The sequence below is a fragment of the Erigeron canadensis genome, chromosome 4 (genome assembly GCF_010389155.1).
Source record: "Erigeron canadensis isolate Cc75 chromosome 4, C_canadensis_v1, whole genome shotgun sequence".
NCBI classification, from domain to species: domain Eukaryota; kingdom Viridiplantae; phylum Streptophyta; class Magnoliopsida; order Asterales; family Asteraceae; genus Erigeron; species Erigeron canadensis.
Genome location: NC_057764.1, coordinates 9,047,676 through 9,119,764, shown reverse-complemented (window position 1 = coordinate 9,119,764; position 72,089 = coordinate 9,047,676). Strand labels below are relative to the sequence as shown.

General features: G+C 36.0%; 2 protein-coding genes across 2 annotated transcripts in view; both read right to left on the bottom strand.

Annotated features, from left to right (window-relative positions):
• Nucleotides 1-36,914: 36,914 nt before the first annotated feature.
• Nucleotides 36,915-43,697, bottom strand: LOC122595240 (transcription activator GLK1-like). The gene is made up of 6 exons (XM_043767573.1): nucleotides 42,961-43,697; nucleotides 42,000-42,140; nucleotides 39,203-39,493; nucleotides 37,859-37,891; nucleotides 37,608-37,742; nucleotides 36,915-37,250 (listed from the first exon to the last, which is right to left on the bottom strand). The coding sequence occupies exons 1-6, from the start codon at nucleotides 43,498-43,500 to the stop codon at nucleotides 37,098-37,100; spliced, it is 1,293 nt and encodes a 430-aa protein (XP_043623508.1). The 5' UTR covers nucleotides 43,501-43,697; the 3' UTR covers nucleotides 36,915-37,097.
• A 28,342-nt stretch (nucleotides 43,698-72,039) lies between these two features.
• LOC122596942 (uncharacterized mitochondrial protein AtMg00860-like) overlaps nucleotides 72,040-72,089 on the bottom strand; it is a 672-nt gene continuing 622 nt past the window's right edge. Inside the window, exon 1 of the mRNA XM_043769585.1 lies at nucleotides 72,040-72,089. This exon is cut by the window's right edge and continues 622 nt beyond it. Coding sequence (XP_043625520.1) covers nucleotides 72,040-72,089 — 50 coding nt within the window.

Sequence of the window (72,089 nt, the reverse complement as noted above, 5' to 3'; positions counted from 1 at the left end):
ATTGATTTAATTTTAAGTATTTCAGTTAATTTGGCATTTTCACAAGACAACTAGTATTCCTCCTGTTCTCGAGTCCACGCACAATTTCCTAAAGTCTAAAGACTCATAAGGCCCGAATAAAAGACCAGTCCACTCATTCCGTTAATAATGCCTTACAAACTAATGACTGGTACGCCCTAAAAAGACATATTCTTGTTATAAGGTCGCGTACGTGAACGTAATGAACTACAAATGACCGGAAAATACATCGGAAAAATACACTCAGATGACGGTTGTCACAGCATTACCCCGTTAAAAGAATTTCGTCCCGAAATTTAACTCGCACTAGTCCCATTAAACAATTGGGGGTATTGTGTCTTGAATTGATCTTTCTGTTCCCAAGTATATTCAGACCCTCGCTTTGAATTCCAACGAACCTTGACAAGTGTATACTTGATTTTCTTTAATTTCCATACCTTGCGATCCACAGTCTCCCTACGCTCTTCAACAAAATCAGCTTATCGTCGATCCGGATTTCGTCTACAGGCAAATGACGATCTTCTTCGGCTAGACACTTTCGAAGATGCGACACATGAAACACGCTGTGAACTCCCTTAAGCTCCTAAGAGAGTTCAATCGATAAGCTACTTTACTAACTTTTTGAAGTATTTTAAAAGACCCGATATATCGTCGTCCGAGTTTTCCACTCTTGACAAATCTAACCAGTCTTATCAAAGAGAAAACCTTAAGAAGTACACGTCCCCTACATTGAATTCCAAAGGTCTACGTCTGACGTCAGCACACTACTTTTGACGTTCACGTGCTAGTCTAAGTCACTCTTTAATCTGAATTTTTTTCTCAACGGTCTCTTCAATAAGTTCAGATACAACCAAACGTCTATCACCAAAGTCAGCCCACGCGACATGTAATCTACACTCCCATCTATACAATGCCTTGAAAGGTGTCATATTAATACTCGCGTGATAGCTATTGTTGTAAGAGGATTCTATCAAATATAGATGGTTATCTTAGTTACCTCCAAAGTCCAGGACACAGGCTCTCAACATGTCTTCTAAAGTCTGAATTGTACATTCACTCTGATCATCGGATTGAGTATGTACACCGTACTCATATTTATTCTACTCCCAAAGGTCTTCTGAAACCCTCGCCAAAACTGAAAATTAAAGCGAGTATCTCTGTCTGAAATAATCGAAACTGGTACACCATGTTTCGATACGACTTCCTTTGCATACTTCTTCACCAATTCCTCTGTGGAGACTTTTTCACGAATGACCAAGAAATAAGCAGACTTTGTCAGTCTATCGACAATCACCCAAATCATATCCTGACCTTCCTTCGTCCTGGGAAACTTTGTAATAAAATGCATGGTCATACACTCCAACTTCCATTCAAGGATTTATGGTTGTTGAGTAGTCCAACAGGCTTTTGATGTTCCGCTTTCACACGTAAACACATTAAGTATTGACTTACAAACTCAGCAACACCCTTTCTCATTCCAGGCACCAATACGCTCACGTATTTCAAAGTTCATCTTGTCAGTGCACGGAGGTACCTTATACCTTAATTATGAGCTCCGTTAGTAATCAATGTCCTTAAATCACCAGTGAAAGGAACCCATAGGCTGTCCACAAAATAAAATCCACCATCGTCTCTTATATCTAAATGTTGTTCCATACCTCGCAATTCCCTCTTGAGAAGTTCTTCATTGCCAACAACCACTGTCCATGCTTCTGTGATATGATCTCTAACACTTCTTGCACTCCCATCACACATACTCGTCTATGGTTAACCCTTTCTTTACGGCTTAGGGCATCGGTCACTACATTGGCTTTCCGCGGGTGATAATGAATGTCACAGTCATAATCACTGAGTAATTCAAGCCATCTCCTTTACATCATATTCAGATCTTGCTGCTATATGCAACAGACTTTTGTAATTCGTGTAGATTACACACTTGGTTCTATACAACTAGTGCCTCCAGCACTTTAATGAAAAAATCACTCTCCTAACTCCAAATCATGAGTTGTGTAGATCTTCCCATAAACCTTTAATTGTCACGAGGTATACGCGATCACTTTGCCATTTTGCATGAGTACACAATCTAATCCTTAACACGATGCATCGCAATCACTACAAAATCATCTTATCCTTATAGCAGACTCAAAATCGGTGCATTACACAACCTATCCTTCAAAATCTGAAACGCTTTTTCTTGATTCTCGTCTTAAACATACGACCTATCTTTCTACGTCAATTGCGTTAGCGGCAGCGTAATCTTAGAAAATTTTGCAATGAATCTTTTATAATAACCTGCCAAACCAAGGAACCGTCTAACCTCAGTCGACGTCTTTGGCGTTCTCTAATTCTTAACTGAATTAACCTTGCTAGGATCTACATGTATTCCATCCTTGCTCACATCATGTCTCAAAAAGTGTGCCTCATTCAGCCAGAATTCACATTTAGAGGACTTTCCATACAATTTTTCTTTCCTCAATAATTCTAGTACCTTTCTCAAGTGTTCAGTATGTTCCTCTTTTGTCTTTGAGTAACTCGATTGTCGTCGATAAACACAATAACAAAACTTGTCCAAATACGATCAACACACTCTATTCATCAAGTCCATGAACATTGCTAGAGCGTTGGTTACTCCAAAGGGCATTACTGTAAATTCGAATCGTCTGTATCTTGTCCTAAAAGCGGTTATTGGTATGTCGTCTTCATGTCCACTTTATGATTATACCCTAAACATAAATCAATCTTGACAAACACTTTTCACCTTGAAGCTGGTCGGATAAATCATCAATCCTAGAAAGAGGATAAAGATTCTTCAGTGTTAGCTTTTTCAGCTCACGATAGTCAATACACGTGCGAAATGAATCATCCTTCTCTCTGATGAATAAAACACACTCTCCATGGTGACTGACTAGGTCTAATAAATCCCTTGTCTTGAAGTTCTTCTAGTTGTACGGCCAATTCTTGTAATTTAGTCGTCGCTAGTATTTAAGGAAATTTTGCTACAGGAGCTACGTTAGGAACAAGACAAATACGACAATCAAGTTGTCGAGACAGAGATAAGTCGGGTAAATCATCAGGGAAAACATCCTGATAGTCACGAGCGACCTGGACATTGGTCAAGCTAACCTCATTTACAGACGCACTCATGACACAACCCTCAAAAGACTCAGATCGCTCGTTCTTAACTTCCAGTATCTCGCCATTAGGTAAGGATAAGAAAATGGGTTATGTAGGAAAACGTTAGCGTCGATTTCTCAAAGACCATGAAAAAGATAAGGAAATGGTGAAAGTTACAACCCTTTTGGAACTTGATTTTATGAATCAAAAGTTATAAGAGAATTCTAATAATTTTTGTACTACATATAGTATCGTCGCATTGGCCAAAGACATCCAGTCCATACCGACAATAACGTCAAAACTCCCCTTTTTAAAAGGTACTAAGTCAATAAAGAAACCATAGTCATTAAAAACTAATGTGCAAAATGAATGACCCGGTCTAGTCTAACTAGCTCTCAGTTAATCATTTGCGCGTCAAAATATATATATGTAAGACTCGGTCTAATATTCAATAAGGAAACAAAACTAGTCGTGACAAAACTATAATCAGCCCTCGAGTCAAAAGAACAGTAGCATAATTAAAGATCATTCAGAAGAAAGTCTCAGTAGCACCATCGAATCATTACGAGTCTCTGTTGCATTTAGTACGTAAGTATGACCTCTAGCAGCTTGAACTTGATCGCCTCTATTTTGACGGGTCCAACAATCTGTAATTGATTAGGATGAACTTCCACTTGAACCTGTCGCCCAACACACTAAACCAACTCATCAGTCACAGCCTCAGATCTCAACACAGCTTCTTCTAAGGTAAGCGGACGAACAACAGCCATAGTCGACCTAACCTGTGGGATCAACCTACGAAGATACTTTCTCGATTCCTTTGTTCTCGGGATTAACCAAATATGAAACAAGCCTTAACAACTCATTGAAATGTGTAGCGTAACCAACATGATCAGCACCAATCATCTGATGCTCCAAAAGTTCTCGATATATTCTTAATAGTTCAGTTGCCATACAGAATTTTCTCGTCAACAAGTCCTTTAAATTTTAACATGGTATCGCTTCGGCCACTACTCTTCCTCTGGCTCGACAATGGCCATTCTTCCAAGATAGCGCATCCAAGGTAAAGAAATTTGTCACAAACTGACCCTTTGAACAAGAGTACACTCACTAATGCCAATCACAACTTCTGTCTATCTAATCATTGAATAAACATGCCTGCTCCACCTCTGTCACATAATCTTGCATGCCACATTCCTTGACGATTTTGTAAGTAAAACATCTGACACCACTTTTAGTCTCTCTTAGTACATTTCATATACGAATTCTATCATCAGCATCTTCATAATATTCACTAGTCTCTTCATTCACTACTTCCTCACACTGTGTATCCTCAGCTTCATTATAAGTTGTCCCTTCATTCGTCGCGTTCCGTGTCAGGACGACATTGATGACTTGAATAATCACGGTAATCGTCTCCGTTCGCAGTAGCTCTCATCTCAACGTTATTCTACACACGTTAATATATCTCTAAAACGTTAGACGCGAAGAAACGCTCGAAAATGTCAATGTCTATGTCACATGTTACACTCAGCAAGCTCTCTCGTCTTATGGTCCAAGGGATGCTATCTAGAACTTAAACTAATCATGCAGTTCACGTCAATGCAATACATATATATACTAATAATATATAACCCTAAATCGCAGTTAAAATGTGGTCCGAATCTAACACCTACATTCGTTGCACTAGTGGTGTATGTATACAGGGTGTACCAGCAGCTAACCCTCCACACCCCTAGTACATCTAATGCAAGGCTGGATCACGGTACTGGTATGCTCTCTAGGTATTAGTCGGGTATGTATACAGGGTGTACCAGCGGCTAACCCTCCACCTAACCAACACCTATTAAGTAGAACAGGGTAGCTACCACACTCTCACTACAAGTGCAATCACTGATGTCAATAACTATCGCAAGGCATGGCGGTAATCATAGAACAGTTGATCAGGCTTTTCTATGATTATCGTTATGCGATACTAGTTAGCGCCATCACTTCATCTTGCTCTAATACACATAAATAATCACAATAACACTGAAAGCACACAGTCACCACAAGTACACAGTTACCAAATGACAGCAATAGACAAAATAAGCTCAGGGATAATAAGTCTCAATAGAACTTGAACTCGAATATAAGTGACGTTAGCACGTCTAGAATGCATCTATGATTCCTATCGTAAATGCTATACGGGGTTCTTAGGTTATAGTCTAGGCTTTTCCACCTAATTCTCTACAACCACGGCTCTGATACCATTCTGTAACACCCCACCGTTGGCGGAAACATGAGGTGTCATGAAAAGTACAGCATGACATGGAATTACATAGGTACTGCTAAATGAAATAGAATATAATGAATATATTCCCAAAACATGAGTTCAAAGTCATAATGATGCTAGAACAGCTTAATACAATAAGTCCATAAACGGGTGAGTCCAAGGCATGTAGCCTTAAAGTCTGACAATAAGCAATGAAACCTAAATCTCCGAAGTCCAATCCTAGCATAAAAGTCTTTATCCCTGATTAGCCTGAGTACCTGAAAAGTATACTAAAACGTGTCAACACAAAGGTTGGTGAGTTCGTAGGTTTTTGTCAAAAAGTCTAGTCAAGAAGGAAGTCCTTTTATCGATTATTTTAAGTCAAAATAAGTATTTGTGCAATATATAATGAGCAGAATTACGCCATATAAGTCAAAGTACACAAGTCTCAAGTCCAAGTCTCAAAGTCCAAGGTACTCAATGTACCCGAAGTACTCAAAGTCTCAATGTCTCAAAGTCTGGCCTTACGGTACCTGTCTTAGTCCATAGTCTCAAAGTCTCCAAATAAAGCACGTCAAATAAGCACGTCATCAAGCACAACAATAAACACATAATCACGGACATACAACAAGACAGAAGCACGTCAAATTGCATAAGTAACTTTATACGCACAGACTCAATATTGAACATAAACAGAAATCGACAAAACTGTTTAAAAGAACAAGTATACTTTTCACCCCAAAAACTTATAAAAAGAGGGGCTACGAAACTCACCTGAAAGCAGCACAAGTATAAGTACCCTAGATCACTGAACAAGAACAGGAACAGTTAGTACACCTGAAACACGCTCAATTTCTGTCCAACAGTCCTACATTATCCACAAGTCATCCAGTAAGTACTTACTTAATTTCACCCGTCCAAGTCCTATACTAGTGTCTTAGGAAATGCCATTATGTCTTGTCAAATGTCATAATATGTATAATAGTCCTTTTGTCCTTATAAATTGTCCAAAAGAAATATGTCGTTTAATAGTGTCACGTTTTATTGATTATATCTCGTCAAGTCTTCGTATCAACGTGATTATAAAATATATTAAGTCCAGAAAGTCATAAAATTTGTACATTGTCTGTACAAAGTCTCTTAATCTTTGCATTTATATAAAGTCATTATAAAATATATGATGTCCGATGAGTCATTAACTATTTTTATATAAATGTATAATTTATATACTCTTTACAAAGTCTTATATTTAGTCATATGTCCATATTAGATTAACCGTTATATATATACATATGCTCATGTCAATTTAATTATTATATATATATGTATCCATAATAACTCCGAAATTATGATTGTTTGAAATGAGTTATAAACATGGCCTAATTATCATGATTCCAAATCTGAATTTTGACCAAGAATGTTCAATTTTGACTTAGACCAAAACCCTAATTTTGACCTTGCCAATCCCTAACCAATTTTGACCCAAAGAATCCAATTTAACCAAATAAGATCCAAATAAGCCCCAAATACACTAAAAACCTAATTTTTGAGCCAAAAGCGTTTTCCGGCCGGTTTGACCGCCGTTGACCCACAGTTGACCAACTTTGACCGAGTCACAATTCAAGAACAACACTAGATCAAAACACCAAACACAAAACAGAACCATTTTTGAAGCCAAAAGTAAAGTATTTTCGGTTTGACCGACTTTGACCGAATCAAGGATCAAGAACAATAGCATATCCGATCGAGATGAAGAAAAGAACAAGATTTCTATGTTATAAACAAGATTACAACTCAATTCTAGACTAAATCAAACTGGAAATCAGCCGAATGACACTTTAATTACAGATTTCTTTTAAGTTTCGAATTTATATATATATTTCCGGATCTCATAAGTCAAGAACAAGAATCAAGAACACATTACAACCTCAAATCTGTTGAGCGAAATCAAGATGGGTGACCTTTAAATTCTTGTTTTAAACTACAATCTCTTTTTCGATTAATCCTTTGGGATTACTAATTTTCAACTAACTACTTGCATCGTGTCAACTCGGCCACAAAACCCCCCATTTTACTTGTAATATTAAACGTTTTTACAAATGCTTGTTTAAGTCCTTGCGAACGATCTCGGCTTACCATTTTTTTTACTATACTGCATACGATCAGGTACACTGCCTGTGAGTGTGTAGTTATCAGTATTTTCGGTAAATCGTGTTATAAATTTAAAGCTAGATTTCACACATCAGGTGGATTTCGAACCATGGATTTCGGATTTTAAGAAGATTTCGGTTCATTGTTTTTGGATCTACAAGGAGTTTGGTCTAACATCTCGGATCTATGACATTTTGGGATCGAAACACATAAATCCATACCCCCAAAACCGATTATCTATAAATCTTTGAAAGGATTTCGGATCTATACATATATATACTTATATATAACCAAAAAACATATATTTTTGTCAAGTTAAATCGGATTTGAATGATTTCGCCTAACATATAATCATAATAACCGAAAATATATATATATATTTATGTGCAAATATTCGGATTTGAATATATAAACATAATAAAAACCGATTTATATATATATACATATGAATAAATAATTTCCGGATTAAAAATGTGCATATATATATATAGCCGAAATACATGAGAAAATCAGATCAATATACTTATACATACATAGTCGAGATTTATAAGAAAATATGAGAGAAGATTCGTGATTTTGATGATACAAGGCCGATTGACATAAAGATCTATGTAAATCTTGCCAGAACTCAAAGAAAATAAGAGAAGAAGAAGAAGGTCGTGGTGGTTTGTGGTGGCTGAGTGACGGTTCAGTGGTGGTTGTGGGTGGCTACCGAAAATAGGGAGAGAGGGAGAAAGGGGGGGACGGTTGAGAGAGGAGAGAAAGAGAGGGAGGAGTGTGTGGAATGGGAGATTATAGGAGTTTTTAGGGTTTTGTCTTCATTTTTTATTTATTTATTTATCTAACATCCTTAGCTCTCTTCCTTTGACTTCCATTAAAAAGAGTTCGACCCGACAATTCCAGAAAACCCGAGACCCGTTAAGTCATTTTGTCGACATATTTGATTGTAACTTTTCAATAGCTTTCTAACGGATATAAACATGTCCATATTTATTTATTAAATCTTTAATTGAGTTATTTTTAAGTATTTCACTTAATTTGGCATTTCCACAAGACAACTAATATTCCTCCTGTTCTCGAGTCCACGCACAATTTCCTAAAGTCTAAATACTCATAAGGCCCGAATAAAACACCAGTCCACTCATTCCGTTAATAATGCCTTACAAACTAATGACTGGTACGCCCTAAAAATACATATTCTTGTTATAAGGTCGCGTACGTGAACGTAATGAACTACAAATGACCGGAAAATACATCAGAAAAATACACTCAGATGACGGTTGTCACATTAAATTAGTTGGAACTTTAGTGGGTATAATACCCCTTTTTATTTGAAGAAAACGTGGCAGGAGGATGATAACCTGCTGGTGATTCATTCTTCTACTCCAACTCCATTTTTTTTTAACAACAACTTCTTATTCTTCATCCTTCCAATCTCTCCATTGAATGATCTTCTCCTAAGTTGTTGTCTGATACTTCTCATTAAATTAAAGAATTCCCCAAGAAATAATAATAATAATAACCATCATTTTCTACTTGAATCTTGAGATTATGAGGTGGATTAAATCCGAAAATTTTAAAGAGAATTAAGAAGAAAGGTTAATTGGTTTGCATGAATTAGAAATCACCAACCATAATTATTAATTGAGGTATTTTTCTTAATTCTTGTTGAATTTTATTAGGGTTCATAGTATATGAAATTTGGGGATCTTATTAAAAAGGGATTATGTTGAGTTAACTAAAATTAGGGTTCATGATATAATGTAAATTAGGGGATTTTAATAAAATGAGCAATTTTGTTTTAAATTTCAAATTAGGGTTCTTGAAAGTTGATAAATTGGGGGATTTTTGGATGGGATGAGAATTTGATATTGTTTCCCTAATTTCTATTTAAAAATTTGGTATATGGTTATAATATTGCAAGAATGTTTTTGATTAGATTTGTTGGTGACCATCATGATCAAAATGAGATTTTTATAATGTTTAAGTAGTAAAGTGGCATGGTCACATTGTGATGGATAAAATAAGATTTTTAGTAAAATGATAGATAGTTTGAGAATAAGGATTATGAAAAGAAGAAAATAATGTTTTTGAGTAAAATGGCTTTGACATGTTTAGACTTGGAAATTTTGATATGACCATATTGTTATGACTTAAAACATGGATTTTTGGTAAAAATAAATGTTGTTGACATGTTGGTTAAGTTTTAATAAAATTGGATATGGATTTTGAAATTATAGTGTGACCATATTTGGTTTAATTGGGAAAATGATATGATTATGGTATTTGAGAAACCCATAAAACTCAATGACATGTGAGTTACGTAAAATTTGGGTTGGGCATTGAGATGCTAGTTATGGCTTGATGGCCTTGTATTTCTAAGATTGTGTTAAGATGACCAAATATGCGATTGTGAATTATTGCTAGGTTGAAAGCATTGTGGCACTTGTGGTCATCATGATTGTTGATCTGTGGTCGCGAAGAAGGTGAGTTTTCTTGCATACTGTTATACATGCCTTGGGTCAATTACCATATGATGGTGGATTCCGTGTGTGGTAAATGATTTGACGTTGAGCCTACGTAGTGGCGGTCTTTGATTACGGGCCTAAGTAGTGGCCATAATCCATGTGGGATATAGCTCATGTGGAGCATTGATATTGTTTATTGAGATTGTAATCATTTGCTTATATGGATCCATGTAATGCGTTGGCACAAAGGTGAGTATTATAGATATGACATGACGGTGCCATAGTCTATATGCAATAGACCTTTGTGCATTGCCCTCCTTCGTGTGTATAAACGTATGCAAGATTATTCACTAAGCTTTGCTTACTTTTTAGTTGTTTACCCTTTTTATAGGATGTACCGGAAGTTGGAAACAAGATTATGTGCTTTGAAGATTTATGTTGATTAGGAAATGTGGAAATGTTGACTTTTGCGGTAAAAGTTGGTTTGTGGCTAGAACCCATAGTGACTCCTTTGGACTAATGGCTCTTGGTACATTTGAAGTGTTTTTGGTAAAGTTTTGCCATGTATATTTATGCATAAAGATGGTTTGGAGTCATGGTTTTTTGTACCTTGAAGTATTGAAAAACCCTAGTTGATGTCAACTTGGGTAATGTGCCCCGTTTCGTTGTAAATGTTATACTTGATCAAATGAAAGCTTTCAGAATGTTGAATCATGTGTCTTGTAACAACACGATTTTATCACTCGAATTCACATCAACAATGGCGTTTGGTTAGTGTGTGTGTTCTTGGTGTTTGTGTGTGTGTTGAGAGAGAATTGGGATTAAGTGTGTGTTATTCAGGTGTAATTGTATGGAATGTCTGTCAAGAGTTATGCTTATTGTTATGATTTATAAGGGATTGAGGGCTATTTATAGTCTAAACACATCAACTATGCTAATTCTCACTATTAGCCCTCAACCTTAGAAATCATCAACTTATGACTTAATTACAAGTAAGTCCATAACTTCAATTACAATGTATCACTATTTTTGGATTTCTAACATTCTCCCCCTTAGTGATATATTGTATGATCTGAAGTACGTGTTGTTTTGTCTTGTAGGAATGAATTTGATGAGCCTGGTGATGAAGACAATTGGTGTGTGGAAACAAGTCTTCAAAGCTTTCTCATTGTCTTTAGAGAACTTGATTCAGTATTGGTCTTGGACTTCTTGAAGTTAAATCATCTGTTGATTCTCAATGTTCTTATAGAACAGAGAATGATGAGTGTGTGTATGTCTTGAATCTTTGAAAATTGTTGAATCATGAATCAAAGTAGTCTTTTGAGGTGCGGAAGGTATGAACTTGTCTTAAATTCTTCAATCTTCGAATCTTGAAGTCTTTTCTTTGAAATCTTGGAATGATTTTTCAGAGATATGTACTCTCCCCCTTGATATGTGCAATGTAGCTTTTGGTAAAGTGTTGTTGTATGACTTGAAGATCTTTAATTTGATGAAGACTCTTTTTGAAGTTAATCTTCTTTGTCTCGAATCTTCAATCTTTTGTCCTTTGAAGCTTTGATCTTTGTCACATCATTTAAAGGCACTTTTGAGAGTAAATATTTGAATGAGGTTTTGACAAGTCTCTTACGAATTAATCATGCTCCCCCTCAATTCATGAGTAATCACAGTCTCTTCGTTAAATCTTGAATGTATGTCCTTTTCTTTCGAGATGAATAGTCTTCAAGTTGAATTTGGAACCTTTGCAGTTTGGAATGAAATCAAACAAACTTTGAAGAAGAATGATCACAAATGAAATCTGAGAGAAAAGAACTCCAAATAAAATTGAAAACTTTTAACAAGAAGCTGAATGATAGTATCTCTGAAAGCAATTGAAACAACCAAACACAAACTTTTCTCCTTGTCCTTATCAATCATTCTAATTTCTTCTCCTAATCAATAATCAATCATACTATTTTCTCCCCCTCATAATGACAAAGTTGGGAACCAATGTCATTATGCAAACATTGATTGAATCGATTGTTTAAAAGAAATAATTATGACTAAGATCTAGACATTATGCTCATGGAGAATTATCAACCATCAAAACATCAATCTATCCATATAAACCAACCCAATTGTTCCTATGGATGACTAAAATGTAAGATTGAAGATGTTTGGGATAAACATTGTACCATGGTGTTGGTGTTTTCTGTGTTTGGGTGATAAGAAAAGAAACCGGATAAGAATGATCCGTTTGCATTCAAAAATCGAAAGGATTAATGAAATGACCGAAGGAAATGTATTTTCATTTATCGGATTTCCTATGTATCATTGAGAAAAGCACAAAGCAAACCTCTAACATAGTTCGGTCTTTTGGCTTTTCAACCTCAAGAATGCTTCAAAGAATGTAAACCATGGTCAGTGTCACCTAAGCGTTCGATAACCATGTGTCCTAAAGAATGAATAACGATCAAATTAATGATCAATCACGAGAGCTCTAGACACAAAGTGATCAAATGAAGTCGGGGACTGGAGCAAAGTGTCAACCTTTTTCAATATCAACATCTTCCAAATGAAGAGTCAATAGAAACGAGAAAACCTCCGTGAGAAATAAAACAAGCATTTGTTAAGAAACACTTGAGTGGTTAGGTAAAGATGTGCATCGCTTCATTGGGTCCATGAAGGCTTCTTCAATACCGAGATGTCAACAAATGACATCCGATAGAAATGTGTTTTACCCGGCGATTTGAGAATTTTAGGAAAGGGTATCAATTCTTTTAACCCTTTTCTCACAACATTATCACCATAACCTCTCACTTTTCGACTTTACTCCCTCCAACGTAGTTGCACGAATTCATCATCTCTCAAAATACCCTCACTTTCTAATGAAAAAAGTGAATACTCTGGGGTTAGAACTCATTGGCAATGATGAAATTCATGGAGTATATTTTTGAGAAAAACCTAGTCGCTCATGTGCAAATTAAACACCGAACTTCCTTTGAAGAAAAAATCATCAAATGTGAAAAAAAATGTTTGAACAACACATTTGAAGTTTAAAAGAGATTTGAAATCACAAACTCCCCCTTAATCTATGCAAAGATAGATCAAAAAGATTTTCATAGAAAAGGTGAAGCAAAAATAATTTGTGTGAAATCAAAACAAGTTTTATGAAAAGTGAACTCAATCAATTGTTGAAGATGAGACAACTCAGGAGTACACAAAGGCGTTCAATCCTTTGCTTCTCATATCAACAATTGAGAGTTTTTGAAACATGTGTAACAAAATTGTAATCAACATCTTGTATTACACATATACATCCATATAAGACCACTTGGAAGTACACAAAGGCGTTCAATTCCATGTTATCTTATATCAATTTATATGTATAACAACATGAATTAATTTTCAATTTTGAAACATAAATAATTTTATTTTAAAACCAGGTTGCATATAGAGTATATGCAAACTATTTTATAAACTAAATAACACAAATAAGCACGGGTTATACACTGAATGTGCATAAGCCACGAAGTAATAAATACATCATTTAAACACGGGTTACATACAGAGTATATGTAAACCACTTTTTAAAAAATAAATAGTTTAATGAAAAACGGGTTGCATACAGAATATATGCAAGCCACTTTGAAGTAAAAAGAAAGAAAATTTAAGAAAATCTTTTTGTTATTTTTCAAAATTTTATATTTTTGTATTTGATTTTTTGGTTTTTCAATTGTTTATAATTTTTGAAAAATGAATCAAGAATTCCTTCCATGGTAAAGGTAATTAAGGATCAAGATTTAGCATACCAAGTTTAGAGATTAAGAAATTAAACCTCTTTTCGTCCAGTGGTTTTGTGAACAAATCAGCGAGTTGGTGGTCAGTTCCCACGAAGTAGAGTTCGATGTCACCTTTCTCAACATGATCTTTGAGAAAATGATATCTCACATCAATGTGCTTTGAGCGTGAGTGATTGACTGAGTTGACAGCAATTGCAATGGCACTTTGTGAATCACAATAGATAGGGACACGATCATATTTCAAACCATAGTCGGTAAGTTATGTTTTCATCCGTAACACTTGAGCACAACAACTAGCAGCAGCTACATATTCAGCCTCTGCTGTTGACAGTGATATGCAATTTGGCTTTTTGGATGACCAACTTACAATCTTATCCCCTAAGAATTGTAAAGTACCAGATGTGCTCTTGCGATCAAGCTTACAACCTGCATGATCTGCATCTGAATAGGCAGTTAAATTGAATCCAGTATCCCTTGGATACCAGAGACCAAGATTGGGTGTACCCTTCAGATAACGAAAAATTCGTTTCACAACTTGGTAAATCAGTCGGAGCGGCTTGATACCTAGCACACATACATGTTGCAAACATTATTTCTGGGCGAGATGCTGTAAGATACAACAACTAACTAATCATGCTTCTATACCTCTTTTGGTCAAATGGTTTTCCATTTTTATCAGCATTTATGTTTGTACGAGCAGCCATTGGGGTTGAAATTGAAGTACAATTAGTCATTTCAAACTTTTTCAACATATCTTTTATGTACTTACCTTGTGATATAAAAATACCAGTTGGTAATTGTTTGATTTGTAGACCCAAAAAGTAATTCATTTCCCCAATCATGCTCATTTCAAAATGATTTACCATTAGAGATGAAAAATTTCGACAAAAAGTTTGACTGGTTGACCCAAAAATAATGTCATCAACATATATTTGGACAAGTAAAACATGTTTACCTTGTTTACGAATAAACAGGGTAGGGTCAATAGTACCTTTGGTAAAGCCTCCTTTGAGTAAGAAAGTAAATAAGGAATCACACCATGCTCGGGGTGCCTGCTTCAAACCATAGAGGGCCTTGTCTAACCTGTAGACATGGTTTGGCTTCTTAGGATCAACAAAACCTTCAGGTTGCTCCACGTAAACTTCTTCTTTGAGTTCTCCATTCAAGAATGCTGTCTTCACATCCATTTGAAACACTGTGAAGTTTCTGAATGCGGCATAAGCTAAGAATATATGAATGGCCTCCATTCTTGCAACAGGAGCGAAAGTTTCGTCAAAATCCACACCGGGTTATTGGCAGTAACCCTTTGCAACCAATCTAGCTTTGTTCCTTACTACAACTCCATTTTCATCCTTCTTGTTCATGAAAATCCACTTGGTGCGAATTGGTTCTTCTTTCCTTGGATTTGGAACCAATCTCCATACCTTTAGTCTCTGAAACTGAGCTAATTCATCTTGCATTGCTTTAACCCATTCTGGATCACAAAGAGCTTCAGAGACGGTTTTGGGTTCAATGTTACTCAGTGAAAGTGCAACAAGACACCCATTGACTGTAGTACGGGTAGAAACACCAGCTTGTGGATCTCCGATGATCTATTCTGTAGGATGATCTTTACGCATACGTGACCACTTGTTGTCATGAGGAAGAAGATCTTGTTGATGAATGTCAATATTATCATCATTAAATCCAGAGTTCTGTTGAGCAATGGAATCATAGCTTGGAAGAACTCTTTCCTCAAAATTTGGATGATCAAATTCCAGTGGTACATACACATTTGGAGTATTTGATGGATTTGTTGTTTGGGTGATTTGAGAAGGTTGTTCTTGAACATTCTTTTGAGAATAAATATCACTTGAAGATGATTCTTCTTGCTCTGTAGAATTTGAAGATGATTCATGATTGTTGTTAGGAACTGATTCATTTGTTTGAATGGGGTCATTGTTCGGAATTGGTTCATTGATGACTTGAGGTTCCTTTTCTTGAATCGGTTTTGAGTTGTAGAATTCTTCGAAAAGAATATCTAGTTCTTCACTTGTTGGAGTTGGATATTTCTTGAATTTTGAAGCTAAGGTAGACGTCCTTGAGGAAGCACTTGAATTACTTGGATCATTAATTGTTGGTAGCAAGCTTTCTTGTTCAAATATCATGCCAGACATCTCGTCAAACCAAACATTCATGGTTTCTTGAATCGTGTTTGTTCGACGATTGAAGATGCGATATGCAATCGATGTCTTTGAGTAACCAACAAAGTAACCTTCGTCACCTTTCCTTTCAAACTTTCCAACATTTTCCCGATCATTCAAGGTATAACAGACACACCCAAAAATATGGAAGTAATTGATGTTGGGTTTGCGTTTGTTAATAACCTCACAAGGAGTCTTCTCATGACGCTGATTGATGATGGACCGATTTTGAGTGTGACAGGCTTTGTCAACAACTTCAGCCCACATGTTTGATGGTAACTTGGAATAAGCAAGCATTGTTCTTGCTGCTTCCACCAGCGTACGGTTTCTCCTTTCAACAACACCATTTTGTTGCGGGGTACGGACAACAGGGAATTGGTGAGTAATGCCTTTTGATTTGCAAAATTCATTGAAGATGGCATTTTTGAACTCAGTACCATTATCTGAACGGATATAACGGACTGGAAGTTGAAGATTCACTTGAGTGGAAGTGATGAAATCGATCAAAATTTGAGTTGTTTCATCTTTTGAAGCAAGAAACTTGACCCAAGTGTATCTAGAATAATCATCAATGATAACCAGAATATATCTCTTCCCGTTTCTACTTTGTACTTTCATAGGCCCACAAAGATCCATGTGAAGCAAATGAAGAGGTGCCAAAGTGTGTGGAATTTTCTTTGGTTTATGAGAAGTTCTCTTGATCTTCCCAACTTCACAAGAAGGACAGACATGCTCACTCTCATATTTGTAGTCAGGCAAGCCTTCAACAAGTTGCTTGTTGACTAAAGCATTGATGGTTTGATAATTCAAGTGAGAAAGCCTTCTATGCCACAACCACGAATTTTTCGAAGTAGCTTTTGAAACAAGATAGATATTATCAGTTGGTTGGTTATCATCAAGATTAACTGAGAAAAGATTGTCTTCACGATCTCCGCATAGGATATCAATTCCATCTAGAGTTTGGACTTTGCACAGGGATTGTCGAAAAAGAACTTGAAGATTGTTGTCACAAAACTGTCCAACACTGAACAAGTTATGACTCAGGCCTTCAACATAATGAACTTTCTTGATGACAATTCCGTTTCTTTCAATATCTCCATAACATAGAATTGGAGCGAAATTGTTGTTTCCGAAACGAACAGTTCCCATGAATCTTTCAACAAAATTCTTGAGCAATGATTTATTGCCAGTCATGTGTTTTGAACACCCAGAATCGAGTATCCATACACAGATGGTTATTTCCTGCAATCAAAAATTTAACCAACTTTAGGTACCCACTTAGAGACGGGTCCTTTGTGGTTAGTTAATACAGGCAGAGGAGATAACTTAGGAGATGTATACAAACATGCTTTCGAATCAACATACTTGTTAACAAGCACATTATCAACAAGCACATTTGGATTAAACAAACGAATATTAACCCACGAATCAAAAGTCACATGTTTACCAGCATTCAAACCATGCATATGAAGATTAGAACGAGAGTTTTGAAGCACTTTTATCTTTTTAGACTCTTTCGGCGGTGCAGAAACTTCTTGTTTCTTAGGTTTATCATGAGAAAACCAGTCATATCTATCCCTATACCTAGTTGCACCATTTGAAGCATCCCTAGTTAGCAAAACTGAACTAGACTTAGACACTTTAGAATTTGAACTAGAATGAGAGCTAGACGAAGAAACATTTGAATTGATTTCCAGAAGTTTCACTTTGTTGTATTTGATTTTGGGTTTGGTCTCATCTTGTTTGGTTTTAACATGCTTTTCTGGGGTAGGACACTTTGTTTTTAACTTATTGATTCTTGGTTTGGTGACAGTCTTTGATTCAGTCTTGATGAGTTTGGAAGTAACCCGTTTCTTTGAACAATATGAAGTTGGAGCTTTGAAAAACGATTTTGGAGATTCCTCTTTTGATTCAACTTTAATTTTGGTAGATTCAATCTTTTTCTCAGTTTCAGAATCACAAACATATTCTCCCTCCATGAATTTATCAAAATCATTTTTGGTGAATGGTGAAATCGGAGAGAATTTTGAAAAATCAGGAGTTTTGTTTTCCAACTTCACACTATTGGTTGTCTTAGGAATAAAATCAACTTCAACTGACACTTCTTTGGTTTCACAAGAAAGTTGAGTAGAAGTATCAACACCTATACTAGCATAAAGCTTAGGGTGAACAACTAACTCTTCAGGAAACTCATAAGTGAAAAACCTAAAGTAGTATCATATCAAAACTAAACTATGCGCAAGTTCGTCATTAGATAAATCAGATTGCACATAATCATCAGTTATTTCAGTAGCTATGTTTTGACATGAATACTCAAAAGAATCAGTCAAGGTTTGGGTGGAAGAACCAGTAGATGAAACACAAGCAGTCTGAGTGGAATGGTCTACTAAAAGACTGAAATCAGTTTAGGTAGAAACATTCACACAAACTTTCTTGATATCAACAACTGATTCATTCTTTGAATTCGGACTTTGAGACTGTAGATTATTAATAAGTTTTTGTTGAGATTCCACCTTTTGTTGTAAACCTTCTATTTGTTTTTCCAAAAATGTGGATGGAACATACAATTTAGTTGGTTTAGGTGGTGAAACAACAGATTCTTGGTTTTGAAAATTAGACGCAATTTCTTCTAATTCAAAAATTGATGACTTTTTCGTTTTGTAAGAAGTATTAATTGCATCATAATTAACCAAAAATTTATTATTTTGAATTTTCTCAACTTCATCAGTCTCAAATTCGTCATCTAATGGACGAATGAATTGTTGAACCATACCAAGTCTCAAAAACTTTTCATCATACAAGGGTTCGATCTTGTCTTTGGCTTTTTGCAATGGAGTGATATTCTCAAATCCCAACCCAAGAAGAAGTTCTGATCTATCAATCTTTGACTTATTGAAATAGGCAGTGAAATCCAAAAGAGGGTTTTGTTCAACTTTGTACAACTTTTCTTGATAGAAAAGTATATTCTTTTTATGTTCCTCAATTTGTCTTCCAAGATTTTCAATCTCAATGCCTTTCAAAAAACAGTTATGATTTAAATCAGAAACTTTTCTTTCAAGGTCAATTGTTTTTGGTGTAGTTTCTTGAAGCTTCTTATTCAGAATATCAACATCCATTTGTCTCGCATTTGCACGAAGCCATTCATTGGTCTTTTGAACTTCAAGATCTTGATTGGTTTTTTCAAGATCAAGAATGGTCTTTTCTAAATTATGACACTTTTCCAATAACTTAGAGTCAGGAGACGCATTCATTTCACATTCTTTAACCAACATTTGTTCTTTATAGTTTTGAAATTCTTGTTTCATAGCATCATACTCAAAAAGTGGTTTAGAATTTTCTTCAAGAAGTGTTGTCTATTCCCTTTTTGAAAATACAATGCTATTTTTCAATTTCTTGTTTTTGTTGGCTAAAGAAGTGTAATAATTCGTCAAGTTTGATAAGGCAATTCTACAAGACTCTTTATCCTTAATTGATGAAAAAGTAGAGTCGAGATTTACCTCATCATCGGGATATTCCTCGTCAGTGTTGTCAGCCTCAAACACTTTGTCATTGTTCAACCTTGACATGAAACATACATTGGCAGACAGATCTTCATCTTCATCATCAGTAAGCAAGAGCCACTTGTCATCTTCAGCAATCAAGGCTTGACCGGCTTCAACTTGCTTAGCCAGAAGCATCTTCTGCTTGTAGTATGCATAATCATTCTTGCGAGGCAGCTTGCAATCCACAACAAAATGACCAGGAATTCCACAGTTGTAACACTTTTTGTCAGATGTCTTTTCTTTTTCCATGATTTGTTTCTCATTTTCTGCTTTCTTGTCTCTTTTCTTGGAAACAGTTGTTTCACCTTGTTCAAAACTCTTGTGATGATATTGTTCCTTATTTGGAAATGCACTTGTTGATGAAGTTCGAAGATTGTTGTTAGTTGGCCTCGCTTTGAAATACTTTTTCTTGAAATGCTTAGTAACAGCAGCAAGAGCTTGGTAGAATTCATCAGGAACACCATCTCTTGGAGCCAAGTAATCTTCTCCCTCCTCATCAGGCGAAGAAACAATAGTCATTTGTCTTCTAAGAGCCTCAGAAACCTTTCGTTCAACAACCAATGCCAAAGGATCAGTAGATACAACTTCTGGCACTTTGTTGAATGAATTTTTGCTTAGAACTTTGCTCTCATTCAACTTGAAAGATTCATAAAGAGTATGAATGGTGAATTTGGTCAGATCTTGATGTTGCTTGATTTGAGTTCCATATTTTTCCCATTCGGGACCAAGTGCTTTGATAAACTTGATGTTCAGCTCAATATCATCTTTCTTGACCTTGTTCTTTCTCAGTTCATTGATCACATTGCAAAATCTGTAGTAGACGGACTCAGGAGATTCACTTGGAGATTTCTGAAAATTGTCAAACTCAGTTAAGACATTTGTCAGTCGAATTGTTGAGGTTACATCAGAACCTTCCATTTGTCTAGCAACTTCATCCCAAATCTCCTTTGCTGTGTCGTAAGAATCAACTGAGCCATAGATCTCATCAGGAAGTGCTTGGTACAAGCATGACCTAGCTCTGTTGTCAGCAGCAGTACGATCTCTTTGTTCGGCGTTCAAAAGATCAGGAGTCAAAATAGCACGGGTAGTAGGATGACGATGCATAGCAAGTCCATTGATGATTGAGTCCTTAAGCATGTGACCATTAGTCTGACGTTCCACATAATCCATGAATCTTTTCTTCCAAAGTCCATAGTTACCACGATAAAGAACTGGTGGTCTTGTATCAGTACCCAGAGACAATGCCTTACGAGTAGTCATTTGAAATTGATTTGAATTGAGAATTGAATTGATTTTGAAGAAAGTATGAAATTATGAAACGATCTAAGTTGGAATGAAATGAAACGATCTGAATTGAAATGGTTTTGAAGTATAAATGAAACGATCTGAATTGGAATTAAAATGAAATGATGTAAAAGAAGTGTAGATGAAACGATCTAAATGTTCAGAAATGAAATGATCTCAATGTGTAGAAATGAAACGATCTAATTTGAAACGATCTAAATTGAATTAAGAATGAAACGATTTAATCTGAAACTATTTTCAGAAGAAAGAAGATTCTAAGAGTTCTGAAATGATTTAAGCAGAGTTTTGGTATGAAATGAAATGAATTGAGCAAAACCAATCACGAAGATCAGTTACCCAAGAGTAGTATGATTCCCAAACACAACTCTTCACGAATTAATCAAACCAGAGAATGTTCAAGTAAAACTTGAAACGATCTAAAAGAGATCGTTCTGGTCTCTAAGAAAACTGAAACGATCTAAAAGAGATCGTTTTGGTTTCTTTTCAGGATTCCTAAAAAACTTGTGTATTTTTCAAGAAATTGAATTGACCAAAACCAATCCAAAGGATCAGTTAGCCACAATCAACTCTTCACACTACAACCACATTTGTCAAAACGATCAAAATTTGAATCGTTTTACAAGCCACAATACTGATATGCAAGTATCAAGGGTAGTAAAACTGAAACGATCTAAATAAGATCGTTTTAGTTTCACACTGTCGTCTTCAACCTCTGAACATGAACAACTCCATTGACGATTTTTAAAACTTCAATATCTTTTGATTTTCTGAGAATTGGAACATGAAACCACTTGCAAACAGTTTGTTTTCACCTCAGCAATGAGCCGATTAACACAACTTAGCTTATAACACAACAGAATCAAATCCCAAATTTTAGCGCCAAAAACTCAAAATCTGAACTTTTGATTCAGATCGAATTAGAACATGAAACTTGAGAGGATTATGTTATTAACTATGAGGAATCGAACGGTGAACAAACATCTGGGATTTTATATGATTTGAGAGGTTAATTTTTGGATTTTCAGTGAGAAAAAAAAAACCGAACAGAAACAGAAAAAAAACAGAATTAAAGGTGATTTTTGATGAAAATGTGATTGAATTCAGTTATGGATCGAGATCAAAACGATGTTTTGCTCTGATACCAAATGTAACAACACGTATTTATCACTCGAATTCACATCAACAATGGCGTTTGGTTAGTGTGTGTGTTCTTGGTGTTTGTGTGTGTATTGAGAGAGAATTGGGATTAAGTGTGTGTTATTCAGGTGTAATTGTATGGAATGTCTGTCAAGAGTTATGCTTATTGTTATGATTTCTAAGGGATTAAGGGCTATTTATAGTCTAAACACATCAACTATGTTAATTCTCACTATTAGCCCCTCAACCTTAGAAATCATCAACTTATGACTTAACTACAAGTAAGTCCATAACTTAAATTACAATGTATCACTATTTTTGGATTTCTAACATGTCTTTAACTCATTTTGAAGTTTGGAAAAGTTGTTCAAGGTTTGGAAATGATTGGTAAAAGTTTGCAAGTCATTTGAAGTGTCAAAATTGAGTGGGCTTCTGTCAGACCTAAATATGCGGCACATATTTTGGTACATGTGGCGCATTTTTGGAAGTCTGAAGTTTGGGTGCCTTTGGAGCAAAAAATGCAGCGCATGTTTTTACACATGCGGTGCATGTTTCATGTCTAAACAAAAATGTGGCGGATGTATAAAAACATGCGACACATCTTTAAAAAAAATTCCTTATTTTTCCGTTAATCGAGTTGTGTCCTTTCATGTGGTATCAAAGCCATGGTTTAAGGCAAGGATACCTAGACTTAAACCATAGATGTGACTTGACCTTATGTGTATAGTTTGGTTCTAGTGACATATGGAAGTATTTAGCGAAGTTCACGTGAGGTGTTATAATAAGTAATCATAATAATGACTACAACATTATTATAATCGTATATTATAATAGCTCAAGTTAAGTTCGTTAAATATGGAAGTATGTTAGTATGGAGCCATAAGTTGATTTAGAATGTGTCTTTACTTGTTGAGATGCGAACATGGTAGGAAATGAGCTTTGCATGAACAATTGGTTTATTAAATGGTAAAAATTGAAAATTGGAAATAGCTTGTGAATTTAAATGTCGTTAGTCGGTTGTAAAGAAAGAGGTGTGATAGATAAACGATGAATGTTGAATGTTTGGTATTGTGTTGTATTATTTGGTGTAAGACCATCGGGTAGGGAGACCCATGGCATCGTATTATCTAGTATAAGACCATTGGGTAATAAGACCCGTGGCATCATTAAAGTGGCAAAAGATCATAGATATATGGCAATGAGAACTAGTTGTGTAGTAACATGTTTAAAATGGTAGTTTAATGTGATGGATGCATGTCATGTGATAGTATAAAGTCATGGAAAATGTGATGTCTTGGTTTTAAGATGATTATTTAAGTGTATGTTTGTTGAGTCTTGGATTCGCTGATAAGACTTGCTCGCTGACGTGTGTCATCAGCGAGTCCAGTGGCTCTCTTTAGCGGGTTGTATGTTGCCCAAATGTTTGTCATGGCGGGAAGAAATCAAACCAGATGAAGACAAAAGTCACATAGTGGTTCTTCCAACTGTAATTTGCCTTGTATGGCTAAGGTACAGTTGGCACCAATTCAAGGGTTCTCTCTTTGATACCCGATTTGGTAAAGAAGACAAAGGCTCGTGCATGCAAGTACTTCGAGCCAATGGAACGTCGACAACCACCATCGAGTCACTATCACTGTAAGGTTGTGTTGCCCTAATTCTTCTCTATAAAAGGCAACACAACCACAACATAAAATGTGTGTGTCACTTTGCTTGTAATTGTTCAAGTTTGTAGTGTGTCTAGCTAGACTTAGCAATTACTTTGTTCATTTGTATTCTTGTAAGTTAAGTTTGTAATATCGACCATGTATTCATCGTTTAGTCAATGATACATATGATTATGCTTGCATAGATTCTTTACATTTGAACTTGTTATTGTTCTTGTTGATTACTTTCTTATTTACTTTCTTGTCTAGTTTAATTATAATACAAGTTGTGCAATCCGTGGACTGTTAAGTGGTATCAGTAACCGTTTGAGATACTTAATAAAATATTCACAAATATACGTAGTGGAATACACTAGGACAATGCAAGGTATCCACTGACGAGTTTAGAAAATAGAAATTTTGGTTACCAAGTTGCCAGTCAGCGACGTATAGAAGGAAAGAGGTGGTCGCTGACTGACTTTAAACAATTTTTGGCAAATTGTCAGCCATCAACGGATTTTAGTAGTCTTTACCAGCAGCAAACTAGGGACTTTCAACACCCTATTACTTTTGCTATTCTTTTTCCCAAAGCATCAGGGATCAACGGATTTTAGAAGTCTTTACCAACAGACGTTTGCTGCTGGACTAGATAGGGACTTTCAGCTCCCTATTACTTTTATTATGCTTTTTCCCAAAGCATCAGGGATCAACGGATTTTATTTGTCTTTACAAGCAACCGTTTGCTGCTGGACTTGATAGGGACTTTTAGCTCTCTATTGCTTTATTGTTCAGCAAGTAAGACAAACTTGAACTTGCTGAAGTGATCTTGACGAGGGTCAAGAGTTAACTTACAAGAGAGATGTAAGTTAAGTAGCAGAATCACCATTCTGCATTCCCAACCTGCTGACTAGATCCTTGAATCTTTTTTCATCTGAAGGTTTAGTGAAAATGTTAGCAAGTTGATCATCAATGGGGATGAAGTAGATCTCAACATCCCCCTTCATGACATGGTCACGAATGAAGTGATACCTAATATCTATGTGTTTTGTTTTGGAATGCTGAACATGATTATGTGTAATGGCAATAGCACTTGTATTGTCACACATGATGGGGATCTTAGAGAAATCTAAGTCATAGTCAGCGAGTTGGTTTTTCATCCAAAGGACTTGAGCACAACAACTCACTGCTGATACATACTCTGCTTCAGCAGTGGAGATGGAAACTGTATGATGTTTCTTACTAGACCAACTAGTCAGCCTTCCCCCCAACAGTTGACATCCACCACTGGTACTTTTCCTACCTAACATGCAACCAACTAGGTCAAAGTTGGAATCTTTGGGATACCAAAGACCCAATGAAGAAGTCCCTTTAAGATATTTGAAGATACGCTTGACAACGAGTAAATGAGACTCCATGGGGGATGCTTGATATCTTGGACAAAGGCAAGTAGCAAACATGATATCAGGACGAGTCGCTGTGAGATACATCAGCGAGCCAATCATCCCACGATAGTGAGTGGGGTTCACATGCTACCCATCTGGGTCAGCATGGAGATTATTTAAAGGAGACATAGGAGTGGAATTAGGAGTGATATTTGTCATATCAAACTTAGCCAGTATGTCACGAATGTATTTTTCTTGGTTTATAAAAATGCCATCAGGGAGTTGACGAATTTGTAAATCAAGGAAAAATGTTAGCTCACCCATCATGCTCATCTCAAAGTGAGACGACATCAGTGAGCTAAACTTTTTGCAGAGTTTCTTGCTGGAGGATCCAAAGATAATGTCATCTACATAGATTTGGACATATAGGACATGAACACCCTTTCTATAAATAAAGAGGGTGCTGTCAATGGATCCTCGCTGAAACTCATTAGAAAGAAAGAACTCAGAGAGAGTATCATACCAAGCTCCGGGAGCTTGTTTAAGACCATATAAAGCCTTATAAAGACGATAGACATGGTGTGGCTTGGCTGGATCTTCAAAACCAGGTGGCTGCTCCACATAAACTTCTTCTTCGAGTTTTCCATTTAGGAAGGCACTCTTGACATCCATTTGATATACTGTGAAGTTTCAATAAGCAGCATGTGCCAAGAATAATCTTATAGCCTCAAGTCTGGCCACTGGAGCAAAGGTTTCATCATAATCGACACCTTCTTCCTAAAGGTAACCTTGTGCAACAAGCCGAGCCTTGTTACGAATAACAATACCATCTTCGTCCATTTTATTTTTATAAACCCATTTACTTCCAATGAATTCTTTGCCAAGAGGTAGAGGAACCAAAAACCAGACATGTTGTCGTTGGAATTGAGTTAGTTCCTCTTGCATGGCAGCAACCCAAGATGGGTTAACTATAGCCTCTCCAATAGTTTTGGGAGTAATCATTGACAAGAAATTGACATAAAGACATGAATTTCTAGTCGCTGATCGAGTCATAATACCCTTCTGAGGATCACCAATTACTTGATGAGCAGGATGACTAGAAGTCCATTTAAGTGCTGTAACACTTTATGAACCAAGTAGAGGGACAGCGGAAGACAGAGGAATTGGTTCAGCAGGAGAATTAAAGGAAGAGAGATCAATAGTTAAAGTTGGTTCAATAGGACTTTGATCAGTCGAGCCATTTGACTGGTTATAGTCATCAGTTATGTTGGGGTCATCAGCAGACTCCAAATCTTCAGCATTAGCTGAAGCATCATGAAACACTTCTTCAACAGAGTCATTAGCTTGTACATCATCAGCCAGAGACCTAGGTTTGACTGATGCAGCATGGATTGACCTCAAAATTGGCTCAACTGGCTCAATCGTGTAGATATGAGCAGCAACTTGATCAAGTTCAGCTTCTGCTGAGCTTTCCTCAGTGAGTTGCTGATTGACAGGAGGTAGCGAGCAAGAGGCATCAACAAATGAGTCAGTAGCCTCCATAGGAGGATCAGTGAGCTCATTGAATATTGCTTCAGTAGATGAAGATTTGATATCTTTGAGAGCTGAAGAGCTTTCATCAAAAGTGACATGAATGGACTCATCCACCTTTTGAAGACGAGTATTAAATACTCTGAAAGCTTTGCTGATGGTAGAGTATCCAACAAAGTAGCCATCATCAGCTTTAGGATCAAATTTGCCAAGATGATCCTTATTATTAAGAATAAAGACAGGACAACCAAATACATGAAAGTATTTGATTTGTGGTTTCTTACCTCTCAAAATTTCGTATGTTGTCTTGTCATGTCTTTTGACAATGAGACAGCGATTTTGAGTGTGGCAAGGAGTGCTGACAGCTTCTTCCCAAAACTTGTTGGGCAGAGAGGACTCACTGAGCATGGTACGTGCTGCATCAATGAGAGTTCGGTTTCTCCTTTCAGCAATACCATTTTGCTCAGGGGTTCTAGTAGAAGAGAAGTTTTGTGAGATCCCTTGATCACCACAAAAAGATTCAGGAGTGTGGTTTCTAAACTCAGTTTCATGGTCACTTCTTAGTTCTTTAACCCTTATGCTGTTGAGATTTTCCATTTTTTGATAAATTTTATTATTTCATCAGCAGCATCACTCTTGGAATTAAGAAAGATAGTCCAAATATATCGTGAATATTCATCTACGATAACTAAAGTGTATCTGCTACCCTTTAGACTTTGGACATTCACTGGACCAAAGAGGTCCATGTGAAGAAGATGAAAACAGCCCTTTACAGAATTGGCTTGTTTTGTTTTAAAGGTAGATCTATGGCTTTTACCCTTTTCACAAGCACCACAGAGTCCATCTTTTTCAAAAGAGAGAGGAGGAAGGCCACGAACAAGGTTCTTTTTGGCCAGTGAGTTAATGGTTTTGAAATTCACATGCGACATACGCTTGTGCCATAACCAATTTAATTCAGATGTTGATTTTGCAAAGAAACAAGTCTCACTATCATTTTTGATAAGAGTGAAGTCTACAAGATATACATCTCTTTTTCTTGGTGCTACCAAGATGACTTCCTTGTTAATGTTTACAACAGTGCCTTGATACTTATCAAGAATCACTTTGTAGTCAGCATCACAGAGTTGACTAATGCTTATGAGATTATGTTTTAATCCATTTACATAAGCTACTTTGGAGAATTTTATAAGACCATTAGAAAGAAGACCATACCCTTCAGTTTGTCCAGTGGAGTTATCACCAAACACTACAGTATGATCAGGTGCCTCTGTATAGTTATCCAGCAGGGGCTTAAAGCCAGTCATATGTTTTGAACAGCCGTTGTCCAAATACTACACTCCTTTTCCCAGCGAGCCCTGCATGGATATAAAAGAAGGATTTAGGCGAGTTCGCTTTGGAACTCATCGATGGCCCTATCAGCAGCGTTAAGGGTAGGTACATCAGAGGCAACTGTTGGTTCTGTTGAGAGAGCATCCTCAAGAGTGGGATAGTTACCCACATCGACATATCCAAAGGAAAGATCATTTTCTTCAAAGGGCATGATATTACTCCCATTGCTTTGGAGATATACATAGCTGATGACTACGTCAGGAGCACTGTATTCAACCAGCATAGCTGTTTGTCACCATGCATTGGAAATGACCCTTTGGGAATGAGGAATTTCAATGTGCTGAGAAGAGATATAATCAGCAACATTTGTTCTAGTGACAGAAGAGGGGTCATTGGATCTAGGTTCAGAAGAAGAAGGATTCCCACTGATCCTAGTTGTCGAGGAAGATGCTTCAGCAGACATAGATGAATTTGGATGTAAAACAACCTCTGGAGCATTCCTTGAGCTTATGTTTTCACATTCAGAGGCAACATGTCCTCTGCTGCTACATAGATAACATTTTTTATCAGAGGGATTGCCTTTTTGATTCAGAATGAGAAAGTCTCTCGGATGAGATGATAGATCATTGACTCGCTGAGTAAGCTCATTGATTTGAGGATTAGAGGAGGAAGATGCCTTACTCTTTTGCTTAGACTTAGATTTGTTCCTTTGTTTAAGCCTAGGAGGAGGCATTTGAGAAATAGGACCAAGAATGGATTGACCATTATGATCATGAGGATTTTGTGATCCTTGAATCATTGTCCATACTTATTTTCCAGCAGGAAAGGAAGAAAAGGAGGGGTCTTGCTGTGATTAAGGCACTCTTCTAGGAGTGATTGGTCTAGATTGATGATTGGGAGTTGCTGACCTCATTTACCTATGAGGCCGATACTCCTTGTTTGACATAGAGGATTGAACATGCTGATGTGGCAAGTGTCCTCTCTTAGGAGTAACAGGTTTCACTTGCTGGTGTGGCAGGTGTCCTCGCTGAGGAGTAACAGATCTCACTTGCTGTTGTGGCAAGTATCCTCGCTGAGGAGTAATAGACCTGTTATGAGAAGGGAACCTTCCTCTTTGAGGAATATTCAAGCTAGGAGTGGACCTAGCTGACACAGACTGAGGTATCTGATGATTAGATTGACCATCAGCAGGTACATCCCTTGAGGGAAGTACTTGCTGAAGTCTATCATCAACGAACCTGACACGTCTTTTAATTAGACGGTCATGCTGGTCATCCTTATGACTAACATGAGCAAGCTCTTGCTGAGATGAGGAAGAAGATTGAGCACACGAAGGTTGCTGACTGACTGGATTCACTCTCAAAGGAGTGTTGTAGTCATAGGACACAGCAACAGTGCTTCTCTTAAAGGGTTAAGCAGATTTGATGGGAAGCTGCTGAGGAGTAAACATATTGGTGCTCGTAGAAGAATTAACACCTTTTACCTCAATAGAGGTAGAGGATTCACTGGTGGAAGAAGAAAGGGTAGCACCAGCATCCATTTCAGAGTGGTAATCACTTTGTCCTTTGACAAAGTACCACTTTTTCATCTCTTCATGAGAGATAGAGGAAGAAGGAGGAATAGAAATTTCAGGTTTCACATCATCATGAAACAGGTCAGCAAGTGAATCAACAACGTCAAAGTTACGACCAATCACTGCTTGAACCTAAGCAGGGACTCGTTCGCTTAGGCATTGATGATGAAACCTGGAAGCTTTTGAGCAAGAGGTCACAATCTTCTTCAGATTTGAAACTTCGGCCTAGAGTTTTTCCTTCTCAAGTTGAAGTTTTTGAGTCATTAACTCATGAGAGTGAAGTTCTACATGAACATTTTTCAATTTCAAGAGTTTTTAAGTTTTATCACTTAACTCATTACCAGCAGAGTTAAGTTTAAATTGAAGTTCAGCACGTAGAGTTTCTACATACTGAAGATCACATGACAAAGACTCAATAATTTTGGTCTTATCATCATCTAAAGAGGTGAGAAGAGAATGTGCCTTTTTGACAGTAACATTTACCCACTGACTTGAGGAGACTTGATCTTTTGTTAGCGCCTTACCATCAGCTAGTGCCATCAGGCACATAGTGTCAACATAATCTTCATCATCTGACTCATCGGAGTCAGGCCAATCATGTTCTTCAGTGACCAGCCCTTTGGCTGGTGTTTTGGCCTCCTCAATTTTAGCCATCTTCGCCTTCAGCTGATAGTATTTATTCCTATACTCATCAGTAGATTTAGAGGGGTTAGCTTTAGAAGCAGCTGGAGTGGGTATAGAAACCCTGTACTCCTTTTGGTAATGGCCTTTTCTGCCACACCTCCAGCATTCTTCCTATGATTTATCAACAGGAGGCTTGTAAGGAGCAACCGACTTACGGCTGTTCCATTTTCTGGAATATTTCTTTCCAGCAAGAAGAGCAAATTCCATGAAGTCACTAAACATCTCTTGTTTTTCATCAGCAACAAGCTCGTCAACAAGAGTTTGAATAGGAGATGGAAGATTTAAGGTGTTGGCATCATCATAGAGATTGATGGGCTCAACAGAGACAAGAGCAAGAGGGTCAGAATTAGGGTAGGAAGACGTGCTGGAGGAGTTAGAAGGGCCAGCATGTCTTTGAGCTTCAGCAGATGCTCGAATGTTTTGAGCCAAAGCCTTCTCTTCAAATTGAAGAGTGTCAAACAGTTCCTCAAGATCGAAATTTTGGATCTGCTTGGTGGAACGAAGGATTTGTCTCAAGTTTTACCACTTAGGAGGAAGAGAATCAATGAATTTGTGACATACTTCAAAGTTATCATGAGTAATGCCAACATTTGTCATATCATTGAGCAACTCTTTAAAGCGAGTATAGGTACCCTCAAGACTTTCATCGGGATGAGAGAAGAAATTTTCATATGCACGTTTTAAATCAATTTTCTTTGTTTTAATTAGATCAGCAGATCTTTCATAGGTGCTGACCAGTCTATCCAATACTTTTTTTGAAGAGGGATATTTGATGATGAGCTTCATGATGTCAGTAGGGAGAGTGACGACGATCATGTTTTTAAGCCTGCCATCAAGATTAACCAGCTTACACTCTTCATCAGTCTATTGGACCTCTGGCTTTACCAGGTCAGTCACAATCTCAGGAGCATCAGGTGTGGCTCCTGGAGTTCTCTGGACATACATAGGTATGTATGGAACCTCAGTTAATATTGTCATTAAGTAGAGTTCCACACCAGCGATGTGAAGAAGCATTCTTTCCTTCCAAGACCCAAAATCTTTGGGCTCGAATTTTGGAGGAGTAGACACATAACCAAAGTCACGTGTGTTCACAAGGCTGGGAACTGAAGTCATATTATTGTTTTAGAGAAAAGAAGTTTTCAAGAAAAGAAAAGAACATAAATTAATGTAAAAACAAGAAGGCAAACAGATCTTGTTCCAATGATTTAGGAACGGTGGCTCTGATACCACTTAACATTTTATATGCCACGTATGAAAGAGAGTACGTGTGACGACTCACTTTTTGCAGTCATGGGGCCCATATCCATGCCATATATATGTAAATCCCTTCCACTTCTCCGCCTTTTACGTTCACTTCTTTTTCTCAAATTTCCAAAATCTTTCAAACTCTCTCAAATCTTCCCCATTCTCTCAAATTATTCTCTTAAATTTTCTTATATTATTCTCATGGTCTCTGAAATCTTCAAATGGCTTTTCAAGTTGAAAACCCAGAAACCATTCCTCTCTATCTTACATCTAGAAAATATGATCCCGAGGGGATTGCTTCATCTCCTCATGTCTCCTTTCAAGCATCCAAATTGGCCATTAAAGCCAATAATTATATTGGATCTGCAGAAATCCCGTCTAAAATCAAGGGATATTTTTCAATGCTCGACTTTATAATGGGATAGCTTGTAAGAAAGGCTATTTACAGTGATCCCAAAGAGATGGCTGTCCACCTCCTAAGGGAGTTTTGGTGGACGTATGACTACAATGTTGCTAGTAGCACCATCATAAGTATGGTCATGAAAGGGACACGTACTATATCCATCTCAGTAGATCTGCTGAGAAAAGTTCTTCGTCTACCTATACAGACTGAGAACAACCATTCGTTGGGTTGGTAGAAACCAGTGTGTGGAAGGACTGGTTATCTACCATTGGATATGGCACCAATGTATCTCCTGCTCAAGCTGTTCACAGCAATCCCCAAAAGAAATACTTACCTGGGGTATGGAGGTTGTTGTTTACCCATGTCATTCAATGTCTTGGTGGCAACAGTGGCTCTTTTGATCAAGCCACTGCTACTCAGATGCAAATAATCTATGCGCTGGCAAATGGTCGCAACATTGACTTTGCCAGCGTCATTTTTGAAGACCTAAAGGGAAAGGTGACTATCCGCAATAGGTCGAGCTCAGGCATGAGCTTAAGGAAGAATATCTCCTTAAAGGTGCTCACTATATTCTTTCCCCAAGGGTTGCAAGCTCTGTATATAAAATTCCTGCTTGTGACCCAGAGCAATTTGACTCTAAATACGCTGTGCTCACTCCAGCGATGAAACAAGTACTGTTTTCCACGTATCCTGATATATATAAGTAAAACCATGCTGGAGCTAGTATGCTGATAATCCCCGCAGAAACCTCCAAAGCTCCCAAAAAGACCAAGAAAACCACATCTACTTCCACCTCACCTCCTGCTGCTGTCCCAAAACAGTAGCAACGAGTATTAAAGGGCAAAACTATCAAGGTTAGGAACTCCTCCCTGCCCAAGGACATTAGAGACCCAGCCAGCCCATCAGTAGTCTCCCAACAGATTGCTGATGAGAATAAGGGTAACAGTCAGCAGCCACCACAAACTTCTGTAGGCGAGGTAGGTGTTGAAATTGGGTCACCCCAACCCATGATATGTCGTATTTTATACCCATTTCCCACAACGAATATAGTTGTTTTAGCATGTTTAATGAGTCATTTTTGTATACAATTGGTGCGTTTATGGTATTTGTTAGTGTTTCAGGTTAATAACAGGTACTTGAGCGTATTTATGAAGAAAACGACATTCTTGAAGTGAAATAAGTGCTTGCGGATGATTATTGGGTCGTTTGGATGAAGTTCGGTGAAAGTCAACAAAAGTCAAACCTGGAATCAAGAATAGTTGAGCAGCAGCTTATAAGCTGCGCCGCAACTATGAAAGAGAAACCTAAGCTGCGCAACAGCTCCTCCAGTCTTGTTCCATGCAAAGTCAAGGAAAGTCAAAAAGTCAACATCAGTCAAAGGTAGATGCGCCGCAGCTACTAAGCTGCCACGCAGCTTAAGGACGAATCTATGCAAATATTTAGGAAACATATAAATAGCTTGTTTATTCATTCCAGAACCCTAACTTAGTTACTCCAGCCGATTTTTGCATCATTCAAGGAGTTTTTCATCAGTTTAGTCATCCTTGAAGATCAAGATTACAATTGGATTATTCTTATCATTCGGTATTAGATATTTAGTCATTCTTGGAAGGATTTCTACATTCGGTACAATATGTTTTCATATACTATTGTTTGTTTTCATCATTTCATTATGAGAGGCTAAATCTCTTTACACCCGCTTGGGTAGTAAACATGTCATAGGGTCGTTTTGAATGTTACTTGCAATCGTTGGACAAGATTTTCATGTTTAATCGAAGATCCATATTTATTTGAATTTAAATATTGTTTTTATCTTTTATATTTATTGATTGATAATTCTAATTAGAAGTTCGGAAGAAATCTATGTCATTGTCAATTGATTTATGAAAAGGTTGATCGGTCCATAATTAACCTAAAGTCGTTGGAGTTCGGAAGAAACTAACGATAAAGATTTTTAAACAATTAAATTCATTTTGAATGTGTAAACACTTATGATAAAGAAATCTGATTAGGTGAATAAGCAGTTCGGAAGAAAGCTTTTATAGGTTAAATCGTGAAAATCAACTCCGGATCTTAATGCTTAATTGTTTTGGATAGAAATTAAACGCGGAAGCGATAACTATATTTAGAGCAATTAAAGTGTCAAGAATAACGGAAGTTCTTCTTGTCTATCTTTTGAGTCATTCAACAAATGCAAGTAATGTTTAGACCCGATGATTGGCATGTGAGCCGATCCAAGTGGGTGTCCTTTTATATTATTGTTCGAAATTCAACAACAAAATATTCTCTTGCGATTAATCCTACGGGATTACTGACTTTTCAAACTAACTACTTGCAAAGTGGCAATTCGGCCACAAAACCCCCCTTTTTAATCTGAATCATTTTATTGTAATAATTACTTAATAAGTCCTTGTGTTCGACCTCGTACTTACCAAGTCACTATATTGCATACGAACGGGTACACTGTCCGCAAATGTGTAGTAGTCAGTAGCTAGGTATTTCGTGTTCATAAATTAAAGACTAGAAAATACACATCAACCACTAGAGTTGCGTCAACCCCACAAACACTTCCCTCTTCTTCTTCTCAACCCTCTGAGTCGCTGTCAGCAGCCAGATCATAGGTGATACTAGAGACAACACATTCTACGACCGATGATGCATCAGTGACACAACACACTGAAGCTGAGGCACCTGGTTCCCCTAACCATTTGAATTTTTCCTTCGAGAGAAGGCAGGTGGGTGATGAAGGTGCTGAGGATGTTGTTGTGGGTTCTGGTGCTGTTCAATCTGAAGGTGGTGGTGAAGGAAATTTGGTTGAGGGTGCTGAGGTTGTCGTACAAGAAAACTTGGTGGAAAGTGTTGGTGCTGATGTTGGTGTTGATGATGAGGAGAGTGACCTGGAGTCAGGTGATTCTATGGTTGATGAATTCCAGCTGGATTCCTCCAACCAGGCTGATGAACTTGAAGCAAGTGATATGGAAGTGGATGCTGAAGAAGAGGCTGCTGCTGATGAAAATGCAGCAGCCACTCTTGAAAATGTTGAAGCTACTGATGTTAATTGTTAGGTCTAGATTTACTGGACTCGCTCCAGACCTGACTACTGGAGCCCTTTGAAGATTTGTCCAGAAGTTATGTGAAGACTAGTGAACCATTTACTTGTACAGGAATCTGGATTCCACCAGATTGGTTCACTGGACTTCACTCCAGTCAAGATCTTTCCACTGAAGAACATTCTCACTGAATTCGAAGACTGAAGTCTGAAGAAAGAAGTCTGACAAATAGCGGAGCTCACTGACAGACTTACCAGATCTCCTGACTGGAGTCCTTGACAGTGTTCTTGACCTTACAAGTCTGAACACTGATTACGAGGAATTGACTTTATGCCTTTACATGCCTTTACCCGGACAATCCATTTGTCCTTTGTTAAAAGTCTTACACGCATGTAAAGGTGGTTGGTTAATTAGAAGACAAGTTACTATCAAGTGACTTAATTCTTGTACTTTAATCAATGCATTTAAGGAATTAAAGTAATTTCCTTAAATGCATGTAACCATATTTGTACGGCAAAAAGAATATTATATTTATTCTTTTTGCCTATAAATACCAAGTCACTTCCCTCGTCCAAATTATACTTTTGCAATTTGGTGCTTTTGCTCAAATACTCTCGATCTAAACATTTATAGTTCACAACTTTAAGTATTTCGATCAAAAGAGTTTATTTAGCAAATATTAGATCACTTGTAATTCATAAGGTTGTTTAGATACTTACTTTGTAATATCTTAGTTCCGCAACAACCTTGTATTTTATTTAACATCAATAAATAAAATACACTTGAAATTTACATTGTTGTTCAAAAAAAGAATTATTACGATGATGAAGAGACAATGCCATTGAGTCCAATCACAACTGTTGTTCAAAAAAAGAATTAAAATATGAACGATGTAAAACTAAATACTTATAATGAATTACCACCCATTTACCTCTTTTTATATTTATTACGTTAGATGATAATAGAATTTATATAAAGATGACAACTGCATTTCATTAATTATTATTAGGTCTATGTGAGTTACACATAGATCAAATAAATATAAGCAAAAGTTTTATTAGAATATATAGGTTGAACCTGAGTTGATTAGTTAGTAAACAAAAATAACGTAACAATATATATATAGTGAAAAGTTATTTTGAGAACCCTTTTTTTTGCGAGAACCTTTGAGAATTTTTCAAATCAAGCCCAACTGATGATTATTCTTTACATGAAAATTATTTTTTTGATTGTTTTCTGAATAACTTTTGTGTAATTTTGAAGTTTATAATTGTGTGGAGGCATGGATTATCATCCGTTATACAATTATGTGGAGATTTGGATTTTTGATCATATGTGCACGAATATTCTTATGATTACATGTGATCGACTTACATACATGTGATCATAGAAATATTCGTGCACATATGATCAAGAATCCAAATCTCCACATAATTGTATAACGGATGATAATTCATGTCTCCACACAATTATAAACTTCAAAATTATACATAAGTTATTCAGAAAATAGTCAAAAAACAATTTTCATGTAAAGAACAATCATCGGTTGGGCTTGATTTGAAAAGTTCTCAAAGGTTCTCGCAAAAAAAAGGTTCTCAAAATAACTTTACCCTATATATATATATATGTGAGTTATTTTAGGACCATCTCTTATTTTAAGACCAAATAGGACATGTATTTTTTTGTAACTTACACATATATCGCCATCATCATCTACTATGATATACAAGACTTTTTTGTAAAAATTTAAGACTTTCTGGCGACGTGGTGGCCGGAAAATCATGGTAGTGGTCGAAATTGATCATGGTGATGTGTAAGTTACAAAAACACATGTCCTAAAATTGATGTTAAAATAAGTGGTAATAAGGTAACTTGCACCTATATATATATATATATATATATGAAAGGTGTACATGGACGGTAATGAAATATGGGATGATGCATTTGATACAATTTCGAAATTTAGCCTAGAGTGTGTTTGGAATCAAACGTTATTTTAATATTTTAAATTAACTTTGACACAAATTTTTACGTTGACATTGCACATCAAAAAGAGTGGGTTAAATTTATTATCCAAGCATGGTGTTTACTTATCAAAGTATGATTCGATCTTGTGAATATATATAGAGAACAATTCAGAAATAATATATAGATCTCAAGTTAAAACTGTTTGTATGATACACGAAGATTAGACGTCACCAAAAAAAGGAGAAGTCACACATGCATCAGGTGTCACAAATCGAGGTGCATGAAACGTCGTCGAATTGAATGGGGTCAATATGTCTCTGCATTGGATTTGCAGAAACTTCAAAAGCATGTAGGAGGAGGTACTTTTTGGATTCCCTGTCTTTGTAATTCTACCATAACACTATCAAGCGCTGGCGGTTTTAGTCCAAGTGGGAGAGGCTGCCATGGCTTTGATAATATTTCTCCTATTGCATCATCAATTGTCTCTGTAGACTGTTGCACCAATTTCATAGAGTATTAGCATAGAAACAAAACGTTCACATTTATGAATAAAAAGTCTTATGTTTATTCGATCACAAATTAAAATATAATGCAAAGATTAATTTTAAATACCTGATTTACTAAAAAAAAAAAATTAGCATCACGTGCAAATTATTTTTACACCATATATAGGTGTGATTTTTCTTTTCTCAAATATATATAGATGTAAAAAGATTGATGCATATTTTCAATACTTTTTTTGAATGATATTTTAGTTGTAGTAATAGATAAACATATGTTGAAGGCATTATTTAATTATGCACTCATGATAGATGACATATTTCAATATACACTACTATTGGTACTTACAGGATGTAGATCTAACACTGGTTGCGGGCAAGATTGTCCAGTGGAAGGAGTGGAAACGCTTATGTTGGTGTCTGTTTTGTACATAGAGTGTGATGGTGGGATACATGGGACTTGTACATGGGAAGATGGAAATCTCTGTTGATGAGATATGATCATTAGAAAATAATACAAAATGAAATCAACAACCATAACTTAAAAAAAGAATTATAAGGAATAAAGTAAACTAAGAAGATCGAGAAAAAGATCGTTACCGTTTGTGGTAAAATTTGTGGAAGGTACGGTGGCTGCAAGGAAAACATGCACCTCTTAGATACAAATCGACATTAATATAATGAGTAAGAGTAATCACTCAATGACATTTTTTATGAGTTTTTAATTGCAACATCTCTAACAATGTATGAGAGAAATTAAGATGTATAAAGTCTATTTTCAAGATCTATCCTAGATAGAGTAGGACATCCAGTCTTGCAAGACATGGGGATAGAGGTTTCTCTATCTTAGATATAACCTGAAAGCAGTCTCTTTACACCGTCGTGATAGGAGCAAGACTATCTACGTTTTGACCTCCCCATATGTATAATATATATATATAGGGATAGGGTATTGTAAAACAAGTATTAAAGTAAAACAAATAAGACAAGATTTTGACCCTTAGATCATGATTAAATTGATACACGAAGATTCACGTAGCAACTGATGCACGATGATTTTCATGATGCACGGTGATTTTCAGTGAAAAAAAATATATTGTTTTACATGTTTTACTTTAATACTTATTTTATTTTACCTAAAACCTATATATATATTTTTCTTATTTTAATAGGAATTTTTTTTCAAACAATCGATAACGCTTAAAAATTGTATATTAGATCATATGTAATTTGAGTTTATTTACATGTATAAAGTCCAATGAAAAAAGAAGTTAAAGATATGTAAAATTATATATATATATATATATTTTTGAAAGGCAGTAAGGGATAAATGGCTAACACCCTCACCCGGATGCACCCACGCCGGTTCGACTCCTGACCCTAAAGGGTTTGCTCCCTATGTGTTAGATGGGTATAGCGTTGCTAAGGTCCTCTCACCACATTCGCATATGGCAAGATTCGAACCTGAGACCTAACAGGAGGAAACCACATTGTGGAAAACCTCCTCACCACTGGGCTAACACTCCAATGACAAAAAAAATTATATATAAATGAGTTATACATATATGTGTATTCTATGTAAATAAAATTATGTATGATTTTACATATATTAAACATAAAAATGTACTTCTGATATCAACTTTTATTATTCTTTACATGTAAATAATTAACCTAAAACGAATACATAGTTTAATTAATTTTTGCAGCGTTTTTAAGAAATGGTTTTGCAGAGAAAGTGAGACTATAATATATACTATAATATATAGGGAGTAATATTTGTACCATAACTTTTGACTAATTTATCATAAACAAGCTTTACTGATTTGTACAATGTACTTTAATAATTGTAGTATGTGGTAAATATATTAAATTTGTGGTACGAATATCAGTTCTCATAAAATATACACATAACCTAGTTATATAGGGAGAGAAAGGTTTAATTACTCTTTGATGATGAGGATGCCATGTTGGTGGCCAAACATGTGGTGAGTTAGGGGTGTGTTTTGACCACATAGGCATCAAAGGTCGATCCATGGAGGGGTGCCCCCATACATGTAATGGCCTATAATGAGGAGGGAAGCCCATAGTTGGTGTTATTGGTGCAACCCAGTTTCCCTTGCCTCCTCCTCCTGTTGTTGTTCTTGCTGTCGTTGGTGTATACATTTGACGTCTTTGGCTCCAACTCGCCGCCTCTGCTTCTCTCGCAAGCAAATGTTTTCTGTGAGACCTATATTTCTGCACGATTTCATGTATGTACTCAAAGATCAGTTTAATATATAATAAGAAAACACACATATACAAGCATATATGTACGTACAGAATGTACGTACGTATATGAGAAAAACTAACAGAAATCTTGTACTACTATAAGATTGTATGTTATTTGTTAATTGGTATTGGCATATATTACTAGAATACGTTTTCTTCTTACGAAATGGCATCCATGAATATTAAATTTTTAACTGCCAATATATACTGATATACTGTATCATAATCGTAAATTATATATGTGTATTATGTCATATATACTCCTATAATATGGAAGGGAAAAATAAAACGAACCTAAAAATAATGTGTATTATGTCACGTATATATATGTTTTCCTTATGTCTAAGTATATTATAGTAATTTTAAGGGAAAAAATGTTAAAATGATATATATGAAAGTTGAAAATGACTGGTATTTTTTAATTTGTAATTAATTCAAGTTAACTGAAGGTCAAGGAAAACAAACAAAACATTGCATGCCACATCTCTGTCGTCGTTGTTTTTTTGTGATCAATAAAGTTGTCTTTTTGGAACCTAATTACTTTATTCAAGTTTTAACAAAAAGTATGCATGTGAGTATCCTCGACCGTATTCAGTTTTTTGGAATAATGTGATGTTTGACATTTTTAATCAGAAAGCAATTTTATTTTTTTTAGGTGAATTTCGATTGAAACTTCGTGTTGCAATTCGACAACAAGAGGTTTAGCATATGTTGTCTTAATCGGGTCCGCGCTATAAAGTTCTCTCAAAGTAAAAATGCCTATTTTAAAATACCCAATGGGGAACCCCCTATTAATCTGCCTGAAGGCACAACAATTAATAGAGGTAAACCCTGCCCTCTCAGAACCTGGGTATACCCAAGCCAAGTCCTCATAGAAAGACTACCTGTCTCAAAGTTGGTGGAATGAAAATTCGAACCTGAGACTTATAGGTCATCAGCAAAACTCCAAACCACTCTATCAACTTATCATTGATTATATAGTATAAAGCTGGGTAATAGCAATATCCAAAATCTAAAAATTTTTTGTCAAAAAGAAGGGTATTTTTTTGAGGTTTAATTTTGTGACGAGTTGTAGTATTATGAGCTAGTGGGAAAGAAATTCACATAGAGAACTACTTACAAGTCAAAAGGTATATCTAGATATGTTGGTTAACAAATTTTCAAAAATAAAATAAAAAAAACATTGGTTTACAAATATATTTAAATGAGGCTTATTGTATAATATTGATATACACCAATATTATTTTTCATATCATAACTATCATTTTAACTAACACTAACTAATTTATATTAGTTAATAGTTTTTATGTGGTCTTTATTTAAAAAGTGGTGACCTTTACATTAGTTATTTTAGAGGTATAACACTAAACATGTTTTAAAGTAGGGTTAAGTTTGCCGAAATGTAACTAACTATGCCCAAAAAGTTATAGTATGCACGAACTAACGTTTTTTTCTTATTGTATCCACAAACTTAATAAAAAAAATTTAAATCATGTAACTTTTTGTGATCGAACAATCAAAATCTTACACGTGGCATGTTAAAAAAAAATTTCATGTGTCAGCTCATATGGGCTGCCACGTATACACATTGCATGATTATATTTTGTCGAACATTTTTACTAAATTTATGCATAAAATAAAAAAAACGTTAGTTCATGCACAGTATAATTTTTTGGTTATATTTTGTTTCATTTCAGCGCACTAAACCCTTTAAAGTATTGTAATATATAAAGAATATGAAAAATATATGGTGTTGTACAACGAATATATGGATATATTTTGAAACTCGAAATCCCAAGCGGTATTTTTGATAAAATTTAAGATGAACATTAGATATTTAAGCTATTTTCTCTTATATAACAAGATAACTTTAATACTAAAAGATATAATGAGTAAATGTGTTAAAAGCTCATGTCTCATGAGATTAATTAAGATTATTTCAATGTTCCAAAAAAAAAAAAAACATTAGATATTTAAGCTATTTTCTCTTATATAACAAAATAACTTTAATACTAAAAGATATAATGAGTAAAATGTGTTAAAAGCTCATGTCCATGAGCTTAATTAAGATTATTTCAATGTTCCAAAAAAAAAAAGTTATGATTATTTCATAGTTCAAAATGTTTTATACCTAAACAAAATATCTAATAATACTTTTTAATCATTTATATACTTTAATTAAATCGATATCTTTCATGTTCATGTTTTAATATATATGAAAAGAAAAACCAAATTAAGTTGTTGTTATTGGGATGTTGTAGCTAAATCTGATTTAGAAGATAATACTTAAAAGGAGATTGATATTTGTACCACTTAATTTACCGAACACTACAAGTTTTACAGGTACTAATATCACTTCCCATACATAAAAACTAACTAGTACCATGTATCAAAATTTGTTTTAATAATATTATATGCATGTACAGTAATTAAGTTGGTCTGATTATATGTATGTATGTATAATAGAGTATACCTGAAGATGGCTAGCAATGTTATGGCGAGTAAGACAACCAATACCCATAATCTCAAGGATTCTTGAAGGGACTGCCTTATCCACCCCCAACTGTTCCACCGCTTGAACGAATCTCCGATGTAACTCAGGTGTCCAGTCAACCTTAACCATGAATTATACATACATATATACATATGTTATTGATGTGTATCATAAATAAAATTGAAGTTCAATTTTTCCATCAATATATATAGTTAATGAATAGCTCTGGTGATATTAAGACGAATTGAAAGATCAAAAACCAAAAACTTGTTTTTTCTAGGGCTGAAAGCGACTGAAGATTGCAAACTTTAAAGAAGCTGGACTGAATTAATTATGAAAGTAATAAATGTTCTTCACTTTATATCTAGATAGATAGTGTTAGTTGGGATTTATATATGGAAGATAATACTCGTATATTATTCTATGAATCTTGCTAATAATTTTGCCAAACGCGAAATCCATTAACTTTCTCTATTAATTTCATAAATTGATTTTGACATTTATAGTGATTCTATTGTTGGAAGGATGAATAAGAGGTTTTATTTGAAAGATTTATATATATATATATATATATATGGATATTGATAAAATAAAAAAGTTTATCTACAACAAAGGCTGCAGATCCATATAGTCATGTCTCCTTCAGACGAAACCCGTGAAGTGTTGCAAACACGTGAATTTATATACCTCAATCTAAAATCTTGTATTACCACTTTTATGCAAAAATATATGAATAAATCACCACTTTTTTGTTTCAAGATTTCCTGTGTAAGTTTGTACCGTTTTAATTAAGGACATCATATCTTAGTAATCGACCAGTTAATTAGTACGGAACGTACAAAGAAATGCAGTAGCTAATATATACACACACACATATATATATATAGTACTGTATTATTTAAGTGAGTAACCCTAATTAATATCTTTAAGAATGCAATACCTTTACTTTTCTCTTCCCTTGAGATGAATTATTCTTGGATGAAGTAGAAGAAGATTTACGTCCTCCACCTATATCGGTTTCGTCTGTATCCTTTCGGCTCGGATTATTATTCCTGCAGCTGCTTCCATCTCTTATATTCACATCCTCTGCTGCGGCTGCTACTTGTTCTTGTTTTGTTGATATGTATTCATCAACACCGTAAACACTAACACTATCGACACTCGTGTTGTTATTAAACTGATGATTAGACGAATTGGAATCTTCTCCGTCGCCACTAAGAGAGAAATCCCCCGCGGCCGAGGCAAGGAGTTCGGGGTCCATTTCCAAATCAGGCAACATCATGTCGGCCGCCCCCTCATCCATCCCCACAAATAAATCATCAAAATCGATACTTTCAATCAGATTATCATCCGAGAAATCCGGAAATTCTACTTCTCCCACTGAAAACCCAATCATCTCACATCTCTCATCTCTACTTGTTTTGTTGGTGTTGGTGTTGGTGTTGTTGTTGTTTCCTAAAGGTGACATCACAGCTAACATTGTCAAGCAATTAATATTTACAACACTGCACCCACTAGTACAAGATATATGTATATATCACAGTCACAATATATGTATGTAGATATATAGGTAATTGAGATGGATTGGTGTAGTAGCGTAGTTGTTGATTAAAGTATTTAAGATGATTATTTGTATTAAGAATGTCGGATGATAAAAATAAAAATATGACTAGAGAATTTATTTTGAATTCCGATATGATGGAACAAATAATGTGTAATAAATAATAATGTGATTGTTATGAGATGATACTGATCGATATGGCTTATTGCGGTGTGAGGTTGGATCTCAACCACAACAAATTTTGAGTTGAGTCATTGACAGGGGCCTTCTTTGTTTTGTATTTAAATACTTTTGGATTTTTTCTTCTAATAATATCATATCCGTATACATACATACATATACATATATATACATATACATAACACTAAAATATAATAGAGAATGTGTGGTATGTGGGTGAGATTTTTTTGGGAGCTTAAAAAAATGCATAAGTTTTATACATAAATGGTGCACTCGTGAGTTGTAATAATATTTTCTGATACTTCTTGCGTGATGGGGGCGATGCAAGTTGAGAGAGAGAATTTCAAACCTATCAATTTAACCAAGTTAATTTGTAACATTATATATATATTTTTTTTATTTTATTAACGACAACTTTGTACTGAGTTGCATACCTCTTCATATACCTAACTCCAAATTCAGAGGAAACTCATACTGGAAACACTTCTGTCTCTATTTCTGGGAGCATTTTGTTCACATCAAAATTTGAACCCAAAACTTCTAAGTCTCAAACTCCACTAAATACCAATCTATCTATCATATCAACTTTTGCTTTTTAATTATAAAAACCGCCGTCACAACAAAAAATTATTGCACCTTTTCGTAATTTTTTTTTCCGTAGTTTTTTACGCATTATATTGAAGTACGTAAGTTAAATATTTATATTCATGAAGTACAAAGATCGATATAGTAGCACTACTAGATTTTAGACCCATGTTCAATATTGGACGCGGAATTTATGATATTATTAATATTAGATTTTCATACATTTAAGTCATAAAATCTTATAATTTTTAAGAAATACGGTTTCAAATGTTATACTTTGCAGGTTGCAGTACAATAATCACAGGTCGTCACTGTTATTATTAGTTGAGATGTATTGATGGAATTGTTTGTCATAGTCATTCCACAAGACACATGCTATAATAATTTCTCTATTATAAAATTTTTTGAAACCGGCTGCACTCATAATGTGATATTATTATGAAAAATAATTAAAAAATTAAAATATAAACATACTTGTGATCTTGTATATGAAATTCAAATATATGTCTTTGATCACGATACGGGCCCATAACACGAATAGATTCATTTTAAATCACATGTCCTGTGATAATTAGATAACAATTATGATTGTTTTCATTTTCTTTGACAACAATTAGGACTCTGGATTTGAAAGACAATTGTAACTTTAAACAATAATACGCAAAACTAATATATAAAAAAGGAGAAAATTATGTACCTTTTTTTATTGAGAGATAAAATGAATCTTCGATGCAGTTCATATTGCTTTGGATTTAGTATTCAAGTAACACTCTGTAATTATAAATCGTGATTTGTTTTCTGATCATTCAATATTCTGTGATTCCTATTGTTTTTAGGATAAGGATGTTGTGTATCGTCATCTGTTATTATGTTTGAGATATGTATCTAAAGTTCAAATTGTGTTTATATTACATATTAAACTAAATATTTATATTTATAATCTATAAAAATCTAATCCAATATATTATTAAATTGGACGACATTGTAATATTGTATTGGGAATGTACGACATTTGTAGGTATCAATTTATAATATTTTCTTATAAGCTAATATTTATCTTTAGTCATGTAGAAAAATCAAGAGATTTGATCACACGGATTGTTTATAACATTTTAAATATAGGATAGATTATTAAATATATATAACTTTAAATGTAAAAATTGTAAGTAAAAACAAATTTAAAAGAATACTTCTAGAACATTGAATACATATAATGTACTTTATCTTTTGATTTTTTTTTAGACAATATTTCATATATTGAAGTTTTTTTAGATAAATAAATGATTAAAAGTGATGATCCACGAATGCACAACTTATGTTATGTTTAAATTAGACAAGAAAGTAAATAAGAAGATAAATAACAAGAACAATAACAAGTTCAATTATAATAAATCAATGCAAAAATAATCATATGTATCATTGATTAAACGATGAATACATGGTTGATCTTACACACTTGACTTATAAGAATATAAAAGAACAAGGTAATTGCTAAGTCTAGACACACTAAAAACTTGAATAATTACAAGTGGAGGTTGTCGACATTCTATTGGTTCCTTGTACTTCCAAGCAAGAGCCTTTGTCTTTTTTACCAAAATGGGTATGAAAGAGAAGACCCAAGTTTTGGTCCCAACAGGTAACTTTTCCAATTAAGGTATATTACAGTTGGAAGAACCACCATGTGACTCTTGTCTTCATATGGTTTGAATACTTCCCGCCATGACAAACATTTGGTCAGCATGCATCCCGCTGAAGAGAGTCACTGTACTCGCTGAAGACTTGCTGACTATACATGTCAGTGAGTAAGTCTTATCAGCGAATCTAAGACTCAACAAAAAGTTTTAAAAAATTCCTCTCATGTTGATGGTTAAAAATAAATATAAGTTAATTAAGTATTCAGGGCTAAAAAGTATAAATTATTGCTGGAAAACAAAAAAGTGTAAATTAGTGAGATTTTTTCTAAAAATTAATATAAATACGAATATAATAATATATTTGGATAATGATTATTATGATTTTTAATTTATAGTTAATCTAAATGATGACATAAGCGAAAATCAATTTTATGAAATTGAACGATTTGATTGGTTAAAAAGTCATTCGTTTAACTGTCTTATAGTATCTATATATCTATATTAAAATAGTAGGAATCCTAGCCTTATAAAGCTCTCTCCAAACTCAAAACTATGCTAAAAAATTGTCACGTATGATTTATCTTATGTGGCATCTCTAAACTTTTTTAACAATGTTTTATATTTAACAAAATCCAACATATTATAAAAATTTTAAAAAATCCCCTGTAGAGCTATTTGGTTATTATTTGTTAAATGGGTATGCAAATTTGGTTGCAAATAGCTAGCCGTCATAGTTTTTTAGTGTAATAGTATGTCACTGAACTTATAATTTCAAATAAACATTAAGTTTGATTGGAGGTACAATATTGTTGATTGGTATTACGCGATGTTGTTAAGATTTGAAAATGCCAACAAAAAGGATCAAGTAGTTGAAAATATTTGTTGATCGTCCTCTAAATCATATATATAACATTCTTTGATATTAATATGAGTGTTATTAAAAACCATGAACAACTTTGTTAAATAGTCGCACATCGTACGGGTAAAAATACCTAATATAGTATATATATATATATACTAGGATTTTTTTACCCGCACGATGTGCGCCTGCTTTAAAAATGTGCTCAATAAAGTGAGATTTGAGTTAAACTTGCTTAAAAAAATATTTAATGAAACACTTAATATGTGAACAAATAAGTTAATGGAATGGATCAATAATGATTGTAAAAAAAACATATGGACGAACAATCTATTTAGTTTCACTTAATTAAATTAGCAATAACGTATTCATTATCCAATCATTAAACTAATTGTTATATACACTTGTTTTGAACTAACTCTTCGTCTACCATCATAATAATTTTCTCATCGTCACAATGAAAAATTGTATTGTTAAAAAACAAAAGAAAAAAGAGATTATATTAACCATTATCATAAAATTCAAAAAAAGATAAAAGAATTAAACCAAAAATTATACATAATTTCCATGGTGATATGAACGAAAGAATTAACATAACTCTTTCAAAAAGTTATGATAATATACAAAACTCTTAACTCATATAAGATAAATATAATTTAGTGGTGATAAAAAAGCTTATAAACTTTAAATATTGCCACTAATGATTAATGCGATGAGAGTTCCAACTAACCAACGGCCTGAGCAAACTTTTATATAATCACCATAAAAAAAAACGAAAGAAACCTCATCTAAATGTTGAATAAAAAAGATAATGAAATATCATTAGGTATAGACGTGATTTTTTAAACTAAAGAGAAGTTATCATTTTATCTAATGAGAAGATCTTAGATTCTTACAATATATATATTTATTTATTTTAATATATATAGGTTCATTTGTTTTATAAATATATAGTTTATTTAAAGAAAAATATGGAGTTGACACATAGGATAAAATCTTATGTGACAATTTTTCAAATTAGTTTTAGATTGCAAGAGGGCTTTAAAATGTTTGATTAACTATTGTTTTATAAGAGTTATAGATAGATATATATATAAAAGATAAAACACAATCACCAAAAGTGAACCTTTCATCTGTAATAAATACATATATGTTGGTAATTAGTTCGTCATCTTTCCACATAGACACCAATTTAGTTAGAAGACAATATGTAATTATATTGGTTTCCTGTTGTCACGAATTTTAGGTAAACTAAATATAATATATAATAAAAAGATTAACTAAAAGATATCAATTGTTAGTAGATAAGTTGTGTCTGGTTACTTAATTAGTTTGAAGAATGTTACAACAATATTAAAATCATACTCAGTAACACTAAACTTGTCCATCTTTAAAATTTTACAGTCAGATCATAAATATTTTTATTTGTGTTATATAATAGTTAATAAAAGTTATATCAATGAAAAACACATCTAAAACACAATCAATTGATCATATAACTTTCATCAAATATTATATAACACAAAAAAAAATATTTATTGTCCATCTTTAAAATTTTACAGTCAGATCATAAATATTTTTATTTGTGTTATATAATAGTTAATAAAAGTTATATCAATGAAAAACACATCTAAAACACAATCAATTGATCATATAACTTTCATCAAATATTATATAACACAAACAAAAATATTTATGGTCAAAGCTTGTAAAGAATTTTGAGGAATACAAATCTACGCTGTAGCAGGACTACATGTGATTATATAGAAGTTAAACTCGCATGTGATCATATGATTACATGATTGAATATTTTGTATTTGTTTTTATTGTTTTAATTGTCATATATGTACATATATGTGTTATTTGCCGTTACGATGTTTTTATGAGAATCGAGCAGTTTAACTAGTGTAGTTGACAATGATATGGTAGAAGTTAATATGTAGTTATGTATAATTATGTGATGATTCATTTATATGTTAATTATGATGATAGATAAGACGTAGCAGTTATTGATAACGGCATGTCAACTATTGTAATGATTTTATCTTAGCAATGAATTATTGAAGGCTTGATGTGTGAAATCTAGTTTTAAAATTTAAAAAACACGAATCATTGGAAAACTGACTACAACACACTCACGGACAGTGTACCCGTTCGTATGCAATATAGTAACCGGCAAATCCGAGATCGTTCACAAGGACTTTTTGTAAGCAATTGTTTTAAGAAATGTGATTCAAGTAGAAAAGGGGGTTTTGTGACCGAATTGTCACTTTGCAAAGTCAGTTAAATTTGTTAGTAATCCCTCAGGATTAATCGAAATTTGTTGATTTCGCTCGACAACATGTTAAGATTGCACATTTGATGAAGTTCCAATTCAATTTAGTTGATTAAATAACCGAGACTCAAATTGATCGCCAACCCCGTACCCGTTAAGTTATCAACTTCATATGACTCTCTTGTTTAAACTAGTTTCATTATTAAGACCGGTACCCAGAGACGCCTTTTTATAACTAAACTAATTCAACAATGGTTTTGGTCATTTCAGATAACAATTGTGTCTATTGATTGTACCCAACCATTAACCCGTTAATTCTTATTAATTATTAATTACCTTCTACCAAACCCGTCATAGAACCAATTGCTTCTAACCAAGCAATCAAAATAACTTACACCCAAACCCTAGTCGTCACTAAGCAATGAATATAAATTATCCGCAATCAACAATTAAATAATAAAGAAATACTCCGTAATAGATTAAGATCACGATACAACGTTAAATTAAATCAACTTGAATTATAAAAATAGTGCAATCTTTACATATTGTCTCACTCCATCAAGATGGATGAGAAGGAAATTAGCCACTCATATTAAAATACGAATAACAAATCAAATAGAAAGAATTCATCGTTACCGAATACAAAGAATTGAACGGAAATAACGAGAATAATCCAATAGTAATATCAATCTTCAAGTATGATAAATCTGATCAAAAGGTCTTAAAAACGGATGGAAAGCATGAGATAGGGTTTTGGAATGATTAAGCAAGCTATTTATAAGTTTCCAAAAATCTGCCCAGATTCGGACCTAGTTGCGGGGCAATGAGGTCCAGCTTTGCGTTGACTTGTTGACGTCCAATGATTTAAAGCTGAAGGTGTTGTGGGGCAACTTCATAAGTTGCGGGGCAACGATTCTCCTTTGTTTTCCTATTGTGGGGCAACTACAAGTTGCGGGGCAACTCCCCACTTTCCAGCTTTGACTTTCATTGACTTTCTGCTATCTTCATCCAAACGCTTTAGGAATCATCTGTTAGCACTTATTTCACCTCAATGATGTCGTTTTCTCCAGATTTATGCTTAAACACCTGTTAGTAGTCTAAAACACTAACAAATACCATAAACGCACCAAATGTATACAAAAACGACTTATAAACCATGCTAAAACAACTATATTCATTATGGGAAATGGGTCTAAAATACGACATATCAAATCCCCCCACACTTAAACTTTGCTTGTCCTCAAACAAATCCAAGCTGAAAACAAATCAAACCTTGGTACATTAAGGAACCACATTTCATTAATCAAAAAGAAGCTCAACCATAATGAAGAATGAGAATAGATGGTTAGGCAGTTTTAATCTTAATTGAAAACCGGAATGTTTGACAATACTTGACTGATATACAAGCCTTAATAACACAACTAAGCACAAATGAAACTAATAAGTGATATCTCGCCTATCCTACTCCAACTAACTTACTTTTGGGGTCGAATATTTGAATAATTACTCAATGCCAAGTCGTGATGCATAATCTTTTAACCATAGGCTTGTACTAGGTTCGTTCCTTCATCGCCAAGGCGCTAGCGCCCTATAACGTCTATCAGAAGAGGACTTAAAGGGGTTTAACATTAGGCTAAACAGGGTATTTAAACAAGATATGGAAATCTGGGGTGAACAATTAGTGTTAACAAAAAAGTTCTCAAAAAGTTGCTAACGGTCCAAATCCCAAGAAGTTCTCCCGACTCTACCCCCAATAGAACGATCCAAAAACCAGCACCATTGTGGTGTATGCCAATCAAACATCTTGATCCACCTAAACTACCCATTTTGGCTTAAACGAGCGTGCCAACTATAGAAGAATAACTCATAGGATATAGTATTGCAAAATCCTATTTCGTTGGTTATAAAGATGTACCAACTCAACTCTTATAATTTGAAGAAACGTTGAAACTTTGTTGGTGTAAATGATGAACCAACTAACAAAATGATTTGACAAAAAGGAGAAATACCAACTGACAGCCCAAGCTCTTTTTCATTTTTTCTCATTTTTTTTCTTCTGTTGTTCACATCTTTTATTCTTTATTCATTTTTTTTTGTGAGCTACTTTTACTCTGACTAATTGGTATTCTTTTACATAGCGAACAAACAGTGACAAATCATTTAATATAATGCTAAGATGAACAATCCAGACTTAATCCAAAATGATAACGAAATCAAAACTACCCCCATTAGATGAGAATATCCCAACCCGACATAACAAGATATAACCCAAACCATCCACTAGCAAAGGCAACCAATGACCCACCAGGACTTCGACTATCGGTATGGCTAGGAAAAGTGTATATTTAGGTGGATTTAACAAAGAACAGGCTAATGACAACATGTTTTCTATTGTTTCTTGCACTAAAAGTGAGTGCAACACACGGGTTTTAAATGTTGGTTCACTAACCAGTGTAGTTAGCTACTAAGCACATCACAAAACATGCACATATAACAGATTTTTACGAAACAAGGGTGAAACATACAAAGAACAAAGGTTTAATTCTAAATTTGCCTCTTCTTCATTTAGAAAACCACGGAACGATCAACCAGAACAAATTCTAGAATCAACGCTATCACCGGCATACTCATAGCAAATGAAATAAATCGGAAATGGAAAATCAACCTCAAACTTGCACATCATAGTTCAGAGCTCAAAAAGAGACCCTTACTTCCGGATAAATCCAAAAGCCTAAGGGAGGGACAAATTTACAAGGCTAATAATTCCAAAACCAAACACCTATCATAACTAGTAATGAATTAATAATCTCACAATTTGGTGTTTTGGTGCTATAACCATGCTAGCAATGTTATTAATCCAGAAGGGATGCCACATCAATCAGTCAAAACACATTCCTCATATTAAAAGTTTGTACCAAGGATGTAGTTAAATTGCTTCATTATATGTATAATTAGGTGACAAAAGCAATTAACTACAAGGACAAGCATGCAAAATCTTTAAAAATACCTGACTGTTTCCTATTTACCTCCCCCCACACTTAAGTTGGACAATGCCCTCAATGTCCAAGAAACTAAGGCAAACTATGGGAAATAGGGAAAGTAAACAAAAAGAAAATCAAGAATAAGAAAAACCTGTCGGGTATCAGTAGTGTGCCATGCTTGAAAATGATGCCAACAAAATATGCCGCTGAACTTACTGCCAGCATATGCATATGACATTCAACTTGCTATCAACATGAACACACAATTAAAAACCAACTGATATATAAGAGAGCATGCATTATTCATCCTAATCCTACTTATTAAAACTGAAATGAAAATAAAATACAACACACGGGTTGCCTCCCGAGAAGCGCTTAATTTATTAACGAGTCGTTAGCTAGACTCGATCCTCACAAAATTACCAATGGGACTCCGACACCCCCATACTTAAAGTGTTGGGAGGTCGACCCTTGAAAGGAGAGAAACAGTTACCTTTCACCTTTTCAGAAATCCAATCATTTGCTCGACCAGAAATATCAACAACCATCATCAGCTCCTCTTTCTCACTTGTTGATAAATTCGAGCACAACTCTTCAGACAACTTAACATTCCCATGAGAGACAGCAGACTTCAAACGGCTATAAAGTTTACAGATCTTAGCACACGGACCATCTATTAAGTTCGAAACTGGCACTGCTGCCTTCTTCAACTCACCTTCCTGTTTCTCAAGCTTCTTATCTAACCATTCATCAACCTGCGAATCCAAAGAACTAACACAAGCAGTTTCAACTGAGTTAACAACATTAGGAAAAGATACAGAACTGGTGTTTGTAAATGTCACTGACTCATTTCCTGCTTTCAAAGTAAGTTTTCCACGACCGACCTCAAGTTTAGCATCGGTCGTGGCAAGGAATGGTCTCCCTAAGATAAGAGGCACATCTAATGCTTCATCTGCTTCAATAATCACAAAATCGACAGGAAAAACCAAACCGCCCACCTTAACTAACACATCTTCTAGAATTCCCATTGGTCTAATTTCAGATTTATCGGCCAAATGGATTTTCATTTTAATCGGTTTCGGTTCTCTTAAATTCAGTTTAAAATAAATCGATGAAGACATTAGATTAATACTTGCTCCTGAATCATTTAAGGCTCTTTTCACAGATAAATTAACAATCTTACAAGGTATGGTAAAACTACCTGGATCCCCGCGTTTTTCGGGCAACTTACCTGTCACTACTGTTGAACAAACATCCTCAAGCACTGTAGTTGTCACCCCGCTAGATTTTTCTTATTCATCAAGATTTGCCTCAAACACTTTGCATAACCTGTCCTCTACACAATTGCATCTAAAAATGGAATGTTAATATGCAATTTACTGAGGTGACTCACAAATTTATCCATTTGCTGCTTTAGTTTATGTTTCACCAATCTCTGTGGAAATGGGATTTTGGGCTGGTAAGGCTTTACTTCAGGTTTGTCAGCCTGTTTTGATGGAACGGCCGGTGTCTGCACGGCTGGGTTCGGCTCCATCTCTACTTCTTCAGCAACCTTCTCTTCTTCTTCATGTACCTGCGCAAGCGGAGTAGATTCGTCAGGCAAATGATTTGCAAAATTATACGTATTACCTGATTGAGTTGTGACGGCATAGACATGCTCATTTCGAGCATTGGGAGGGTTGTACTTCGATCCCGATCCTTGATTTATTTGTTGAGGCTTAGGATTCAGTTGAGTATTGCTTGGTAGAGTACCGGGCTGCCTATTCGAATTTCCTAGCATTTCGATCTTAGCTTCTATATCCTGGAAAGTCGCTTGAGTACTCTTTGTGATCTGCTCAAGCTTATTAGCCAAACCATCCAATCTGGTAGTCATAGCATCCCATTGAGAGGCCATCTTCTCATTGGTAGCTTTCTGAGCACCTACCAAATCTTTCATGATATCTCTCAATTCAGCATTCGCATTCTGCTGATTGTTGAACCTGCTAAACCTGCTTCCACTAAAACCAGAATTATTAGCATTAAAATTAGATGAAGGAGAAGAAGTACCTGATGACCGGTTTTGATAACCGGTATTCTGATTAAAGTTCCCTTGCTGATTTTGGACATAGTTAACTTCTTGAGCCGGCTTATCTGGGCAATCCTCTGAATAATGCATGTCCCCACAGTAGTCACAACCATAAGCAATTAGCCATATCATCTAGGATTTTGTAACCCTCAGCTGGGGTCACATTGTTCAAACTACCCCCAAATGCCCCGGCTAATTCCCTTCGAGTTCTCTTTAGCAAACCATCATAGAAGATCTCAACCACTGCTTCTGTGTTCAGATTGTTTCCTGGACAATTCCTGATCATCTCCTTATATCGTTTCCAAGCATCTACTACATCTTCCCCTGGATCTTGAGTGAATGACCGGATCTTATTCTCCAACTGTCTTTGAGTCCTTATAGAATAGAACTCATCAATAAACCCAACACGAAGCTCATCCCAAGTTGTATACAGATCATCTGGCTGCTCCTTTAACCATGCCTTAGCTCCTCCACATAAAGTGAGTGGAAATAGCTCAAGCTTCACATTATCATCTTGGTTCGCGCCATAGTGGTAAAACCTACAAATCTTCTCGAACCTCTCTAAATGCCTATACGGATCATTATTAGTTACCCCATCAAACTTCTCTTCCTCCACACTTTTCAAATGACTTCCTTTGAGAGAAAAGTTAACTCCGGTGGTTGGAAGGCTAATAGGAGGGCCCCTATTAGTGGGGACATTTCTCCTATGGTCACCGTAAAGACGATTATTGGGGTTTACCGGTTTTTGATCACCCATTCTCCTAGCTCTAACTGGTTAAGTTACCTGAAGATTTGCTCTAGGAATTTTTGTTACCTGGTTGAGTTACCTGAAGTTTTATCTCGATTATCTTCTTCCTCTGAGCTATCACCAGTTTTGAACCAACCACTACCTTCGGAGAATTTAGAACTTAAGAGCACCTCGGATGTTGAACCTTTCTTTGAGTAATGTTGATCCAAATCTACGTCCGGGTGATCACGGTTTTCGGTACCTGAATCTATGTTGTCGGTGTTTGAGGGCTCCGTGTTGTTTGATCTGAGTAAGCGTTGTTTGGCTTTCCCTGGATTAGATTGAGGACTAAGCAAAGGTTTATCAAAGGCTCTTGTGTTCATCAACTACAAAGCACCTGCACACTCACCACAAGAAATACCGTTAACCGCACCAGAAACTAACACAATAAAACCAAACAAAAATAAATCTATCTATTAAAACAAATAACTTCCTCACAAATGAATGCAAGGAAGGATCGAATCACAAAACGAACAACTACTTAATTCAAGTCCCCGGCAGCGGCGCCAAAAACTTGATGTGTGAAATCTAGTCTTAAAATTTATAAAACACGAATCACTGGATAACTGACTACAATACACTCACGGGCAGTGTACCCGTTCGTATGCAGTATAGTAACCGGCAAATCCGAGATCGTTCACAAGGACTTTTTGTAAGCAATTGTTTTACGAAATGTGATTCAAGAGAAAAGGGGGTTTTGTGACCGAATTATCACTTTGCAAAGTCAGTTAAATTTGTTAGTAATCCCTCAGGATTAATCGAAAGAAGAGTTTGTTGTTTTAAAAAATAGTTTAAAGGTCACCCATCTTGATTTTGCTCGACAACATGTTAAGATTGCACATTTGATGAAGTTCCAATTCAATTTAGTTGATTAAATAACCGAGACTCAAATTGATCGCCAACCCCGTACTCGTCAAGTTATCAACTTCATTTGACTTGCTTGTTTAAACTAGTTCCATTATTAAGACCGGTACCCCGAGACGCCTTTTTATAACTTTACTAATTCAACAATGGTTTTGGTCATTTCAGATAACAATTGTGTCTATTGATTGTACCCAACCATTAACCCGTTAATTCTTATTAATTATTAATTACCTTCTACCAAACCCGTCATAGAACCAATTGCTTCTAACCAAGCAATCAAAATAACTTACACCCAAACCCTAGTCGTCACTAAGCAATGAATATAAATTATCCGCAATCAACAATTAAATAATAAAGAAATACTTCGTAATAGATTAAGATCACGATACAACGTTAAATTAAATCAACTTGAATTATAAAAATAGTGCAATCTTTACATATTGTCTCACTCCATCAAGATGGACGAGAAGGAGATTAGCCACTCATATTAAAATACGAATAACAAATCAAATAGAAAGAATTCATCGTTACCGAATACAAAGAATTGAACGGAAATAACGAGAATAATCCAATAGTAATATCAATCTTCAAGGATGATAAATCTGATCAGAAGTCTCCTCAAAAGGTCTTAAAAACGGCTGGAAAGTATGAGATAGGGTTTTGGATTGATTAAGCAAGCTATTTATAAGTTTCCAAAACTCTGCCCAGATTCGGACCTAGTTGCGGGGCAACGAGGTCTAGCTTTGCGTTGACTTGTTGACGTCCAAACACCATAAACGCACCAAATATATACAAAAACGACTTATAAACCATGCTAAAACAAGTATATTCATTGTGGGAAATGAGTCTGAAATACGACATATCAAGGCTATATAATATTTAAATAGTTAAGGATTAATTGTTATCTGTTGTATAACTTATTTGGTGTCCAGGCATTTAGTTGAATAATAGTCATTATTATCAAGTCGTAGTTGATGATTATGCAGTTGACGATATTCTAGTTGTTGATATTTCATGTGTAGGTATGATTACGGTGTTGAATCAATTGGTGTTTTGGTTAGAATAATGTTAATTAGATCAGAAATGTGTTAGTTAAGATGGTCATTAGACTAACAATGTGCTAGCTGGATTTTTATAGTGGGAGTGTTTATTTGATATAACTATATGTTTTTTTAATTATGTGAGTTGTGTGATGTGCTAGACTGCTAGGCGTATCTGATGGTGCGAGTGTTTATTTGATGTAATTATCTGTGTTGTGATGAGTGTTTGATCAAATAATCTCACTATGGCTCAACCGGAGGTGTGAGTTGGGTTGTTGGTGTTTATCGGCGATTCCGTTACGGTCAGAGGGTCGAAGGCCGCTTTACGTCGGATGATTTTGCTGTGTCTAAGTCGATTCGTTCGACTTAGGGTTTAAGGGTTTTGTTTAGAGTTTATTCGGAGGTCGAATAAACTAGGTGTGAGGTTATTTGTTTATATTCGTATCATGCGTATCTGATTGATATGTCGTGAGGATTCTCTTCTATGTATATAGAGGGTAGATAACTTGTAGAGGAAGGTAAGAGAATTAGGGTAAATCTCTTCCTTCTTTGTGAATATCTTGTTTCCTTCTTGAGGAGATTTGTGGTAATCTTGTTACTTAATTATGTCCGAGTATATCGGAGCTTTTAAGATAATCATGGGAAAGATCTTCGTCCAATCTTTCTTGTATACTTCCTCGGAGCTGGGTATTTGTTACATTCGGAGCTCTGGAATAGTCGTATTAACGGAGGTTAAGCTCCGTTATAGGGATATATGTTTATTACTTGTACGAAGGTGACTTTGTATTCTGCTTCTGCTACGGATACAGAGCTAGATCTCCGTATGGGTATATCATCAAGCCCCCAAGTCTGATGGGAGATTTTATCTTTAAAATATCGCATTAGACTTAAGAAATCGAAGAACAAAATAAGTGTCATACTTTCGAAGTCAAAAGGAACGTTATTTGTTGCTCTGCTGCTTTGATAATTCATAAATCGTATTTAGTTAAGCCATAATGACTTTTTATCCTTTAGTGGCAACTTGTCGGCACATCTCTCGGGGTAATATATCACTGGTAGTTGCCCTTGAATTTGACCCATATAAATACCAATTTATTACCACAAAGAAGGGTTTCTTTGTATTTTCTTCTTTAACTCTGCTCTCCGTCTTTCTTTTCTTCGTCTTGCGATCCACCAGACGCTAACCAGCTATATTATCTTCCTCTTTCTACCTTCTTTTATTTCGTTTAATCATCATGTCGAAACGAGGAATAAAAGATATTACCAATGCCTTGAGCCGCTCTGCCTATCAGAGTTTCGTGAACGATTATTTTTCCCAAAACCCTAACTTGGTTCGATACCCAGAAAGGGAGCAACCCATATATGATCCTCCGGTGGGGTTTGTTGGTATATAAGTGAAGGATTTTTCACAAGGCAACCTTAGGATCCCCTTCTCAGTTTTTTTCCTTGCAGTTATAGATTATTATCAATGTCATATATCTGATGTCCATCCAACTGGTATTGCGAAAATTATTGCTTTTCAAGTGCTTTGCTTTGCGAATCGTATTTAACCATCCGTTGCTTTATTTAACTTCTTCTATAGACTGAAAGAGTCTGGTGACTGGGTTACTGTTTCAAAAAATGGTGACTACAAAATTTTTGTTGCTTGTGGTGTTGAGATTAGAGACTTGAAAAATTTGTTTGTTTTTGTTGATCAGTCGTTGATTCCTCCTGCCCGTAGTGCTTTGCTTGATAGGAATGGGGTTGAAGTGAGGCTATTTTGTTTAAGTCCCAAGTTGCAAGATGTTGGGAATATGGTAATTTGGATTTTACGATTGAGGTCGATGGTCAGGGTAGGTTGATTCTTTTGAACTTCTTCTTTGTTATCATTCTACTACAAAGTAGATACTGATCTAAATCTCTTTTTTTTTTTTTTTTGCAGAGATGTCATTCAAACAAGTCATTGATAGGCAGCCTGTGTTATCTGGTGTCGTCTTTAAGCCAGTGGCTCTGGCTCCTCCACCTGTTGAGCCAACTATACTGGTGGACCCCGAATATGTTCGTCCAACTATAGTTCAGGAGAGGCCTGTGCCCGGTGAACTTCCTGAGGGATCTACCCCTGCAGCCTGTGAGCCAGTGGAGGACATTGTTGATGTTTCAGATGGCAATGGTGAAGATGTGGCGGAGGAAGTAGGAACTCAAGGAAACACTGTTGGTGGTCGTCTGAAGAAGAGGAAGAGTATGTCGAAGAGATTTGTTAGTCATCGCCCAAAGAAGACAAGGGTCAATAGGGCTCCTTTGCAGTCCTCATGTAAGTCCTTAGTTATTGCTTGCTTCCATGTGAGATTACTTTGTTATGACTTTTGTTATTGTCTGTTTTATTTTTGTAGCTTTCAACCCCTTTGAGGAGGTTCTGGATGCTTCCTCATGTCATCTTGATTTGCAAGGCATTGCTCCTTCTGGATGGGTAAATGGTTTGATAAATATGGAGGTCTCGGAGATGTCTGCTTTCTTCAACCACTCTATCTTTTGCAGTGTCGTTATTGGCAGTGCTACGGATTCAAGATTGCGGGAGAATGCAGAGGAAGCTGGGCCATCGAAGGAGCAGTATGGGATGTTGATGACGAAGAAGCTTGCTCTGGAAGCTAAGGTGGCTGATTTGGAGTTGGACTGTTGTGCTTTGCAATCCGAGTTGAGTACTACAAGGACTGATACACAGAGGATTATTGCGGAGAAGGAGGTGGAGTCCCTTGGCAACCAAGTGCGAGAAAAGGATGGCTTGTTGAAGGAGGTGCAGGACATGCTTACAGAGAAATCGGGGAGGTATGGAAGGTTGATTGTTGAAGTCGTGCCCCGTGTGTGCAAGTCCTTTCTTAATGATCCTGAAGTTGGCGAGCCGTTGTCTAAGGTCTGTAATTTGAACAGAATTGATGAAGAAACTGGATTGATGCGTGCCCTAGCTGCGGATGGTGTGGTAAAACTAGAGAGCCGTAATATCCATGAAGACACGGCTGCTCGCCTTGATTCCGCACTTGATCACCCATGCCAATGTTGATTCTGCATACCTCCGCAAGCTTGCCTCTGATCCCGAAGCCTCTCCGTCTGATCTTCTGCAGGTTGTTCCTTAGCTCCTCTGGCTTTTTATGATTGATCGTTGATGAACGATTTGAACAATTTTCATGTACCCTTTAAACAGTCTCTTTCTTGGTGGCCTGCACGCCATTGAACAATTTCTCTTTTGATGGCTTGCGTGCCTTTGGATAACCTAAACAATAATCTGTATGGCCTCCTTTTGTGTTGGGGGAGGCTATTGTACATATGTTTTTAGTACCTGCAATATAATTTAACCTACCCTTAACTTCGTCATTCGTGATGAGTCCGTCTTTGAGTGGTTTTTTGGCTGTTCCCTTTGTATTCGGGAGGCTCTTTATGCTTCGTGAATGTCTTAATGAGCGTCCCCTTAAACATTTACATGAAGTCTTTCGATTTTATTACGCGCGTTTTTATTATTTGATCGATTTTAAAATTTTTTGTTGAAAGCCTTATTTTATTGAAAAAATAATTGGCAGGAGGACTTTACATAGTAAGGTTCCTGGCTGCTCGCTTTCTTCTTTTGGACTTATCCGGGTAGCTAATCCGGGCTTATCCCTTTTGTCTTTTTAGGGAGTTTACCTTCTGACGGAGGTCTCTACGGGCCTCCGTCTTTCTCCCTGAGCCTCTGAATTTGTTGCTTTTCTTGGCTCCTTTGCTCTGTTTGCGTACCCTTCGCTCAAGCGATGGTGTTCCTGGGGACCGTCTTTTCGGTGAGTAGGTGGAGTGTTCTCCCCCTTCATTTTTTGAAGGGCTCCATCTGTTCCCCTGCACCTTTCGTTCATTTAGTTGGTTTGATGATAATGTTATTATCCCTACCTTACTCTGGAATTTTATTTGCGAGTGGATCGTTGATGCTACATTGTGAGGATTTGTATACCTCACAATGGCGGAAACTGGTAAAGCTGCTACTGGGGGGGGGGGGTCCCTGTATACCTCAGACCTTATTATGAGGATTTGTGTCGGTGGGGTTTTTTCGGACTTGTCCGGTTCGCTCTTGACTCTGGTTGCTTGTCGGATTCCTTTGACAAGGTGATCCAACTTTCCGGACTCCACAGCTTCTTCTATTGCTCGTCTTAAATTTCTACAGTTGTTTGTGTCATGTCCGTGATCTCTGTGGTACTCACAATACTTCTCCATGTTTTTCTTTTTTGTGATGAGTTAGGTTGAGGTCGGGAAGGTTGAAGCGATTCGTTCTGTGAGGAGAATTTGCTTCCGGGTCTTGGTGAGATTAGATAAGATGTCGATCCCGCTATCTTTCTCTCTTCCACCCCATTGGTTGTCTTCTCGCTCGTAGCGAGAAAATCTTCCACTCCCTCCGTATTCCGTCCGCTTTCTCCCTAAAGAGAAGTCACCACTTGTTGTCTCCCTGGCATCTAGCCAGATGTGAGCTTTGCTTGTTAATCCGTCATAAGTTTCAGGTAAATCAGTGCTCAGATGTTCTATGAACTCTCCTGCGTGCAGCCCATGTATGGGTCCTGAGATCCTTTGGCTCTTCACGAGTCCCCGTACTTGCTGTGTCTCATTAGTGTATCTTAAAATGAAATATCTCATTTTTTCACTTTCTTTTTGTTTGATGTTGTGCACAGTGATGTGGGTCTTCCTGTGCTTTTTCTGCATACTGAACGACTTGAATTTATTTTTGAGTATTTCGAAACTATCTATACTAGTTCTCGGTAACCCATCAATCCATTCTCGTGCGTCATCTGTTAACGAGTACGAGAACGCATGGCAGGTAGTTGGCATGTCGCACCTCTGTATCAGGGCTGCTCCGATGAAATTTTTAAGGAAGTCATCTGGATCACTCTTCCCATCATAGTACCCTAAACACTGTAGGTATTTCATTTTTGCCGGCAGGGGATGGCTTTGTATGGCAAGAGAAAACGGGCTTTCTGGGTTGACCAGGTGAGAGAGGTCAACTGGCTTCGTGTTTTCCTGTTCGTAGGGGTCATGATTCTGTCGGGTCATGTTCCTCCTGGCTCGAGGGAATCCTGGTTGATTTCCTCTCGGTATTTCCTCATTCTGCCGTGTTTCTGGAGATATCTCCGGACCCCTGTTGGCTGTGGGTGAGTGTCTGCGGGGTTGTCCTTGGAATGTTCTTCCTCTTTGAATCGTTGAGCTTGGTCTTTCCTCCGCTTGTACCCCTATCCTTCTGGGTGGGGCCGTATTCGTCTGAGGCCATCGTTCTTGTTGAAGGGTTGTTTCTCCGGTGGCCCTTCTCGAAGGAAGCTCCGCTTCGATGTGCTCGTCAATCGAATCGGAGTCGTATTATTTCTCCAAATTCCTGGTGACGCCGCAGATTTGACCTCCCGTCCTCAAACGGTTCATAATTGTGCTCCAACGTCATAATTTTCCCGTACGTATGCGTCATTTATTTCATGTGTTCCTGATGTTGATGCCTCGTTGTTTCCTTCCAGGGGAACCTGCGTTCTCTGGCTTATGTGTGTAAAGCCTGGCCTGCTCTGTTCTGGGTCGCGCCTTTGGAGGGGGGTTGCCATGAACCCACTGTCTCAGGGAGGGGTTACTGTCGGGCCTCTCGAGCTTCGGCCCTGCGGGGATGTTGGGAGTCCGGATGGGTGATGACCTTGTGGCATAGGCCTTTCTAACCTTGAGTAACGCAGCGTCACTGTGGACCCACTTGGCCCAGGTAGAGGTTCTCCCGATGTACGTTCTTCTTGAGTAGAACGTTCTAGGGCATATTCAGGCGTTACGGTCCTATTGATCGCGTGCTCCTCTGTAGCAGAGCGTCCTGCTATGCGGTCTTGCGATGAAGATCTGTCTAGGTGCCTCTCCGAGAATACCCTCGCAGGTCTGTCTCGATCTGGGCTCTGAAATCCTGATCTTCCTATGGCGCCCTGAGCATTCGACGTTTCGCCCGAGCTTGCACCGTAACCAACTGCTGCAGTGGTGGGGGAACGATAACTTTGCCCGGGCGTGTCGAAAGAGAATCCGTCTTGGGAATCTGGTCCTCCCTGTGTTGTTCTCGGCGCCCCTAAATTGGATGCCCTTGGGGTCTTATCTCGTATTCTCTTTTTTTTTTTTTGGTGTCCCACGGATGGCGCCAATTTGTTTGATCAATAAATCACACTATGGCTCAACCGGAGGTGTGAGTTGGGTTGTTGGTGTTTATCGGCGATTCCCTAACGGTCAAAGGGTCGAAGACCGCTTTACGCTGGATGAATTTGTTGTGTCTAAGTCGATTCGTTCGACTTAGGGTTTAAGGGTTTTGTTTAGAGTTTATTCGGAGGTCGAATAAACTAGGTGTGAGGGTTTTTGTTTATATTCGTATCATGCGTATCTGATTGATGTGTCGTGAGGCTTCTCCTCTATTTATATAGAGGGTAGATAACTTGGAGAGGAGGGTAAGAGAATTAGGGTAAATCTCTTCCTCCTTTGTGAATATCTTGTTTCCTTCTTGAGGAGATTTGTGATAATCTTGTTACTTAATTATGTCCAAATATATCGGAGCTTTTAAGATAATCATGGGAAAGATCTTCGTCCGATCTTTCTTGTGTACTTCCTCGGAGCTGGGTATTTGTTACCTTCGGAGCTCTAGAATAGTCATATTAACGGAGGTTAAGCTCCGTATGGGTATTCTATTTCATATTCTGCTTTTGTTTACTTGATGTATTTGTTTATGTTGTGATCATTATGTGAGTAATGTGATGTAAATTTGAAATCACTTCTTTTAATGTGCAGACAATATGAATATGATGGTCCACGAATGCACAACTTGTATTATAAGTAACTAGACAGAAAGTAAAGGGAAGAATGTAAACAACAAGAACAATAACAAGTTCAAATGTAAAAGATCTAAGCAAGTCTAATCATATGTATCATTGATTAAACGATGAATACATGGTCGATATTACAAACTTGACTTACAAGAATACAAATGAACAAAGTAATTGCTAAGTCTAAACACACTACAAACTTAGACAATTACAAACAAAGTGACACACACTTTTTATGGTGACAAACACAAAGTATATGATGCGGCTGTGTTCCCTTTTATAGAGGTGAATTAGGGCAACACAGCCTTGCATTGATAGTGACTTAATGGTGGTTGTCGATCTTCTATTGGCTCGATGTACTTGGAACTAGAAGCCTTTGTCTTCTTTACCAAAACGGGTTTGAAAGAGAAAACCCTTGTTTTGGTCCCAACTGTACCTTTGTCATTCAAGGCAAATTACAGTTGGAAAAACCACCATGTGATTTTTGTCTTCATTTGATTTGAATTATTCCCGCCATGACAAACAATTTGGGCAGCATACAACACGCTGAAGAGAGTCATAAGACTCGCTGATGACACGCTGACGACACACGTCAGCGAGCAAGTCTTATCAGCGAATCCAAGACTCAACAGAATATATGCAAATTGACATTGTACCATTAGAGGATACCACTTTATTTGCCTGTGCATACGGTTGTATAATGGACCTCACTGTATAATATATTTGCATATCATAATGTTCATATTATATTTAGCAGGCATAGAGGATTACATGGAGGTTGTCTATATACGTGTAATCTGGTCCGCAACTGCAATTTATATCATGCAGTTTGATATGCACGTAGTTTCTGTGATGCAAAACATCCATGTGTTTACCTTCTATATATTCACTAAGAAATATGCTTATTCTTTTAAATATGAATGTTTTAGGTCCAAGTGGATTTGGCGTTAGTGATGAGCAACCACAAAGGACAAGCTGAAGCCATTGCCGTGGATGAGCATTTGCCGAAGGTCGGTTTATGCAAGCGTTATCGTTAAATTAAAGTCTAATATATTGTGCTTGTTCATTATTATTCCATATTTTACGAACTTAATGTGTCGGTTTCTTTAATTTGGCAAATGGGTCACAAAACTGGGTCGTGTCAAATATGTTTGGATGTTTATAAGCAGGTTGTTTTTTGGAAGTTAACGGGTATTCATGCTCAGATAATGAGCATTGGTTGTGACTTTACGATAAGGGCATGCCAACATTTCTAATTTATCTGGTTAATTGTTTTGTAATAATTTGATATTTGGTGTGGTCAGATGGGTATGTATTCATTGAATGCATATTCAATTATAATACTCAAACGAGTAAAAGAAAATAGGCGTAACATTAATTTTACAAATCATATTTAACTAATCAATTAGAAAGGAAATATATGACTTTAGATCATAAACGCCGCGATGAATAATTACCGACATATAAAAATCCATCTAATCGTTCAATTGTAATGCACTCACACATATCATGTTATTCAAATTTATTAACTAGTTAGAGTTTGAGCATAAAAAGTCAAAACCCACAAATACTACTAGAGCTAATGCCACACTTGGTAAAAGTGTTGCCTTTTATACAATACAACTTATAATGCTAAACAAAAAAAATGTTGCATTATACATATAAAATGAACATAATGTTTGTACATTAAACATGGGTTGTCATCCCAAGAAGATGAATGGTTGATTTAGGGATTTGCTGGTGATTTTCTGGAGGTATAAAGCATGGTGGTTTTTAACGCCATGTAATGTGAATGTGTTTCGGATTGATGGGCGTTTTTTGTTATTTGTTGGCGATTCCCCTAAGGTAGGGTTCATGCCCTATACGCCAATCAAATGTATGTGATGTATAGCCGATTATGATCATGCTATTGAATAAGTATTTGGATCTGATCGATCGTGTTTAGCATGCTCATGGAAGGATATTATCATATCCGATATTCAAGGATGCTTTTGCCTAATCATCGTAGGCTGTAGGAGGCTTCGAGATGGAGAGTCACTGTCCCGCAACATATTGATATATAGTTGATATATGAGTATAAGTAGGTTGCTGCAGCATCACTTGCAGAGAGAAGAGGACGTCCAAATCTGTGTTTGTGTTTTTTGGAGAGGAAGAGAATGAGAGTTTAGGCTTAGAACTGATCTATATATATAGGGATGGTTATGTTAGAGAGTAAGTTTAGGGTTTTAGAGAATATTCTTAATAATATGCCAGATCTGGTATTTAGGACGAGATAAGAGCAAATCTCTTTAATTTAGGAGGAAGAGATTGAGATAATCTCTTCTATATTTAGATAAGGCTTACAGCGGATACCTTCGTCACACAAGTTAATTCGGCTCCGTCACGGAGGTCAGGTTCCGTAACGAAGGTTTGGTTTTGTCACGGAGGGTGACATATACCAACAGGTCAAATTTATTAAATGTGTTGCATTTATTTAAGCTTAATTAACACAACATTTACAATGTTTGTTGTGGCTTTACCACGTCCAAATTCCAAGCTGGATCATTATACCCAACTACATAGATTCGTCTTGGTCGACCTCAAGGATTTATCAAGTTTAAAAGATAAGCATTATAATTTTATATTATTAACTCTTTTCATAAGGTAGCATATGGTTACTGGTTACAACAATGTACTATAGTAGGTTAGTCCCATGCATTGCACGTTTATACGTACAATACAAACAATCATAAAATTTGAATTGAATTATTTATATCAAAACTTTGTCATCAAAAGTTGTAAATATCAAAAAAATTAAACATATATAGAGTATGGGTGGGTTAGATTAGGTACTTCTTAAATTAAGGACTATTAGAGACATGTATACATGGTGGGGTTGGTCGCCGTCGTTGGAGGATCATGGTGGTCTTCGGAGAAGGTGGTGGTGGTGGTGATAATGGTGGTTGTATAACTTACACATGCGTAAGTTGTACTTACACATGTGTAAGTTGTACTTACACATGTGTAAGTCATGGTGACGGTAGTCGTCGTCGCCGGAGGATCACGGTGGTGGTCGAATATGATGGTGGTGGTAGTGATCGAAGATGGTGAAAAATGAATGATTGAGAAGTGTCCATAATAGTTTATAAAATTCATATTTCATCTTAAAAAACTTTTTAAATAAACATGTAAAGGGTTATTTATATTTTATTTATATATGACATCATAATTAAACAAAAAAAAATTTTTAAGTCAAATATGGATTTGCCACATCAAAAATTTTCTAAAAATACTTATAAAAAATAATCTTGTTTTGTTAGAGCATTCACAGTGGGTGTCATTCATTCTCCAAGGAGTAGTCCCTGTCAGCTTCACATCAGCTCTACATCTGCCCAAGGACTAATCCTCCAAAACACCCACAATGCCAGAACTAGTCTAGGACCCACTATTTATTTAAATTTACATTTTCCACCCAATATTCAACCATCTGTTTAATTATACATTTTTAACCCTCTAACTTATACAATTTCAATTTTTTTAATAAAAACATGCTTAATAATTTCATTAATAAATAACATACAATACGATAAAATAAAACATTACTACATAATACGAACATGTGATCAATAAAAATATAAACACACTTAACACTAACACGTTACTAATAAACACGCTTAATACTAACACAATACACAAGACTAACACTCGGAGTAGTCCGAGTCCACGGTACCGTCGCCGTCATTGCGATGAATGTACGGATAGCGTTCAGGAGACCGACACGGTCGCTAGGTTGCGGAGATTCGTACTCCTCCCCAGGGTCGGTCAGATAATTATCAGAACGACCACCACCGATACCGCCTTGCCAGTATAATGCGTGGTCTATAGTGGAGTTTAACGTGTTAGTAGTTGCGGTAAACTGGAAAATAGCTTGTGTATGCCAATAGATGTGCTGCCGAATATAAGTAATGTACTCAACTTCAACGGCGTTGCGAGCATGTTCTGTAGCTTCAAGTTGTTCAATTGCGGCTGCGAATGTCGCTTTGTTGGCAGTCAAGTTGTCAATGACATTGTTAACTGCATATCTGTTTGCATCATTTTGAAGCATGTGATCATGCATCCCTGTAACACCCATCTATAAACATACCGGATTTCTTTTTTTTTTTTAATAAGTATATAAACAAATAAAGACCACGCGAGGCGGAAAAAGTCTTATTAAATGAAAGTATAGTCAACTATTACACGAGTTGACAATCACATGTTTTAAATGGTGTTACCAGCCAATCTCAAAGACATCAACAAAAGAAACCCGAAATACAATCCATGGGCCAACACAAACCCGAAATAAAAATGCATTATTAAAAGTCTAAAATAAAACTAGCAGCTATGGCCTCTGAAAGACTAAGGACACTAGTCTACCCGTTGCTCGTCTCACACGTCTTTATCCCTGCTACTCTGCGAGACACAATCACAAGTAGAACAAGTGTCAGCTTTTAAGGCTGAGTAAGATAAAGGTTTTATACATATATCTCAAAACAGTTTATAAAACAGTTATATGTATATACATTACCACCAATAGTTACCAACCCGCAAGTAACCTGCATATAAATCATAACACATATACCACAAATAGGATTAACACACATATCCTATCAATGTGCCTATCAGCTCATGAGGGTTCCTACCAAGAAGAATTCTATGTCTATCGCGAAGACCACTATACATGCGTATAGCTTAACACGAGCCTTCGACATTAAGGTTATGCCACAATATAATTGCACATATAAGTAGGCTGGCCAATAGACCTGATGGGTGCCTACTATCCGACTTCATGTGTAAGCACTAAGGCGGTACATCGGTGTCGTTTCGGAAAGGCATAACCAATTCCTGGAGCAAGTGCCATACATGATAGGTAGCTAGCCTACATACTTACTCAATCACATATTTCCACTTTAGGTTATGTCTAGAATACCCGTGGACCCGTAAATAGCATAGTACCAATTACACGATGCACTATGGGATAAGCTTATCGCGAAACACTTATTTATACTTGAGTTCTCACAATCTATAGGATAGCAACAACACTAGCTACCTATAACTACAGGGCCCGTATCAAGTGCACAAGTGATCATGACAATCCTATGATTTCTAGTGTCACTACAAGCAATAAACATACAGCAAGTAAGGTTCAATGACATGGAGTAACACAATCAATGTCAATACAACAAATAATATATAAGTTATGGGATAAATACCAAATCCCAGGTTCCAAGTCTCATTTCCCAAGTTTTCAAAGTCACAAATGTAACTTAATTGCCCTCCCATCAATGCTCCAACCACACAAGGACCCAAGAGTTCATTTAAGCGTGTTTATAATTTGGAAATACATTTCGATCATGTCTCACAGTGTAAATCCAGTATCTTACCTGGGATGGAGTAATAATATAATTTAGCTCGTTACTTCTCGAATGTCCGAATACCTAAACAGTTATATATAAACATAAATATAAATATCAATCACCAACTATTGACATATTCATAAAAATGCATTACTGACTAGTCTCATTAAGATGGTTGCAAAACATGAAATTGATATCCATGCATCTCTTGCTAGCTCCACGTAGGAACATTTTAACTAGCTAAAATATGACATTTTTTTGTGTGAATGTTCCTACTAGTCATAAATGTCATAGTTAAAATCCATCTATTAAACCTCATATACAGCTACGTATTCGGATAAGCACTGAAGTGTAAAATGAGTTTACACTTAAGGATATCTATCAAGTTATATTAATTATGGGATTTCTTAATTAACTGTTTCACCTTCCTGTACATGTAATTATCATTGAATGACAAGCAAAACTATCCATCCAACAATCACGGCTATATATAAGAATATATGGAACTCTAAGTCAAGCATTTATATAAAGATCACTCATTATGTGATTTCACAGTAGTTGACCGATCCTGCCTTATAACAATTATTTTCTTCTTCTCAATAAGTATGTGTTATGCTAATCGATATCTCACCATCCAATGACAAAGAATTCTGCACGTTTGAACTTACCTTACCAGCTTTCTATCTCTATTTATCAGGACATATATATATTGTAATGCAACAAAAATAACTAGTTATATATAATTTTCCTACTCTGCATTCCATGATTAAAACTAAATAGTTAATACGCTTTCGATCATTATATTATTTCTTTCCCTGATGTATCTAAAGCACACATACAAATCTATACGTTCATCATGATTAAATTCGATAGTTAATTTCATGACAACACCTAAAACATCAACTGCCTATAAAACATATATAAACCTAGATTTCAGCATTATGAGAACGTAGATTTTATGTCGAAATCTTATAACAGCAAATCTGTATAAACGCTTAACGATCAAGTGAATCATAGTTATGGGAAACAAGATTCTTTACCTGAATGGAATGGTTGATCTAACGACACGAATATTCAAATATACTAAATTTGCGAGGGATCGATCAGCACTTCAACATGGAATGAGTAACCACGGAAATATCGTCTAGGGGTTTTGAGAGATAAGCCGATATAAATAGTTTGTACGTATACGTTGTATAGGATGTGTCCACCATTAACCTCAATCCTACATAAGAAGCAGGCCCATTCCATGGACTTGTATTTTTTTTTTGTCATGTATTCTGGCCCAACACACGCTTGTTTAGTCCAACTTAGAGCAGGGATCATTTACTAATTAAATATACACCATCTTTATTATTTTTTAATAATAATAGTACTAATATGATCAGTTTTAATTACATATCACTTTAATCACATCTAATGAATTAATAATTACAATACCACATATGATAATATACTACACATCAATATACACGAAACATGTTGACCAACACACAAGTCAAAGAAGACGAAAAGAAGATTTGGGACGTTACAATTATCTCTCCCTTAAGAAGATTCTGTCCCCAGAATCAGCTCTCCACGAAAAGGTGAGGATATCGATCCCTCATCTCAGCTTCCACCTCCCACGTCATGCTTTTTCCTCGGCTATGCTTCCATTTGATCAACACAAGATCGATAACTTTCTTTCGCAGCTTCTTTTTCTTTCTATCCAAGATTTTCACAGGTTCCTCTACAAGCCTTTTCTTTGGATCAACCCGCAAGTCTGATAAAGGAATCATTTGCTCTTCCTCAGCTAAACACTTTCTCAAATAGCACACATGAAAGGTATTATGAATTCCCTCCAATTCAGGCGGTAGTTCCAATTTGTAAGCTTGTTCCTTAACCCTCTCAATAATTTTGAATGGCCCGATAAAACGTGGACTTAATTTTCCTCTTTTCCCAAATCGGATGACGCCTTTCCATGGTGAAACCTTGAGCATCACGCGATTTCCCACATTGAAAGACACCGGTCTCCTTTTCTTGTCGGCATAGGCTTTTTGTCTATCACGTGCAACCCGCAATGCCTCTTTTGCAATCTTCACTTTGTCTGCTGTAATTTGCACAACATTAGGCCCCGCATACTGCTTTTCCCCAGGTTCTAGCCAACACGAAGGCGTTCTACATTTTCGCCCATAAAGCATCTCAAATGGTGCCATTTTGATGCTAGAATGATAACTATTATTGTAAGCGAACTCAACTAGTGAAAGGTGATTATCCCAACTGCCACCATACTCCATCACGCAAGCTCTCAACATATCTTCTAGAGTCTAAATCGTCCTTTCACTTTGCCCATCAGTTTGAGGATGATATGCGGTACTCAAATTAACTCTAGTACCAAACTCTTGCTGAAAGCTCTTCCAAAATTTTGAAACAAAACGAGTATCCCGATCGGAAATGATTGACAAAGGGATGCCATGTGTGGAGACCACCTCTTCGATATAAAGTTGAGCAAACTTCTCCATAGGTGCATTCTCCCGAGTCCCCAATAAATGAGCACTTTTGGTAAGACGGTCCACAATGACCCAAATCATATCGTTACCTTTGGGTGTCCGTGGGAGTTTTGTCACAAAATCCATTGTGATATTATCCCATTTCCATTCAGGTATTTTCGATTGTTGAAGTTCACCATAGGGCTTTTGGTGTTCGGCCTTAACTTGTGCACAAGTAACACAATGCTCCACAAAATGCGCTACATCAAGTTTCATCACAGGCCACCAATACAAAGGTTTTAAGTCCCTAAACATTTTAGTAATACCCGGATGCACAGAATACCTTCAACGATGAGCCTCTTCCAGGATCAACTCACGATTTCCTCCCATCTTAGGCACCTAAATCCTCCCTTTAAAAGTCTGAAACCCGCGACTATTCAATTTCAATTTCTCTTTCTTGGTGTTCAACTTTTCATCCTTCACATTTTTCTCAAGCAAGGCCTCCATTTGGGCTGACTTAATCCGGTCAAGCAACCCGGATCTCATATCAACTTGCATAGAAAGTAGCTTACAAGGCATATGATAGAAGCAT

Coding starts and splice junctions, on each gene's coding strand:
- LOC122595240 (XM_043767573.1), bottom strand. CDS start 43,500: ATGTTAGCTGTGATGTCACCTTTAGGAAACAACAACAACACCAACACC. Junction 37,892..39,202: donor GGCATCCTCATCATCAAAGA/GTAATTAAACCT, acceptor TTTTCCTTGCAG/CCACCGTACCTTCCACAAAT. Junction 37,251..37,607: donor CAGTGTTAGATCTACATCCT/GTAAGTACCAAT, acceptor TTGGTGCAACAG/TCTACAGAGACAATTGATGA.